At 43.4% G+C, this 71608-nt stretch overlaps 1 protein-coding gene across 1 annotated transcript; it reads left to right on the top strand.

The window, feature by feature from the left end:
* Positions 1 to 505: 505 nt before the first annotated feature.
* On the top strand, positions 506 to 27294 carry LOC129053504 (active breakpoint cluster region-related protein-like). Its single transcript, XM_054545536.2, has 8 exons — positions 506 to 680; positions 15649 to 15728; positions 16286 to 16386; positions 18844 to 19009; positions 24181 to 24303; positions 24997 to 25072; positions 26030 to 26134; positions 27010 to 27294. The coding sequence occupies exons 1-8, from the start codon at positions 506 to 508 to the stop codon at positions 27177 to 27179; spliced, it is 996 nt and encodes a 331-aa protein (XP_054401511.2). The 3' UTR covers positions 27180 to 27294.
* The last annotated feature ends 44314 nt before the right edge of the window (positions 27295 to 71608 follow it).

Here is a 71608-nt window from a genome sequence, read left to right on the forward strand (position 1 = left end):
TATTTTAGGATGTGTGCATGTAAATAAAGCATCCTAACCTGGTGCTTTTCCTCCTAGCTGTATGTAAATTACTCTGGGGAGCATTAGATTTGTATTTGTATGTATAGTTGGTCTTCTTTAGCCTCAGGTTCTGCATCTGATTCGACTAGCTGTGGATTGAATATATTTAAAAACTGTCACAACTATAGAAAATAATACAAATTTTAAAACCAATACAGTATAACAATTATGATATCATATTTCCACTGTATTAGACATTGTACACCATCTAGAGATGATTTAAATGTGCATGTAAAGTGCATAGGTTACATGGGAATACTACAGCATTTTATATCAGGGACTTGAGTATGTACAATTTTGTAGTCTTGCTGAAGGCTGATTCTGCAGGCTTCCTAGTGGTGATGTAAAGATTAGAGGAATGTTTGCAAAGGGCACAAAGCGTGTTCTCTGAAGGAACTGAATCTCAGTTAGCACTCACACCCAGGATGGACTTTGCCCAGTGCACATGGGCTATGAGAAGAATGCACTTGACTTTTTTGGCAGCACATACATTTCAGTGCTCACACTTAAGAGACTCGATGTGGATGGTAATGGCCATCCAGTGCTTGAGGATCCAGAAATTTTTGCCAGAATGGTGGGCCCATCAGAGCAAGAAGAACTGGAATTTGTGTGCTTAAACGGTGATATTCTCTGCTTGATCTTACATACTGGGAAGTAAAATTTATAGGGACAGAAAGTGGAGTAGAGATTACCATGGTTTGAGAGTAAGGATGGAGGAATTATTTCTTAATGTGTAAAAAACTTTAGTTTGGTATGTGAAACTTTTAAAAATATTTGGTTACATTAGACTGTTAAGATATTTTATGCCAATGAATTGTAACATTTCAAAATTAGCCTAGACCACATAGTGAGATCCTGTCTCAAAAAAAAAAATTAGTTGGTTGTGATAGTGCATAGTTGTATTCCCTGCTACTTGACAGGCTGAGGTGGGAGGATCATTTGTGTCCAGGACTTCGAGGCTGCCGTCAGTGGTGACTGAACAACTGCACTCCAGCTTGAGGAACAGAATGAAGACCCTGTCTCTAGAAAATAAAATGGAAGTAGTATATTTTGTTATGTATATTTTGCCACAATTAAAAATATATAGAAGTGCTTTTTTTTGTTCTTGTGTACTTTTTTTGGTTGTCAGAACTTTGATTTTGAGATGGCTATGTGTTTACATGCTGACATAAGAAGTGATACAGAGAGACAATCTACACTTTATCCAGTTTTCTTCAATGGTAACTTCTTGCAGAAGTACAGTATCATGTCAAAACCAGCATACAGACATTGATATAAAGTATGAACCAGTTCTATCACCACAGATATTCCTTATGTTGCCTTTTTAGGTTACATCCACTGTCATTCCAGTTGCATCTTCCTAACTCCTAGTAGCCACTATCTAGTTCATCATTTTTATAGTTATTTCATTTTTAGAATTTTGTATGATAGGAATCTACATAGTATGCATATAATTGACTTTATTCACTTAGTATAATTCCCTGAAGATTCATTCATGTTGTGTGATTCACTAACTTGCCTTTTATTGCTAATCAGTATTCTATTGTTTACATGTACCTGCTTGTTTAGCTACTCACTTTGACAGACATTTATGTTGTTTAAATTATTCTGCTATTATTAATAAACATGCTGTGAGCATTCTTGAACAAATGTTTTTTGTGTTAAAATATGTTCTCATTTCTATGGCATAAATGCCCCAAAATACGTATGATTGCTGGGTAGTACGGTAGTTACATGTTTAGTTTGACAAGAAATTGCAAGTATATTATACTTTAGTGTGGCTCTACCATCATTCATTCCCCCTGGCAATGATTAATACTTATTTCCTCTGCATTGTCAGCAACATTTGGTTTTGTTACTATTTTTTATTTTAGTTATTGTTGTAATAATGTTATTATGGCTGTAATTTGCATTGCCTTCTTGGTTAATGAGAATGAATATTGTTTCATTTCTTTTTTTTGTCTTTTTTGTTTTAGCTTTTTCTATTTATTTTTTTGTAACATCTTTTCACATTTTTTTGCCATTTATATATGCCTTTGATTAAATATGTTTTTAATGGCTTTTTCCAATTTTCGAATTGGACTTAGTTTTTAAAACTGTTGAGTTTTGGCAGTTCTTTATATACTTTGGTTAATAGTTGTATATTAGGCTTGTAAAGCTATACTCCTGGTCTATATCTTATCTCTTCATCTTCTTAATAAGGTCTTCCACAGCAACAAAGTTTTTAATTTTGCTGTGTTTCACTTTATTGATTTTTTTTTCCTTTATGGTTCATGCTTTGGTCTCAAATAAAAAACTCCCTGTATAGCTGTAAATTTGCAAGAATGTCTTCTATCTTCTTTTTCTACAGGTTTTATGATTTTGTAGTCTACATTTGAGTCCATGATTTAAAATTTTTATGATTTTTTTATATGAGGTGTGATATTTAGGTAGAGATTTTTTCTTTGTTCTCAAATTTCTTTTGGTTAAAATGAGGCAAATATAGTCTCTCAAAAATATCTTCCATTTAGGTCCCTGAACTGTAAGAATAAGTTCCTTGGCATTTTGTTTGGGCTGGCCAGAGTTGGGGTTGGGACTAATGGTGGGTCTGGCCCCCAGATATTTTAACTGGAGTTGTTGCTCACACTCCTGATCTGAGGAGTTAAGAAAACAATTCTTGTGACTCAATATTGTGCTAAATAACAGAGTTCCTGCACCAGTTCCCATTATTTTTATGAGTGGCTTCCTATATCCTGAGGATGTTTTGAGTCCAACCTGGTAACACTTGGACTGCCCCACACATTCATTTGACATACTCATGTGTAGGGCAGAAGACATCATGTTCCATGTCTTCTTGATGTCACGTAGCTGGGAAACCATTAAGGTCATGTAAATGGGCAGAAATTGTTATAAAGTGAGCACTTTCATCACATTCCCACTTGTGATGGTGTGTAGCTGAGGTGATGGTCAAATTCCTGGGCAGTAAGCTCCTGGCAGAGTCAAGAAGGACTGTCCTGGCCCAGTGCTCACTGAGGCCCCCTTTCTCCTGCCCTGCTCAGACAGCAGTCTCCCTTCTGCCCACACATCAGCCTCTCTCCGTGCTATTCCCTGTAGCCTTTTTTGACAAAGCAGATCTGCTGATGGCAAACCCTGCCTCACATTCCCAGTGTTGGCTTATCAGGGTGGTTCACACATTTTTCAGGAGGCTTCGTTTTGCCACACCCTTTCTCACCCCACCTGGATGGGGCTAGGGCAGGTCCCAGTCCATCTGGGACTGGCCCATCACAGCTCAAGCATCCTCCACTCCTTCCATCCCCAGGGAGGTTTGACACGGCCTTCTTCTGTTGGACCTTCCACCCACTCTGCTAAAACCAACCCATCCGCATGAGCTGCACTTATTTACCTGGGTGGCTCTTCCCCTGTACTAGCAGCCTTGGGAACAGGGTCCCTGAAACTGGAGCTTCCAGACTGGTAGCATTTTGCCTATTTATGAGGCAGCATCTTGGGTATATATATATGCACATTTTTTCCAGGGAGGAAATGGATAGCTTGTTTCAGATTCCCAAAGAGAATCAAGACTTAAAAAGAACTGCTGCCTGTGGCACCTGTTCTCTGCATCCTTTCCTGGTACATAATTAATATGCACAGGTCAGATAATACTTGTCATTTCTGCCCATGATTTTGTTCATAGTTTCAGCTGGTGTCATGTGCAGCAATGCACCTATACATCTTCTCATGCCCCAAAGAAAATGAATTAACAGACTCTGAAAGTTGTTTATTTTTTGTTTGTTTTTTTTTCAGGGGTGGTACTTAATGCAAAAGAAGGTAGGTGATAGAATACTTTTGCTCTTATCTTAGAAGCTGAGTAGGGGACTTTCTACAACTGGGCTCCAATAGAAAAGGAGGAACTTAATTTTGCAGTATTTGAAAAGCTTAAGTTGAGATTACAGAACTCAAAAGATTGTGTTGCCATGGCTATCATCATGACTTATGAAGATATAGCCAATTTTGGTGTTGCTTTTCTGCTTCCCTTCTTCCCTCCCTCCCACCCTTCCTTCCTTCCTTCCTTCTTTCCTTCCCTCTCTCCTTCCTTCCTTCTCGCTCTTTCTTTCTTGCTTTCTTTTTCTTTCTTTTCTTTCCATCTTTTCTCTCTCTTTCTCTCTCTATTTCTACTCTTTCTCTCTTTCTGTCTCTCTCTGTTTTCTCTCCTTTCTCTCTTTCTCTCTCTCTCCTTTCTTTCTTCTTTCTTTCTTTTTCTTTCTTTCTTTCTTTCTTTCTTTCTTTCTTTCTTTCTTTCTTTCTTTCTTTCTTTCTTTCTTTCTTTCTTTCTTTCTTTCTTTTTCCTTCCTTCCTTCCTTCCTTTCTTCCTTTCTTTCTTTTTTCTCCTTCTTTCCTTCTTTCTTTCTTTTTGGTAGGAGAGGGAATGGGATCTCTCTTTGTCACCCATGCTGGTGTGCAGTGGCCTGATCACAGCTCACTCCAGCCTTGACTCAATCCTCCCACTTCAGCCTCTCAAAGTACCTGAGGTGGAAGTGCATGCCAGCTAATTATTTTGTAGAGACAGGAGTCACTCTGTTGCCCAGTCTGGTCTCAAACTTCTTGGGACCAGCAATTCTCCTGCCTCAGCCTCCCAAAGTGCAGGAATTGCAGGTGTGAGCCATTATGTATGTCTTTTTTTTTTCTTTTACATTTTTAATTTTAATTTTAAGTTCCAGGGTACATGTGTAGGATGTGCAGGTTTGTTACATAGGTAAATGTGTACCACGGTGATTTGCTGCACCTATCAACCCATAACCTAATGGTATTAAGCCCAGAATACATTAGCTATTTTTCCTAATGCTCTTACTCTCCCCAACTCAACCCCTGACAAGCCCCAGTGTGTGTTGTTCCCCTCCCTGTGTCCATGTGTTCTCATTGTTCAGCTCCTACTTATAAGTGAAAACATGTGGTGTGTGGTTTTCTGTTCCTGTGTTAGTTTGCTGTGGATAACAGCTTCCAGCTCCATCCATGTTTCTGCAAAGGACATGATCTTCCTTTTTATGGCTGCATAGTATTCACTGGTGTATATTTTCTACATTTTCTTTATCCAGCCTATCATTAATGGGCATTTAGGTTGATTCCATATCTTTGCAGTTGTGAATAGTGTTGCAATGAGCATATGTGTGCATGTATCTTTCAAATATAATGATTTATATTCCTTTGGGTATATAGCCAGTAATGGGATTTCTGGGTCAAATAGTATTTGTTCTAGATCCTTAAGGAATTTCCACACCATCTTCCACAATGGTTGAACTAATTTACATTCCCACCAACAGTGTAAAAGTATTCCTATTCCTCCACAACCTTGCCAGCGTCTGTTGTTTATTGACATTTTAAGAATCACCATTCTGGCTGGTGTAAGATGGTATCTCACTGTGGTTTTGATTTGAATTTCTCTAATGATCAGTGATGTTGAGCTTTTTTTCATACGCTTGTTAGGGTGACTACATAAATGTCTTCTTTTGAGAAGTGTGTGTGTTCAGGTCCTTTGTCCGCTTATTAATAGGGTTGGTTTTTTTTTCCTTGTAAATTTGTTCGAGTTCCTTGTAGATTCTGGATATTACATCTTTGTCAGATGTATAGATTGCAGAATTTTTCTCCCACTCTGTAGTTGCCTGTTCACTCTGATGATAATTTCTTTTGCTGTACAGAAGCTCTTTAGTTTAATAAGATCCCATTTGCCAATTTTGGCTTTTGTTGCGATTGTTTTTGGTGATTTCATTCTGAAATCTTTGCCTGTGCCCATATCCTGAATGGTATTGCTTAGATTTTCTCCTGGGTATTTTTAGTTTTGGTGTATTGAAGTCTTAGTCCATTTTGCTTTAATTTTTCTATAAGGTGTAAGGAAGGGGTCCAGTTTCAATTTTCTGCATATGACTAGGCAGGTCTTCCAGCACCATTTATTAAATAGGGAATCATTTCCCCATTGCTTGGTTTGTCCAAGATCAAATGGTTGTAGATGGGTGGTCTTATTTCTGAATTCTCTATTTTGTTCCGCTGGTCTACCTGTCTGTTTTTGTACCAGTACCATGCTGTTTTGGTTACTGTAGCCTTGTAGTATAGTTTGAAGTCCTGTAGCATGATGCCTCCAGCTTTGTTCTCTTTACTTAGGATTGTCTTGGCTGTATGAGCTCTCTTTTGGTTTTACATCAATTTTAAAGTAGATTCTTCTAATTCTGCAAGTAATGTCAATGGTAGTTTAATGAGAATAGCATTGAATCTATAAATTACTTTGAGCAGCATAGATGTTTTCACAATATTGATTCTTCCTATCCATGAGCATAGAATATTTTTCTATTTGTTTGTGTCCTCTCTCATTTCCATGAGCAGTGGTTTGTAGTTCTCCTTGAAGAGGTCCTTCAGTTCCCTTACTAGCTGTATTTCTAGGTATTTTATTCTCTTTGTAGCAGTTGTGAATAGTTCATTCATTCATGATTTGACTCTTGGCTTATCTATTTTTGAAGTATAGGAATGCTAGTGATTTTGGCACATTGATTTTGTATCCTAAGAATTTGCTGAAGTTGCTTATCAGCTTAAGGGGCTGTTGGGCTGATGATGGAATTTTCTTGATACAGGATCATGTCATCTGCAAACTGAGACAATTTGACTTCCTCTTTTCTTATTCAAATATGTTTTATTTCTTTTTCTTGCCTGATTGCCCTGGCCAGAAATTCCAGTACTATGTTGAGTAAGAGTAGTGAGTGAGGACATCCTTGTCTTGTGCCAGTTTTCAAGGGAAATGCTTAGAGCTTTTGCTCATTCAGTATGATATTGGCTGTACGTTTGTCCTAAATGGCTCTTATTATTTTGAGGTGCGTTCCATCAATACCTAGTTTATTGAGAGTTTTTAACATAAAAGGATGATGAATTTTATTGAAGGCCTTTTCTGTGTCTATTGAGATAATCATGTGGTTTCTGTCTTCAGATCTCTTTATGTGATGAATTATGTTTGTTGATTTGTGTATGTTGAACCAGCCTTGCATCCCAGGGATGAAGCCAACTTCATCATGGTGGATAAACTTTTTGATGTACTGCGCTGGATTCAGTTTGCCAGTATTTTATTGAGAATTTTTGCATCAATGTTCATCAGGGATATTGGCCTGTTGTTTTCTTTTTTATCGTGTATTTGCCAGGTTTTGGTATCAGAATGATGCTGACCTCATAGAAGAAGGGAGTAGTTTCTCCTTTTCAGTAGTTTGGAATAGTATCAGAAGAAAGGGTATCAGTTTTTTTCTGTACTTCTGGTAGCATTCATTGGGAAATCCATCTGGTCTTGGGCTTTTTTGGTTAGTAGGTTATTTGTTACTGCCTCGATTTCAGAACTTGTTATTAGTGTATTCAGGGATTCGGCTTCTTTCTGGTTCAGTCTTTGGAGGGTGTATGTGTCCAGGAATTTATCCATTTATTCTAGACTTTTTAGTTTATTTCCATAGAAATGTTTATAGTATTCACTAGTGGTTGTTTCTATTTCTCTGGGGTCACCGGTGCTATCCCCTTTATCATTTTTTTATTGTGTCTATCTGTTCTTCTCTTTCTTATTAGTTTAGCTAGTGGTCCACCTATTTTATTTTTTTTTTCAAAAATGGTATACTGGATTTATTGATTTTTTGAAGTATTTTTCATGTCTCTATCTCCTTCACTTCGGCTTTGATCTTGGTTATTTCTTCTAGCTTTTGGGTTTGTTTGCTCTTGGTTCTCTAATTCTTTTAGTCATGATTTTAGGGTGTCAATTTGAGATATTTCTAGCTTTTTGATGTGGCATTTAGTGCTATAAATTTCCCTCTTAACACTGCTTTAGCTATGTCCCAGAGATTCTAGTATGGTGTCTCTTTGTTCTCATTTGTTTCAAAAAACTTCTTGATTCTTTTCCCTTAATTTTGTTGTTTACCTGGGAGTCATTCAGAAGCAGGTTGTTCAATTTCTATGTAGTTGTGTGGTTTTGTATGAGTTTCTTAATCCTGAGTTTTAATTTGATTGTGCTGTGGTTTGGGAGACTGTTTGTTATGATTTCAATTCTTTTGCACTTTCTGAGGAGTGTTTTACTTCTGATTATGTGGTCAATTTTGGAATAAGTGCCATAGGAGAATATAAATTCCATCTGTGATGGATTGAGATTTCTGTAGATGTCTATTAAGTCCACTTGATCCAGAGCTGATTTCAAGTCCTGAATATCCTTGTTAATCTCTAATATTGGCAGTTGAAGTCTCTCACTATTGTTGTGTGGGAGTCTAAGCCTCATTGTAGGTCTCCAAGAACTTGTTTTATAAATCTGGGTGTTCCTGTATTGGGTGCATATTTATTTAGGATAGTTAGCTCTTCTTGTTAAATTGATGCTTTACCATGATGTGATGGACCTTCTTTGTCTTTTTTGATCTTTATTGGTTTAAAGCCTATTTTGTCAGAAACTATGATTGCAACCGTTGCTTTTCCTTGTTTTTCATTTGCTTAGTAAAATTTCCTCCACCATTTTATTTTGAATCTATGTGTATCTTTGCATGTGAAATGGGTCTCTTGACTACAGTATATCAATGGATCTTGACTCTATCCGGTCTGCCATTCTGTGTTTTTTAATTGGGGCATTTAGCCCATTTACATTGAAGGCTAAATTTGTTTGTGTGAATTTGATCCTGTCTTTGTAATGTTAGCTGGTTATTTTGCAGACTTGTTGATGTAGTTGCTTAGTAGTGTCATTGATCTGTGTACTTCATTGTGTTTTTGTAGTGGCTGATAACAGTTTTTCTTTTCCATATTTAGTGCTTCCTTCAGGAGCTTTTGCAAAGCAAGCCTGGTGGTGATGAATTCTCTCACCATTTGATTGTCTGAAAAAGATTTTATTTCTCCTTTGCTTATGAAGGTTAGTTTGGACAGTGAAATAATAAGTTGTAAATTCTTCCTTTGAAGAATGTTGAATATTGGCTCCCAATCTCTTCTGGTTAGTAAGGTATCTGCTGAGAGGTCCACTGTTAGAATGATGGGCTTCCCTTTATAGGTGACCCGTGCTTTCTCTCTGGCTGCACTTAACATTTTTTCCCTCATTTGACCTTGGAGAATCTGAAGATTATGTGTCTTGGGGTTGATATTCTCATAGAATAGCTTATTGGGGTTCTCTGGATTTACTGAATTTGAATGTTGGCCTATCACGCTAGATTGGGAAAGTTCTCCTGGATGATATCCTGAAGTGTGTTTTCCAACTTGGCTTTGTTCTCCCTGTCTCTTTCAGTACCTGATCAATTGGAGGTTCAATCTTTTTACATAATCCCATAATTCTCAGAGGTTTTGTTCATTCTTTTTAATTCTTTTTTTTTCCCTAATCTTTTCTGTCTGACTCATTTCAGCAAGACAGTCTTCAGGCTCTGATACCCTTTCTTCTGCTTGGTCTATTTGACTATTGATACTTGTGTTTTCTTTCTGAAGTTCTCATGTTGTATACAGTCTTTCAGCTGTATCAGGTTATTCATAATCCTCTCTAAACTGGTTACTCTAGTTAACACCTCCTGTAATGTTTTATCGGATTCTTATCTTCTTTGCGATGAGTTAGAATACACTCCTTTAGCTCAACAAATTTTGTTCTTATCCATCTTCTGGAGCCTACTTCTGTCACTATATCCATCTCAGCTTCAGCCCAGTTCTGTGCTCTTGCTGGAGAAGTGTTGTGATCATTTGGAGGAGAAGAGGTTGTCTGGCTTTTTGAGTTTTCAGCATTTTTGCATTGATTATTTTTCATCTACATGGGTTTATCTATCTTTAATCTCTGAGGATGCTGAACTTTGGATGGAATTTTTGTGGGGAGTTTTTGTTGTTGTTGTTGTTGCTTCCTATTTGTTTTTCTTTTAGCAGTCAGGCCCCTCTACATAGGGCTCCTGTGGCTTGCTGGGGGTCCACTTTTTACCCTATTTGTCTGGGTCCTTCCTGGAGGTAGGTCCTTCCTGGAGGTACCATCAGTGGAGGCTGCAGAACAGCAAGGGTGGCAGCCTGCTCCTTCCTCTGGGAGTTCTGTCCCAGAGAGGCACTGACCTGATGTTAGCTGGAACGCTCCTATATAAGGTGTCTGGAGCTCCTGTTGAAAGGTCTCTCACCCAGTCAGAAGGAGTGGGATTAGGGACCCACTTAAGCAGTCTGTCTGTCCCTTGTCAGAGCAGGTGTGCTGGACTGGGGAGGATTCCTACTGACTGGGTGTCCCTGATTCTCCAGAGTCAGCAGCCAGAAAAGACTGACAGCTGATCCACAATACCACAGCAGCCCCTTCTAATAGGGGCTAGTCTCAGGGATATCAGAGTTCTGTCCATAAATCCCTGGCTGGGAATGCTGAAATTCCCACAGGGAGGACTCTCTGGCTGAGAAGGAGTGGATCCAGGTCTCACTTAAAGAAGCCGTCTGGCCACTAACTTCCCCAGCCACTGAACTGCACTGTAGAGAATTGCTTCCAAGACAGAAAACCTAATTTCACTGGCACGCAGCAGGGGAAAATGGCTGACTGCAGCCACACTGATGGTGGCTGCCCCTTTCCTGCCAGAACTTAGCTTTCTTAGGCAGCCTCCAACCTGCTGCACTGACCAGTGTGGATGTCAAGCCAGTGATTTTAGCTTCTGGGGTTTTGTAAGCATAAGGCAGCCTGGTTCCCTGGCTTCAGTCCCCTTCCCTTGGGAGTGAACAAATTTCCTTCCTCATCGGAGTTCCTGGAACAAGGGTATGCAAAAAATTCCTGTGTCTCAGTGCCTGTTCAAGTGGCTACCCACCTGAGCAACCCTCATGAGTCTGCACAGCTCTGTGCTTCGGATCAAAGGCCCGGTGGCATGAGCTTATAAGGGGACCTCCTGGTCCACAGCTTCCAATGACCCATGGGAAAAGCATGGTTTTTAGGAAGAAGTAGCACCGTCCCTCACCACCTCCCTTGGCTCAGAGGAGGAAGCACCTTTTGTCATGTGCAGGTCCCAGGTGGGCCCTCACTCCACCTTACCTTTCCTCACTCTCAGTGGGTTGCGCCAACTGCCTCATCAGTCACAATGAAAGAACCTTGGTACCTCAACTGAAGATGCAGAATTTACCCGTGGTTTTCATCCTTTTTGGTGAAAGCTGCAGAGCAGAGTTGTTTCTTTCTTTTTATTGTTATTATTATACTTTAAGTTCTGGGGTACATGTGTGGAGCGTGCAGTTTTGTTACATGGGTATACATGTGCCATGATGGTTTGCTGCAGCCATCAACATGTCATCTACATTAGGTATTTCTCCTAATGCTACTCCTCCCCTAGTCCCCCACCCCCCAACAGGCCCCAGTGTGTGATGTTCCCCTCCTTAGACTGCAAAAAATTTTTCCCATTCTGTAGGCTGCCTGTTGACTCTGATGATAATTTCTTTTGCTGTGCAGAAGCTCTTTAGTTTAATTAGATCCCATTTGTTGATTCTGGCTTTTGTTGCCCTTGCTTTTGGTGTTTTAGACATGAAGTCTTTGCCCATTCCTATGTACTGAATGGTATCGCCCAGGTTTTCTTCAGGATTTTTATGGTTTAGTATTTACATTTAAGTCTTTGCTCCATCTTGAGTTAATTTTTGTATAAGGTGTAAGGAAGGGGTCCAGTTTCAGCTTTCTGCATATGGCTAGTCAGTTTTCCCAACACCATTTATTAAATAGGGAATCTTTTTCCCATTGCTTGTTTGTGTCAGGTTTGTCAAAGATCAAATGGTTGTAGACATGTGGTGTTATTTCTGAGGCCTATGTTCTCTTCCATTTGTCTGTATATTTCTTTTCTACCACTACAATGCTGTTTTCTTTACTGTAACCTTGTAGTATAGTTTGAAGTCAGGTAGTGTGATGCCTCCAGCTTTGTTCTTTTTGCTTAGGGTTGACTTGGCTATGCAGGCTCTTTTTTGGTTCCATATGAAGTTTAAAGTAGTTTTTTCCAATTCTGTGAAGAAAGTCAGTGGTATCTTGATGGGTAGAGCATTGATCTATAAATTACTTTGGGCAGTATGCCCATTTTCACCATATTGATTCTTCCTTTTCATGAGAATGGAATGTTCTTCCATTTATTTGTGTCCTCTCTTCTTCCCTTAAGCAGTGGTTTGCAGTTCTCTTTGAAGAGGTTCTTCACATCCGTTGTAAGTTTTATTCCTAGGTATTTTTTTCTCTTAGCAATTGTGAAAGGGAGTTACCTCATGATTTGGCTCTCTGTATTATTGGTGTATAAGATGCTTGTAATTTTTGCAGATTGATTTTGTATCATGAGAGTTTGCTGAAGTTTCTTATCAGCTAATGGAGATTTTGGGCTGAGATGATGAGGTTTTCTAAATATACAATCAAGTCATCTGCAAACTGAGACAATTTGACTTCCTCTCTTCCTATTTGAATACACTTTATTTCTTTCTCTTGCCTGATTGCCCTAGCCAGAACTTCCAATATTATGTTGAATAGGAGTGGTGAGAGAAGGCAGCCTTGTCTTGTGCTGGGTTTCAAAGGGAATGCTTCCAATTTTTTCCCATTCAGTATGATATTGGCTGTGGGTTTGTCATAAATAGCTCTTATTATTTTGAAATACGTTCCATCAATACCTAGTTTATTGAGCATTTTTAGCATGAAGGGCTGTTGAATTTTGTCAAAGGCCTTTTTGTGTCTATTGAGATAATCATGTGGTTTTTGTCACTGGTTTTGTTTATCTGATGGATTACATTTATTGATTTGCGTATGTTGAACCAGACTTGCATCCCATGGATGGAGCTGACTTGATTGTTGTGCATAAGCTTTTTGATGTTCTGCTGTAGTCAATTTGCCAGTATTTTATTGAGGATATTCACTTCGATGTTCATCAGGGATATTGGCCTAAAATTTCCGTTTTTGTTGTGTCTCTGCCAGGTTTTGGTATCAGGATGATGCTGGCATCATGAAATGAGTTAGGGAGGAGTCCCTCTTTTTCTATTGTTTGGATTAGTTTCGGAAGGAATGGTACCAGCTCCTCTTTTTACCTCTGGTAGAACTTGGCTGTGAATTTGTCTGCTCCTGGACTTTTTTAGTTGGTGGGCTTTAATTACTGCCTCAATTTCAGAACTTATTATTGGTCTTTTCAGGGATTCGAATTCTTCCTGGTTTAGACTTGGGAGAGTGTACATGTCCAGAAATTTATTCATTTCTTCTAGGTTTTCTAGTTTATTTGAGTAAAGGTGTTTATGGTATTCTCTCATGGTAGTTTGTATTTCCAGGGCTCAGTGATGATATTCCCTATATCATTTTTTATTGCGTCTATTTAATTTTTCTCTTTTCTTCTGTATTAGTCTGGCAACTGATCTATCTATTTTGTTGATTTTTTTAAAAAAACTATCTCCTGGATTCACTGATTTTTTTGAAGGGTATTTTTGTGTCTCTATCTCCTTCAGTTCAGCTCTGATCTTAGTTATTTTTTGTCTTCTGCTAGCTTTTGAATTTGTTTGCTCTTGCTTCTCTAGTTCTTTTAATTTTGATGTTTGGGTGTCAATTTGCTTTCTCTTGTGGGCATTTAGTACTGTAAATTTCCCTCTACACACTGATTTGTATCCCAGAGATTCTGTTATGTTGTCTTTGCTCTCATTTGCTTCAAAGAACATGTTTATTTCTGCCTTCATTTCATTATTTACATAGTAGTCATTCACCAGCAGGTTGTTCAGTTTCCAAGTAGTTGTACAGTTTTGCGTGAGTTTCTTAATCTTGAGTTCTAATTTGATTACACTGTGGTCTGGGAGACAGTTTTTTATAATTTCAGTTCTTTTGCATTTGCTGAGGATTTCAGTTCTTTTGCATTTGCTGACCAATTATGTGGTCAATTTTAGAATAAGTGTGATGGGGTCCTGAGAAAAGTTTATATTCTGTCAATTTGGGGTGGAGAGTTCTATAGATGTCTATCAGGTCTGTTTGGTCCAGAGCTGAGTTCAAGTCCTGAATATCCTTTTTAATTTTCTATCTCATTGATCTGTCTAATATTGACAGTGTATTGTTAGTCTCCCACTATTATTGTGTGGGAGTCTAAGTCTCTTTGTAGGTCTCTAAGAACTCACTTTATAAATCTGAGTGTGTCTGTATTGGGTGCATATATATTTAGGATAGTTAGCTCTTCTGTTTCATTGATTGCTTTACCATAATGTAATACCCTTCTTTGTCTCTTTTGTTCTTTGTTGGTTTAAAGTCTGTTTTATCAGAGATTAGCATTGCAACTCCCACTTTTTTTTTGTTTTCATTTGCTTGGTGAATATTCCTCCATCCCTTTATTTTGAGCCTGTGTGTGTCTCTGCATGTGAGATGGGTCTCCTGAATACAGCACACCAATGGGTCTTGACTGTTTGTCCAATTTGCCAGTCTGTGTCTTTTAATTGGGGACATTTAGTCCATTTATATTTAAGGTTAATATGGTTATGTGTGAATTTGATCCTGTCATTATGATATTAGCCAGTTATTTTGCCCATTAGTTGATGCAGTTTTTTCCTAGCATCGATGATCTTTACAATTTGGCATGTTTCTGCAGTGGCTGGTATTGGCTGTTCCATTCCATGTTTAGTACTTCCCTTAGCAGCTCTTGTAAGCCAGGTCTAGTGGTGACAAAATCCCTCAGCATTTACTTTTCTGTAAAGGATTTTATTTCTCCTTCACTTATGAATCTTAGTTTTGCTGGATATGAAATTCTGCTTTGAAAATTATTTTCTTTAAGGATATTGAATATTGGCCCCCACTCTCTTCTGGCTTGTAGAGTTTCTGCAGAGAAATCCACTGTTAGTCTCATGGGCTTCCCTTTGTGTATAACCCGACCTTTCTCTCTGGCTGCCTTTAGCATTTTTTTCTTCATTTCAACCTTGGTGAATCTGAAGATTATGTGTCTTGGGGTTGCTCTTCTTGAGGAATATCTTTGTGGTGTTCTCTGTATTTCCTGAATTTGAATGTTGGCATGTCTTGCTAGGTTGGGGAAGTTCTGGGTAATATTCAGAAGAGTGTTTTCCATTCTTGGTTCCATTCTCCCCATCACTCTCAGGTATAGCAATCAAATGTAGGTTTGGTCTTTTCCCATAGTCCCGTATTTCTTGGAGGCTTTGTTACTTCCTTTTTATTCTTTTTTCTGTAATCTTGTCTTCTCACTTTATTTCATTAAGTTGATCTTCAATCACTGATATCTTTTATTCCACCTGATCAATTTGGCTATTGATACTTGTGTATGCTTCATGAAGTTCTCATGCTGTGTTTTTCAGCTCCATCAGGTCGTTTGTGTTTTTCTCTAAAGTGATTATTCTAGTTAACAATTCATCTAACCTTTTTTCAAGGTTCTTACCTTCCTTGCATTGGGTTAGAATATGCTCCTTTAGCTCAGAGTTTGTTATTACCCACCTTCTGAAACCTACTTCTATCAATTCATCAAACTCATTCTCCCTCCAGTTTTGTTCCCTTGCTGGTGAGGAGTTGTGATCCTTTGCAGGAGAAGAGGCATTCTAGTCTTTGGAATTTTCAGCCTTTTTGCACTGGTTTCTCCCCTTCTTTGTGGATTTATCTACCTTTGGTCTTTGATGTTGGTGACCTTAGGATGGGGTCTTTTAGTGGACATGCTATTCTTTTCTGTTTGTTAGTTTTCATTCTAACAGTCGGGCCCCTCTTCTTCAGGTCTGCTGGAGTATCCTGGAGGTCCAATCCCTACCCTGTTTACTGGGTATCACCAGCAGAGGCTGTAGAATAGCAAAGATTGCTGCCTGTTCTTTCCTCTGGAAGCTTTGCTTCAGAGGGGCACCTGCCAGATGCCAGCCAGAGCTCTCCTGTTTGAGATGTCTGTTAGCCCCTACTGGGAGGTGTCTCCCAGTCAGAATACATGGGGGTCTGGGACCCACATGTGGAGGCATTCTGACACTTAGCAGAGCTTGAACACTTTGCTGGGAAGTTGGCTGCTCTTTTTAGAGTCATCAGCCAGGGACATTTAAGTCTGCTGAAACTGCACCCACAGCTGCCCCAGGTGCTCTGTCCCAGGGAGATGGGGGTATTATCTATATGCCCTTGACTGGGGCTGCTGCCTTTTTTTCAGAGATGCCCTGCCCCAAGAGGATAAATTTGGCAGTCTGGCCACAGCAGCCTTGCTGAGCTGCAGTGGGATACACCCAGTTTGAACTTTCTGGCTGCTTTGTTTACACTGTGAGGTGTAAACACCTACTCAAACCTCAGCAATGACAGATGCCCCTCCTCCCACCAAGCTCCAGTGTCCCAGGTTGATCTCAGACTGTCCTGGTGGAAGTGTCGGAGAGCTCCCGGAAGCTGCGGCATGTCTTCCTCTTTACCGATGTCCTACTGTGTGCCAAGCTGAAGAAGACCTCTGCAGGGTGAGTGTGCAGGTCCAGGGGCACAGGGTGCGGGAGAGAGGCCAGACCCTGCCACCCATGGAGCCTTCAGCAACTTTGTGGGTTTTTTTCTTTTGAGAGAGGGTCTTGCTCTATTGCCCAGGCTGGAGTGCAGTGGTGTGATCTTGGCTCACTGCAACCTCTGCCTCCCGGGTTCAAGTGATTCTCCTGCCTCAGCCTCCTGAGTAGCTGGGATTACAGGTGCACGCCACCACGCCACCATGACTGGCTAATTTTTGTATTTTTAGTAGAGACGGGGTTTTGCCATGTTGGCCAGGCTGGTCTCAAACTCCCGACCTCAGGTGATCTGCCCGCCTCGGCCTCCCAAAGTGCTGGGATTACAGGCATGAGCCACCGCACCTGGCCAGTTTTTTCCTTGTAAAAACTATATTAATTCACTTAATTTCACTACATAGCCTTTTTTCCTGAAAGTAAGTCGTGTTTTTAATTATAAAGATAATATAAGGACATTGGAGGAAACCCCGTCCCCCACTGAAGCATGAGGTCCGCCTCCTGCCACGCTGCTTCCTTCCCTGTTTTTAAATGTTCTCATGTTTCTTCACACAGTCATAAACACAGTGAATGCCCAATTTGGGGCTCTGCTTTTCTATTTCGTGTCATAAGCATTTTCCCTGTTGCTGCCTCATCTTCATAATCATCCTTTTACTTTCCTGCATGATGTTACCAGTGGATGTGCCATCGTCTACTTAAGCATTCTCTTTTTATTAGACATCTCTGAATTTCTGCTAACTGCAGTGCTGTGAATATTCACCACGTCTCCTGCTACTATTTACTGAGGGTTTAGGCCATGCCAGGTGCCATGATACATGCTTTGAATACATGATTTCTAGTCCTCCCACCACCTCCACAAAGTAGCGACTGTTGTTCCCTTATCATAGATGAGAGAAGAGTCTTGGTGAAGGTAAATAAGTGGCCCGAGCTTGCACAGCTAGAGGCACAGGTGGGACTGGAACCCCAAGCTGACGTGCAAGCTCCTTTGTGCCTCCTCCTCTCTACCTGGGAATGTGGGTCTGCTCTGTGCCTTGAGCAGAGAGGCTCATTCTGTGTTCATTCACACATTCTTCCACCCACACTTAGTGATCACCTGCAATGTGCCAAGAACACCCCTTCTCACGGCTGAGAAGCGGCAGTCTGGATTCAAACCCGTGTCTGTGGGTCTCGTTTACCACCAGGCTATCTTGCCTCTCCCTTCAGCCCTTCCTGGCTGGCTGTGCCCCCAAGTACAGCACAGGGGACTCCAAAGCCAGTGCATTATACCACCAGGCTATCCTACCTCTCCCTTCAGCCCTCCCTGGCTGGCTGTGCCCCCAAGTATAGCTCAGGGGGAGCAAGCCATGCGCCCACCACAACACTCAAGGGTCAGAATGAGAAGTGCAAATCTGAGTCCTAGGGGAAGGATCGATTATTAGGAACTTCAATAAAGGGATGACTGGCTGGGTGCGGTGGCTCATGCCTGTAATCCCAGCAATTTGGGAGGCCAAGGCAGGTGGATCACCTGGGATCAGGAGTTTGAGACCACCCTGGCCAACATGGCAAAACTCCGTCTCTACTGAAATTATAAAAATTAGCCGGGTATGATGGCAGGCACCTATAATCCCAGCTACTCGGGGGGCTGAGGTAGGAGAATCGCTTGAACCCTGGAGGCAGAGGTTGGAGTGAGTGGAGATCGCACCATTGCACTCCAGCCTGGGCAACGAGCAAAACTCCATCTCACAAAATAAAAATAATTAAAAAAAAAATAATAATAAAGGACATGACTCCCTGGAACTAGATCATGTTTGAGATAGTTCTGAGGCAGAGATGGCGACAATAAGCACACATGCCTCTGCCTGTCGTCCTTTGCCATGCAGACATTACTAATCACATATGGCTCTGCCTGTCATCCTTTGCCATGGCAGACATTACTAATCAACTAGGGCACACTTTCTTGCTAGACTTGGATATGGCTTTGTAATCCTCCACGCAGTGTTGACCCACGTGACCTCTCGATAAGAGGTGGCATTCGGAATAACACCTGTATTCCGTTGCTAGCCTGAAGGATATTGAACACGGATAGTCTAGAAGGGAGGGAGGGGATTGTGGTGGGGAATAGGAAAATGCGAGCCCATCCAGGAGGGCTTTGCTTTTCTTGATACCTAAGTGGTTTGGGATGTTTGACAACATGAGTCATCTGGGCCAGAAGCCTGGTAAGGTGAAGAGGCGGAGTTGCTCCCTGCAGGCGGGGTGGACCCCAGAACCCAGCTTTCATCACTCCACGTGTGTGTTTCCCAATCAGGCTCCTCAGCAGCAGGGATCGTTCTTGCTTCTGGCAAGTTCTCAGTCAACTCCTGTCAGTGGTTCTGTGGTTCTGGACCCAGGAGTGGAGGCTGGAAGAGCCAGGCTCCCTCTGGCTCATGGCTCCCTCTGGCTCGTTTGCAGGAAGCACCAGCAGTATGACTGTAAGTGGTACATCCCCCTGGCCGACCTGGTGTTTCCATCCCCCGAGGAGTCTGAGGCCGGCCCCCAGGTGCACCCCTTCCCAGACCATGAGCTACAGGACATGAAGATGAAGATCTCCGCCCTCAAGAGTGAAATCCAGAAGGAGGTGAGCAGAGCTTGGTATTTGAGCCTGGGGCCCTTTGAGCCAGCTGTGCTGGGGGAGGTGGAGGCGGGAAGTTGTAAGATTTGAGAGTTTGAGAGGGAGCCTTCAGTATGTAGTTACTAAGGGAAAGACCCCGACTATAGTAGCTCTGAGCAGATCGAGGGGGTCAGTGCTCAGGATTTCATGGGGCTAACATGGAAAGTGCCCTGGAAAGCAGTGCATGTTGAACACGATAGAAAGGGGAAGCAAGTAGCTGGGTGCAGTGGCTCGCACCTGTAATCCCAGCACTTTGGGAGGCCAAGGCAGGCGGATCACTTGAGGCCAGGAGTTTGAGACTAGCCTGGCCAGTGTGGCAAAACCCTGTCTCTACTAAAAGTACAAAAATTAGCAGGGTGCGGTGGTGGGCACCTGTAATCCCAGCTACTCGGGAGGCTGAGGCAGGAGAATGGCTTGAACCCAGGAGGTGGAGGTTGCAGTGAGCCAAGATCATGCCATTGCACTCCAGCCTGGGCAATAGAACGAGATGCTGTCAAAAAAAAAAAAAAAAAGTGGAGGTAGGGGGAAGCAAGAGAAGAAAAAGCAGGCTTTTGTAAGGAAAAGCAGGACCTGTGCAAGGAAAAAGACCTGGGAGGCCTCTCAGAAACCGACAGATCAAGTAGGCAAATAAATAAGGAGAGAGAGGACCTGAATGCCACAATTAACATGCTTGACTTAAAAATGCAGAGAAGCTTGTGTCCTGACAGAAAACTGAGATTCTTTTCACACACGTTTGGGACATTCACATTTATCCTATAATAGGTCACTAAGGAAATCTCAAAATTTTTCTACAAGTTGATAGCATACAAGTCATGTTCACAGACCACAGTGGAGTAAGATTAGAAGTGAACAAGAATATTGGTCAGCCTGGGTGCAGTGGCTCACACCTTTAATCCCAGAACTTTGGGAGGCTGAGGTGGGTGGATCGCCTGAGGTCAGGAGTTCAAGATCAGCCTGGCCAACATGGTAAAAATCCATGTCTACTAAAAATACAAAATTATCCAGGCGCGGTGGATCATGCCTGTAATCCCAGCACTTTAGGAGGCCCAGGCAGGCAGGTCACCTGAGGTCAGGAGTTTGAGACCAGCCTGGCCAACATGGTGAAACCCCGTCTCTGCTGAAAATGCAAAATTAGCCTGGCGTGGTGGCTTGCGCCTGTAATCCCAGCTACTCAGGAGGCTGAGACAGGAGAATTGCTTGAACCTGGGAGGCAGAGGTTGCACTGAGCTGAGATTGTGCCACTGCACTCCAGCCTGAGCAACAGAGTGAGACTCTGTCTCAAAAAAAAAAAAAAAAAAAAAAAAAGAGTATTGGTTTGGAAAGTTCAAACTGACAAGGTAAAGAAGAAATCAAAATTCAAAATGGGAACTGCAAACTGTTTACAGCTGCCTGGAAATGAGCGTACTCAATACCAGTACCCATGGATGCAGCCAAACTGCTGTTTAGAGGAACATGCATAGCCCTCAGTTCACATAACAACAGTGTCTAGAGGAACATGCATAGCCCAGTGTCTAGAGGAACATGCATAGCCCTCAGTGCACATAACAACAGTGTCTAGAGGAACATGTATAGCCCTCAGTGCACATAACAACAGTGTCTAGAGGAACATGCATGGCCCTCAGTTCACATACTCAACAACAGTGTCTAGAGGAACATGCATAGCCCTCAGCGCACATAACAGCGGTGTCTAGAGGAACGTGTATACCCCTCAGTGCACATAAAAACAGTGTCTAGAGGAACATTTATAGCCCTCAGTTCACGTAACAAGTGTTTAGAGGAACATGCATAGCCCTCAGTGCACATATCAGCAGTGCTAGAGGAAGGCACCACAGGAGGAGCCTCCCCGGAGTTGCAGGAAGGGCCTGGAGTGGTCTGGTCAGCTTGGTCTGTTTTTCTCACCTCTCAGGTTCAGCTTAGGCCTCACCACCCCTGGGAAGCTTCCCTGACAGCCCCCCCCACCACAGTCTGGGTTGGGTGCCCTGTCCCCAGATCCTGTGGCGTTGCTTAAATGCTACTGAATTGTAATTGCATTGTCAGCCTCCTCTCTTCCCCGCTAGAATTTGAACTCCAGTGACAGTGCTATTTTCTTCTGTTCTGTGTTCCTAATATTCAACACTTAAAAAATAGGTACTTAGGGTCCAGCATGGTGGTTTATGCCAGTAATCCCAGCACTTTGGGAGGCCGAGGCAGGTGGGTCACTTGAGGCCAGGAGTTCAAGACCAGCCTGGCTAATGTTGTGAAGCCCTGTCTCTATGAAAAATACAAAAATTAGCCGGGTGTGGTGGTGGGTGCCTGTAATCCCAGCCACGTGGGAGGCTGAGGCAGGAGAATTGTGTGAACCCGGGAGATGGAGGTTGCAGTGAGCCGAGATCGTGCCACTGCACTCCAGCCTGGGCAACAGAGTGAGTGGGACTCCATCTCAAAAAAAAAAAAAAAAAAAAAAAAGTAGTAAACAAACAATTATTGAAGAAAACATGATCAGATGGCCTCTCTGAGGGTTCTTTCAACTCAAGCATCTCCCTTTGAACAGGGGAAAGCAAGATCACCATTACAGCCCCAGGAATGTTCAGGGCTGGGGGATGTCCTAGGACGGAGGGTCCAACTTGGGGTACATCTGCCCACAGGGCTCCCTTGCCAGCACAGCTGTCCCCCTCCTGAACGGCTGGGCCCTGCCCACAGTCCCCACCCGGGAGCATCCTGCATGCCTGTTTCCCACCCGCCCCTGGGAGGCTTCCTGCCCCTGACCGTTGCCCCAGCTGTGCAGACATGGCCTTGTGCCCAGTCAAGTCATCACTCACTGAGCCCCACTGGCTGCGCTGCCTGGGGTGTGCCGGGTGCCTCATGGATATCCCTGTCCAGTGGAGGAGGCAGACACGCCCCTTGCTGACCACAGTGTGTGGCACATGTGAGTCACTGGAGAGGCACAGGTGCCATCCTCTGACTCACAGAAGAAGCAGTGATTTGGGTTTTTTTGTTTGTTTGTTTGTTTTTGAGATGGAGTCTCACTCTGTCACTGTCACCCAGGCTGGAGTGCAGTGGCACAATCTCGGCTCACTGCAACCTCCACCTCCCGGGTTCAAGCAATTCTTCTACCTCAGCCTCCTGAGCAGCTGGGATTACAGGCATCCGCCACCACGCCCAGCTAATTCTTTGTATTTTTAGTAGAGACGGGGTTTCACCATGTTGGCCAGGCTGGTCTTGAACTCCTGACCTCGTGATCCGCCTGCCTCAGCCTCTCAAAGTGCTGAGATTACAGGTGTGAGCCACCGTGCGGCCTTGTTCTTTTAATAATAATTTTTAAAACTTTCATGTTTTTTCTAATCACCAGTGTAATACTGGCTGGTTATAATGAGAAATGCTCATAGTACCAGCATGTACAAGGTAAAGCTGGTCACCACCCGCCTCCCATTGCTGACAGTTTGAGGTGTATTCTTCTGAACTCTTCTTTGCTTATACTGTTGTGTGCCTGCGTGTGTGTGTGTGCGCGCATGTGTGTCCAATGAGACTAGACTACGTGTGCTGTTTTGCAACGTTAGCATTTCACTCCACAGTGGGTCTTTGAGCCCTTTGGATGTATCAGATTCTTTTTTTATTTCTTTTTGAATGGAGTCTCGCTCTGTCACCCAGGCAGGAGTGCACCGGTGAGATTTTGGCTCACTGGAACTTCCGCCTCCCGGGTTCAAGCAATTCTCGTGCCTCGGCCTCCTGAGTAGCTGGGATTACAGGCGCCCACCACCAGCCCGGTAGTTGTTGCATTTTTAGTAGAGATGGGGTTTCACCATGTTGGCCAGGCTGGTCTCGAACTCCTGACCTCAAACGATCCACCCACCTCGGCCTCCCAAAGTGCTGGGATTACAGGCATGAGCCACCGCGCCCGGCAGTATCAGATTCTTTTTAACAACTGCATCCTGCTCTGTCGCTTGGCTGCGTACAAATGTTTTTGGATGTTTGGATTGTTTCTGATTCTTCGCTCTTAGCAGGCAAGTCGACAGTAAACATCACTGCAGGTGTCTCTGCAGTAGGTTCCCTCCAGGTGGGATGGTCAGGGCAGGGTGAGTGTACACGTAATTGACAGGCTTACCTCTGAAAAAGCTGTGACTGATGGCATTCCCCTTGCGGTGTGTGAGGGTGACTGTCCCCCACAATGTCACAACACTGGCCGTGAACATTCATTACAATTTTGCCAGTCCAGTCGGTTAAAAAGAACAAAACACTGTAGAGATGAATTCTAACTGAGGAGCTTGAGGATGGCCTTGGGAGCTGAGACTTGAAGCATAATGGTGGTTAATAAAAGGGAGGCAATCCTTTATGAAACAGACAGAAACTTGGAACATTGAGGGGGCAGGCTCTGCCCGCAGAGGATGAATGGCTGGTGAGAGGGGGAGGCTGAGCCGAGGGGGCCGGGTGGGTTGTCTGCCAGGCAGGGAGGCTGGAACCCTGCCATGGGGGCCTGGGTGCCAGGCTAGCAGGTGGGGCTTGAGGCTGAAAGGCGTCCGAGGTTTCTTTAAGCAGGTGTCTCTGCTGTACTCAGGATTTAATGTGTAGAGGCAGCAGAGTGACAGTACAGAGAGGCTAATGCTACTGTAATATTTGTATTATTTAGGGTTCCCAAGATGAAGGAGGCATAGCACCCCGCACAGGGCCACGTGGGGAGGTGCCAGCTTTGAACAGGAGGCAGGAGTGGAAAGAAAGTGTGGCCACAGCTTTTCTGTGGAGAAACAGGGCAGGGAAAGGGCTTGGCACCAGCTGGCTTCCGTTATGTTGGCAGCCCTGGCTAGAGGGGTGGTCTCTAGTGACCTGGTCCCTGGCCCTGGGTGACGTGGGGCAGAGGAGATGCTAGCTTGGCGAGTGAGCGTCGGGTAGAGAAGGTGGATGGGGACGTGGGCTCTGGATCAGTGGGTGTGTGTATGAAAGCTGTGCTCACAGGGCGTCACTGACAGTCCTAGGAATTAGCGAGCCCTGCGGGGGAGCAGCTTCTCACCCAGCTACCCACCTCTCCTGCCACAAGATGTCAAAACATCATGAAATACGGAAAATGTAAAGAGCACGATTAACACACAGCAGAGTGTCGTGCTTAGTGCTGCTCGTGAAAAAGGCCCAAGTGTGAGGGAAACCCTCTGTGTCCCTGTCTCCTGCAGAAAGCCAACAAAGGTCAGAGCCGGGCCATCGAGCGCTTGAAGAAGAAGATGTTTGAGAATGAGTTCCTGCTGCTGCTCAACTCCCCCACAATCCCGTTCAGGATCCACAATCGGAATGGAAAGGTCAGGACGGGTGGGGGTGGGACCAAGACAGCCCCTTCCTTAGTCCAGAGTGGCCCACTGTGTGGCTCCTGGCCCTGACCTGTAGGAACCGGAAACTCAGGCCCCCTTTTCCTAAGGAGGCTGCCGTGGCTCCAGCTGTTGACTCGCTCTCCCCACTTGTGTGGAATGAGTGCCCTCTGCTGGCCGTCCCTGGCACAGCCGCTCCGGTCACCTTGGCTTCCCAGGAAGGAGCTCCCCCTTCACCCACCCACCCCCACCGCCTCCTCCTGCAAGGTCAGCCGTGCCTGGATAAGGAGGAGCTTTGGGCTGGGCAAGGTGGCTCACGCCTGTAATCCCAGCACTTTGGGAGGCTGAGGCAGGCGAATCACCTGAGGTCAAGAGTTTGAGACCAGCCTGGCCAACATGGCAAAACCCCGTCTCTACTAAAAATACAAAAATTAGCCAGGCGTGGTGGTGGGCGCCTGTAATCCCAGCTACTCAGGAGGCTGAGGCAGGAGAATGGCGTGAACCCGGGAGGCGGAGGTTGCAGTGAGCTGAGATCTTGCCATTGCAGTAGAGCCTGGGCAACAAGAGCCAGACTCCGTCTCAAAAAAAAAAAAAAAGATAAAAGGAGCTTTGTTGGGGTCCCCAGGATCTGGGAATACGCTTGGCCTGACTGTGGTCACCCACTTTATTCTTGTCTCCTCTCTTCAGAGTTACCTGTTCCTCCTGTCCTTGGACTATGAGAGGTCAGAGTGGAGAGAAGCAATTCAGAAACTACAGAAGAAGGGTAAATTCCTGCCTCTTCCACACTCCCCGATGATGTCTGTGGCAATGATGGGCCTTTTGTATTTCTAAGCGTTTCATGTCCAGTATCACATCTTTGGTCCTCGCAGTCACCCTCAGAGGTGCCAGGGATGGGTATTTAAGGATGTTACGGATTGAGACCCAAAGAATCTAACTGATTGGCTTAAAGACATGGTGATTTAGTCCTGGGACTGGACCCAGAGCCCAGCCTGGGCTTTCTGTCTCTCTCTAACACACACACGCACGCACGCATGCACACACGCACACAGACGCTGGGTGCTGTGGCTCACACCTGTGATCCCAGTCAGGACACACACACACACACACACACACACGCTGGGTGCGGTGGCTTACGCCTGTAATCCCAGTCAGGACACACACACACACACACACACACACACACACACACACACACACACACACACACACACACGCTGGGTGCGGTGGCTCACACCTGTAATCCCAGTCAGGAGTTTTGAGATCAGCCTGGGCAACGTGGTGAAACCCTGTCTGTACTAAAAACACAAAAATTAGCCAGGCATGGTGGCATGCACCTGTAATCCCAGCTACTCAGGAGACTGAAGCAGGAGAATCCCTTGAACCCGGGAGGCGGAGGTTGCAGTGAGCTGAGATCACAGCACTGCACTCCAGCCTGGGCGACAGAGTGAGACGTCATCTCAAAAACAAAAACAAAAACAAAAACAAAACGCATACACCACACACACACACACGCAAACCTCTTCAGTTAGATTCTCCTACTCTGACCCCTCTCACAGCATCTACATCAGTCCCCCTGTGTCCACAAATCCTTCCCCCTCCCTCGCAAGGACCAAGTCTGCCCCAGGGATTAAGCCGTCTTCCTGCAGCAGACCCCAGGGAAGAGCAGCCAGTCCTGGTGGACCAGTGCCCACGCTCCCTTCTCTCTCGGCTCTCCCTCCAGATCTCCAGGCCTTTGTCCTGAGCTCAGTGGAGCTCCAGGTGCTCACAGGATCCTGTTTCAAGCTTAGGACTGTACACAACATTCCTGTCACCAGCAATAAAGACGGTAAGCTCGGGAACCTGAGGTTGCCCAGCCGGCAGGTCCCAGCCCCCAGAGCGTGGCCGGCTTCCCGTAAGGACCCAGACAGACACGTGGCTGTAAATGGCTGATCCCTGCTCAGCTGTGCTGAGACTGTTCAGTGGCCAGGGACACAGAGAGCTTGGGTAGGGGCGACTGTCTACTGACTTCCCAGATGACCCCAGCTTTTCCTCGGGCCCCTCTTTCTGACTTAGGAGAACTGGCACCCTGGTGCACTGAGATTGTGCTGTTAATATATTCATGAGAGAGCGGAGCCGGTAGATAAAATGGTGTATGGGAAATGAGGCTGGAAGTTTCCAGGGACCAGCTCTTGAAAGGCCTCGAATCCCAAGCAAGGGAGTTTGGAATTCATGCTGTAAGCCCAGGAGTCCATGGGGGTTTTGAGCAGTGGGGAGCTGTGATCAGGGCTGGGAACTGACCGGAGTGGGTGGATTCTAGCTGCCTGTGTGCTGGGAAAGGGTCCACTTGGTGAACGGGGTCCTGAAGGCAAGTTTTCCTCGACATAGGAGGGGCCTGGGCCTTCTCTCTTCCGTTAGCAGAGTGATTTATCCTATTGGTCAGTTTTGACTGCCAGGATAGGCAGGATTTGGAGGGAGAGACAGTACCCATGGGGAATGGTACTAAGTCCCTGGGCCAGGATGGTGGGTGCGCTGGACCTACCCCGGGCAGCTCACATCCAAGGCAGCCGTGGCCTTTGGAAACTTTTTCATCTGGCCACCAGGTGGTGATGTTGGACCAAGACCCAGCTGAGTCTCATACCCCGTCTGCCTCCCACCGGCCTGGGATGGAGGCCGAGGGAGCCGCTGACCACCCTCTACCCTGGGGGCTTTTCTCTCTTGCAGACGACGAGTCTCCAGAACTCTATGGCTTCCTTCATGTCATCGTCCACTCTGCCAAGGGATTTAAGCAATCAGCCAGTAAGTGCCCTGGCCAGGACGAGGTGGGGTGGGCCATTGTGGATTCTGCACTGCTCTGCTCTGCCCAGGATGGGGCCCTGCCAGCACGCCTTTAGACATGGGACATTCCCCTGAAGGCCAGAAACCAGCTCCTCTTGGCAGGGAGGTCACCCCTGGCCTTTATCTCCAAAGTCCTCTTTCTCAAGCCCTCCCTGAAGCTGTCTGAAACCTAGGTGCCGGGCGCGGTGACTCACGCCTATAATCCCAGCACTTTGGGAGGCCCAGGCGGGTGGATCACCTGAGGTCAGGAGTTCGAGACCAGCCTGGCCAACATGGTGAAACCCCGCCTCTACTAAAAATACTAAAATTAGCTGGGCATGGTGGCAGGCGCCTGTAGTCCCAGCTACTTGGGAGGCTGAGGCCGGAGAATCCCTTGAACCCGGGAGGTGGAGGTTGCTGTGAGCTGAGATCATGGCACTGTACTCCAGCCTGGGTGACAGAGCGAGAATCCGTCTCAAAAAAAAAAAAAAGAGAGAAACTGAGGGCGACAGACACGTGGACTCCAACTTCATATCTGCCCGTGGCAAGCTGTGTGACCTTGGGCAAGTTTCTTACCCTCTCTGGGCCTCCACTAAAAGGCAGTCATGCTCGTGAATTTTGACCCGAGAGCAGGCTTGGATATGATCGTATGTGTGCAACGTTGGTGTGCTGCCACGCTCATCCCTTTTTCTCCCCTTCCCCCTTGTGGGTTTGTCGTACTAAATCTGTTTTTAGCGTTTCACAAAGTAGGATTGCACTTTTTAATTTTTAAAAAAATTTTTTGTAGAGACAGGTTCTCACGATGTTGCCCAGGCTGGTCTTGAACTCCTGGGCGCAAGCCATCCTCCCACCTCAGCCTCCCAAAGTGCTGAGATTACAGGCGTGAGCTGCTGCGCCTGGCCTGGTTGCGCCTTTTATCTACCTGTTATCCACACGGGAATCTGTGAGTCAGTTGGACAGCTAATAGTTTCTACTCATTTGCCAGAGGAGGTAACCGAGTCACAGAGAGATCTCAGACTGTCCTGGCAGCAAGAATTACAAACCAGTGGATCTTAGTTTGCTGGGCTCTGTGGGAGTGGTACCCACCAAGCCAGACCACTTGGCTCCCTGGCTTCAGCTCCCCTTTCCAGGGGAGTGAACGGTTCTGTCTCACTGTTGTTCCAGGCACCACTGGAGTATGGAAAAACAACAACAACAACAAAAAACTCCTGCAACTAGTTCTGTGTCTGCCCAGTGGGCTGCCCAGTTTTGTGCTTGAAACCAAGGGCCCCGGTGGGGTAGGCACCAGCAGGAATCTCCTAGTCTGCAGGTTGCAAAGACCATGGGACAAGTGCAGTATCTGGGCTGCAGTGTGCATGCTTCCTCAGGCTCAGACTCTCATGGCTTCCCTTGGGTAGGGGGGAAAACTCCCTGATGCCTTGCACTCCCTGGGCTATACCCACTGTCCAACCAGTCCCAATGAGATGAACTGGGTACCTCAGTTGGAAATGCAGAAATCACCCGCCTTTGTGCAGAGCTGTTTCTCTTCAGCCATTTTGGCTGCTCCCCTAGTATGGCCTTTTCTACTAGAATCTTATTTTCTACCTCTTCACTCTACCTGGCCACTATGGCTCTTTCCCATTCTAGTTTAAATTACTTCTATCAGTGGTTAGTCTATATTTCTCTTTTTTCTCTCCACATTATTTGTTAAAAACTGCCCTATTTAAGATAAATGTTCCTCCTTTAAATATTCCTTTTGTCAATTAAATTCAGTAGTGAATTAAGGACCCAGTATTATAATGTTGTATTTTATTTGTATTTGTAAAGTTTTGTATTTACACCTCCTTTTAGCATTTTGGTAATAATAAAAATAAAAAGCTGGTCATTAACTTTCCTAACTTTATCATTTGAAATTTGTCAGGAAGGTAAGAAGGATGTAAACTATTTAAGGATACATCCTTAATGTAAACTATTTAAGGATACATCCTTAATGTAAACTATTAAGAAGGATGTAAACTATTTAAAACAAACTGCAGTGTGTATTATCCTTAAGGAAGTAATACTTTATTTCTAGTGTTTTTCTCATGGATGGTGTTTCCTAGGTAACATTGGAACTTTTCTATTTTTGCCTAGATTTCTTTCCTTATCTCAGGTGGGAAGCACACAGAGTTGGCTGATTACCAAAAGAGAGTTCAGAGTCCTTGATTAGACTCTTCCACTCTTAGGTATGTGGCACTGAGTTCACTTTCCTGAGTATGTGTGAGATTGATTTTCTTAGAATAGTTTATTCTTTGCTGGAGATAGAACATCTTGCAAAGATCTCGTGTCTCTGTTTTCTCTAGACATTCCCTCTCTGGTGTGCAGACTCACATTCAGGAAACCAGATTGTAGATGACAAGGTTGAAATTCAGAACAAAAGGCCTAGGGGAAGTATTCAGAGATGTTTCATCAAGCTCTGGAAGCCTGATGAGTTACTTTTCTTTAAAGGGCAGATCTGTTTTAAAAAATGAGCTGCGTGACTGAGGAATGACCCTATAATGCCTAGCCTCCTGAGTGCCCTGACTGGTTTTTTTTAAAATAGTCAAAGCCCTCTGGTCTCAGTCGAATTAAAAATGCTTCCTTCTCTCCTCATTTGTCCCTTCCAAGTTTTTCCTGATTGTTAATTGGCTCCATTTGATTCTTCTGTAGTATCAATTTCTATAATTGGCCTGTTTAATTTATCAAATAGCATTTTGTTTACTAAGGCTCTGGGTTAAGAAAGTGAATTATAGGAACAACTGTTTTTTCTTTAAGGGACTCACAGACTAATAGAGGAGGTAGCAATGTAAAATAATAATTACCTAATAAAGTGGTAAGTGATGTTTATAATAGAAATATGACATTATGAAAATAAGAATATGGTTGGTCTTACCCGTTATGCCTAAGATACCACATGGTATAGGAGGGAAAAACCATTTAATCATCTCTAAATAAGTCTTCAATCTAAATAAAATGTCTTCACAAATCTAATAACCACCTTTTCAGTCAAGAAGCCTTTCTCTATATAGAAACTGATATTCATTACATGAATTATGGCCTAGATGGTATGTGATACTTTCTGTTGTTTTTCACAGAGTCTCCTTGACTTTGTGTTGTTTTGATTGCTGTATATACTTAGTTAACTTTGTGTGAATCACTAACAATGCTTAAGTCAAATGAAATTAAAACCTCCAGATTTCCATTAATTTATTTCTTTGTCCAGATCTCTAAGCATGTTAGCCAACTAACTACTCTAGCAATCAAAATCTCAGCCACTTAACAGATGTGTCTTGTTCATGTCAGTCAAGTACAGTTATGGGAATGGTTTTCAAGACTCTCTGGTTCACACAGTCATTCAGGGTCCCAGGCTTTTCTGTGGTGTGGCTTTTCTGTCTTATGAGGCTTTGCCATCCTCCACTGGGCCATTTGCTTTCAGCCTGCAGGCAAGGGAAGAGAGAAGTCATGAAGCATTCTGCCAGAAGCTTATGGGACAAGCCTGGAAGGAGTATATATGGCATCTGCCCACATTCCATTGTGTAGAACCCACTCACACGGTCCCACCTAGCTGCAAAGGAGACTGAGAAGTGTGATATCTCTGTGGGCCAAAGATGAAAAGGAAGCAGGGGTTTGAAAGACACCTAGCACTGTTGCAGCTCCATTGCTTTGAGTAACAAATGATGACCCACAGAAGGCAGCCTTTAAGTATTGGCTCCACTGATGGAGTCTCATTGCTGTAAAGAAACCTAAGACTAGATAATTTATAAAGGAAAGAAGTTTAATGGACTCACAGTTCCACTTGGCGGGGAAGGCCTCTGTTTCATTGTGACAATTGAAAGATGCATGCGGCATGCTTCTCACTGGGGTTTTATGAGTGAGGAATATCCCTTCTGGGATATCAGTAACGCTGACCTTCAAACTCAAGCAAGTTGGCTGTGAACAGGCTTCTGCAGTTCCCCAGGCTGGCTGGCCTATTGCTCCACTGTAAAAAGCTATGCCGTGCAGAACATGCTGGCACCTAGCTTTGCAAACAGATATTCAGGAAGATGTAGGTGCCAATAAGGGGAATTGTGTCATGGGAGGTTCATGGTAATGTAGAAAAGTCTCAGTGAGATGCACGTGTTTGAGGGCTAAGGGACAGTGCTACACCTTGTCACCACTGAAGCAGTGAGACAGATCTTGATAGTATGCCTTTCATGTTTCAGATTGAAGACTCTGAGACTGGTGGTCTCCTGCAAATGCGGTTTTGCACTACTCAGACATAGGAGGGTACCTGTGTGTGATGCTCATGGTCATTTTTTTCTCCAAAAAACAATTTGCAAGAATTTGTGGTCATTTGTCTCATGGATTTGCTGTCATTCATAAAGCCTGTAAACATCCCTTAAGAAAAGTTTGGAGAGATCTTTGCTCTTGAGATATGTTTATGAAGTTGTTTGCTCTTTATATTTGTAATTTTTCTATGAATGCTAATGATTCGTTTTGCATTGGAGACAACAGAAAGACTATAATCATCTTTGTATAATTGTATGATTTTTGTTTTTGTTTTCTAGATTTTGAAGAAAATATTTTAATGGAGAAATCATAGATGGTATTTAAAAAGAATTGATGCTGTTTTTGCAGTGCTTATACTGAGGTTCAGGTGTGATTGTTTTTTATTGTAAATTCCAGAATTGAGATTTAAGAAACATTCGCTTAATAGGTTTATTTTAAATATATGTCTATTGAATATATATTTATGTACAGTGGGAGAGAGAGAGAGAGGGAAAGACAGGGTCTCACTCTGTTGCCTAGACTGGAGTGCAGAGGCAACATCATAGCTCAAAGCAGCCTCAACCTCCTTGGTTCGGGTGATTCTCCCACCTCAGCCTCCTGAGTAGATAGGACCACAAACACACACCAACATGACCATATAATTTTTTTGTATTTTTTGTAAAGACAGAGTTTTTTTTATGTTGCCTAGGCTGGTCTCAAACTACTGGGCTCAAGTGATCCTCTTGCCTCAGTCCCAAAGTTCTCTTTTTTTTTTTTTTTGAAATGAAGTCTAGTTCTGTTGCCCAGGCTGGAGTGCAGTTGTATAATATCAGCTCACTGCAGTCTCCATCTCCTGGGTTTAAGTGATTCTTCTGCCTCAGCCTCCTCAGTATCTGGGATGATAGGAATGCAGCACTACGCCCAATTAGTTTTTTCTATTTTTAGTAGGAAAGGGGTTTCACTGTGTTGGCCAGGCTGGTTTTGAACTCCTGACCTCAAGTGATCCACCTGCCTTGGCCTCCTGAAGTGTTGGGATTACAGGCATGAGCCATCACTGCTCTTTTTTCTTTCTTCTTTTTTTAAGTGTAGGGAGGACTTTCTCCAATCAGTCTGACGAGAGATTCTCAAAATCTATCAAACCTTTTGTGGGAATGAATGCTGTATTTGGGCCTGTATATGTAATTTTTAATTGAATTGCTTTGCTCATTTTTGCTTAGCTGTTTCCTGTGGTGGCTGTCTGCAGTATTATAGCCTTTTCTAAGCTTTGGTACATCCTCAGAGCTTCACTTGGTCTTTGTTTGGTACTTCAGAGTCTGGTGCAAGTTGGTGGTCTTGCTTTCAGTGGCCCTGCTTGTTTCCCTTCCTACGACCCAAATTCCTCCCCCAAAGAGAAGTTATGACTATGATCTAGCCACACTGTGACAGAGGAAGAAATTCATTCTTTTTTGAGATGGAATCTTGCAGTGTTGCCCAGGCTGGAGTAGAGTGGCATGATTTCAGCTTGCAGCAACCTCCTCCTCCCAGTTTCAGGCAATTCTCCTGCCTCAGCCTCCTTAGTAGCTGGGATTACAGGCACCCACCAACATGCCTGGCTAATTTTTTGTATTTTTAGTAGAGATGGGGTTTCACTATGTTGACCAGGCTTGTCTTGAACTTCTGACCTCATGGTCTGCCGGCCTCAGCCTCCCAAAGTGAGACGAAGGAATTCTTGAGAGTAAGTGCCACAGATTTTTTTTTTCTTATAGGGCTTCAGTGAGGTTGGCTTCCTGCTTGCATAGTGCCTATAATCTCAGGACTTCAGGATGCTAAGGCAGGTGGATAACTTGAAGTCAGGAGTTTGAAACCAGCCTGGGCAACTGGGTGAAACCCCATCTTTGCTAAAAAATACAAAACTTAGCCAACTGTAATCTTGGTTACTCAGCAGGCTGAGGCACAAGAATCATTTGAACCTGGGAGGCAGAGTTGTAATGAGCAGGGATTGTGTCACTGTGCTCCAGCCTGGGTGATGGAATAAGATTCTGTCTCAAAAAATAAAGAAAAGTTGTATTAATTGACTGTTTATGTTATCAGTAAAGCTTCTGATCAACAACAGTAGGCTATTAGAATTAAGTTTTGGGGCATCAAATTATATGCAGTTTTTTTACTGTTTGAGGGGTTGGTGATCCTAATTAGAGTGTTATTCAGAACTCAAATGTAAATAAAAGAAGATACTTCGGCACTAATGTTCATAGCAGCATTTTTCAAAGTCAGGTGGAAAAACCAAAATGTCCCTTATGAGCAGACAGACAAAATGTGATAGAGTCATACAGAAGAATATTATTCAATCATAAAAAAGAATGAAATCCTGATAATGTTACATCAACGAACCTTGAAGACTTTATGCCAAATGAAATAACCCAGACATAAACCAAGAAAACTTCTGTATGACTCCACATATATCAAGTACCTAGAATAGGCAAGTTTGTAGAAAAATAAAATGGAAAAGAGCTTAGCACAGTTACAGCTGAGGAGGAATAGGAAGTTATTTTTTAGTGAGTGTAGGGATGATGAAGTAGGATGATGAAGATGTGGAAATAGCTGTACTGGTCATACAACCCATTGGGAATATACCTAATTCCACTGAATTGCACACCTACAAATACTTGAAATAGTAAATTTTTTGCTATATGTATTTGCCACTATAAAAATTTGATGCCAGTCTTGTGAGTTTTGTCTGTGAGTTTCCTCAGTTAGATTTACTTCAGTGAAGATGGTTTATACACAGTATGTTTTTGTTACTAGGCTCCAGGAAAAAAACCCTGCAATTTCTGCTATGTACAATATGTGAAATGCATAAAGTGTTTAATAGGCATATTATTATATTACTATCTTGTTGTTTTTAAAATCTGAGGCAAAACTTACATAACAAAATTAACCATTAACTCTTTGATAGTGTACACAATTCAGCAGCATCTTTGCATTCTCAGTGTTGTGCTAATATCACCTATACCGAGTTTAACACGTTTTCATTACCCAAAAATTCTATACCCATTTTACATTCTTTATGCTCTCAAGTTCTTGGCAACCACTAAACTGCTTTCTCTGTGTTAAGCATTTACGTTTAGATATTCCATATAAATGGAATTATACGATATGGGACCTTTTGAGTGTGGTGTCTTTCACATTATGTAATGTGTTTATTATGGTTTATAAATATTGTAGTTTGTATTTCTTTCTATTTTAAAATTTAATTTCTTAAGAGCAGTTTTAGTTTCATAGCAAAATCTAAACAAAGTACAGAGATTTCCCATATTCCACCTGCTCCTACACATGCATATCCTCTCCTATTGTCAACATTCCCCGCTGAGGTGGTACATTTGTTGTATCTGTTGAACCTACATGGACACATCATGATCACTCAAAGCCCATAGTTTACATTAGTGTTCACTCTTGGTGTTACACATTCTATGGCTTTGGACTAATATATAATGACATGTATCTATTATTATAGTATTATACAGAGTCCTTCATGGCTTTAAAAACACTCTATGTTCTGCTCATTTATTCCTCTCCACAATCCACCTAACCCCTGGCAGCCACTAATCTTTTTATTGTCTTCATAGTTTTATCTTTTCCAGAATGTCATACAGTTGGAATCAAAGAGCATATAATTGTTTTTTGTTGGCTTCTTTCACATAATAATATGTATTTGGGCTCCTTCATGTCTTTTCATGGTTTGACAGCTTATTTATTTTAGCACTGAATAACATTCCATTGTCTGGATGTACCACTGTTTGTTTATTTATTTACCTGCTGAATGATGTCTTGGTTGCTTCCACATTTTGGTAATTATGAATAAAGCTGGTATGAACGTTTATGGGCTAGTTTCATGTGAATGTAAGTTTCCAGCTTCTGTGGATAAATACCAAGAAGTACAGTTGCTAGATTGTATAGTAAAAAATCTGTTTAATGTTTTAAGAAACAGCCAAACTGTCCTCCATAATTTAGCATTCCCACCAACAAAAAATGAGTTTTACATCCCTGCCAGCATTTGATGTTCTCAGAGTTCTGAATTTTGGCCATTCTAATAGGTATGTAGAGATATCTCATTGTTTTAGTCTGCATTCTCCTGATGACATATGATATGAAACACCTTTTTCATATGCTTATTTACCATTTGCGTTTCTTATTTGCTGATGTATCTGTAAAAGTCTTTAGCACTTTTTTTTTCTTTCTGAGACTGAGTCTTGCTCTGTCACCCAGGCTGGAGTATAGTGGCTCGATCTCGGCTCAGTGCAACCTCTTCTGCCTCCTGGGTTCAAGCTATTCTCCTGCCTCAGCCTCCTGAGTAGCTGGGATTACAGGTGTGTGCCACCATGCCCAGCTAATTTTTGTATTTTTTGTAGAGACAGGGTTTCACCATGTTGCTCAGGCTAGTCTCGAACTCCTGACCTCGTGATCTGTCTGCCTCAGCCTTCCAAAGTGCCTTGCATTTTTTTTTTTTTGCTTTGTTGTTTTTTTTTTTTGCTTTGTTGCCCAAGCTGGAGTGCAGTGGCACAATCTTCACTTATGCAGCCTCAATCTCCTGTGCACAAGTGATCCTTCCACCTCAGCCTCCCAAGTAGCTGGGACTACAGGCATACACTACCACATCGCATTTGTATTTCTTCTTCTGATTGCACAATACTTCACTGTATGGATATATCATATTTTGTTTATTCTTTTAAGAGTTGGACATTTGGGTGTTTTTCACATTCTGAAGCAAATATGAACTTTAATGGATAAATTTTTTGTTTTAATACCTGTTTTACAGCCAGGCCTGGTGGTTCATGCCTGTAATCTCAGCACTTTGGGAGGCTGAGTGGGGCAGATCATAAGGTCAGGAGAACGAGACCAGCCTGGCCAACATGGTGAAACCCCATTTCTACTAAAAATACAAAAATTAGCTGGGTATTAGGTGGCAGGCACCTGTGATCCCAGCTACTCAGGAGGCTGAGGCAGGAGAATGGCTTGTACCCAGGAGATGGAGGCTGCAGTGAGCTGAGATCACACCAGTGCACTCCAGTCTGGGAGTCAGAGCCAGACTCCATCTTAAAAACAACAACAACAAAAAACAAAAAACAAACAAGCAAACAAAAAAACACGTGAGACTGTGTCTCAAAAACAGAAACAAAAACACCTGTTTTACTACTTCTGGGGGCAAAGTTACATATCCAGGTGTGTGATTGCTACATAATATGTTGTTTAACTTTCTGAAGCACTGTCAAAGATTTTGCCACAGGGACTGCACCATAGTAATGATTGAGGGGTCCAATTCCTCTTCATCTTTGTTAACACTATTACCTAGTGATTGTGAAGTGGGACATTGTGGTTTTGATTTGCTTTTTCATTCTAATTACTACCACCATTGAGCATCTTTTTTATGTACTTGTCAACTGTTTGTAAATTATTTTTGGAGAAAGGTCTCTTCAAGTCCTTTCCCCGCTTTTAGTTGGTTTGTCTTTTTCTTTTTGAATTGTAAATGGCAATCATGTATTTTAATATTAAACCCTCATCAGACATGGGATTTGAATTTGTTTTTCCTTCTGTGAGTTGTATTTTCAGTCTCTTGGTAGTGTCCTTTGATACATGAAAATTTTAAATTGTGATGTAGTCTAGTTTTTCTATTGTTTTTTTCTTTTGTTTCTGTGATGTCGGCGTCATATATAAAAACCTGTTGCCAAATCCAACACCATGAATGTTTACTACTGAAGTTTCTTTTAAGAGTTTTGTGCCTTTAGCTGTCAATGTTGTTGATCTATTTTGATTTAATTTTTGTATATAGGTTGAGGTAGAATTCTAACTTCATTCTGTTTTGCCTGTTAATTTTTTCAGAACCATAAGTTGAAACTCTTCATTCCATGGTTTCAGCTACCTTGTAAACAATGAATTGGGTAGAAATATATCCCTTAATTTTTAAACTCCAAGTTCCACTATTAGATGTGTGATATCTGTCCTCTTGCAAGTGCTGTGTTGTTTTGGTTACTCTAACCTTGTAGTAATTATCACAATAGAGAAATATGAGTTCCCTTGGATTTCTTTTTCTGTATTTTTTGGGGCTAGGTTAGGGTCTAGTGCCACTTAATTTTGTTATTTTTATATTTGTCACATGTATTTCACAAATGCTTTCCATCGTTAATCATATGTGAGCAATAATATTGGGCTTATTATTAATGTAAAATAGTACCAGTATGCTTCTCTGCTGTATTTTCTACTACTAAAACATTAGTTATTTCTGAAAAGTGTAAAATTCTTCTTCATTTGATTGAGTTTTTCTGTTCTTTCATAGATAAAGAACTCTTCTTTTATATACTCAGAAAATGAGTATATAAAGAAGAGTAAGTCCAAAGAGGTAAATGAGGAGATATCCTTATCTAATAAGTGGAATAGAGTTGGGGAGTAACAGTGGGTAAGATGGTCCCTCAAGTCTAGAAGTAGCCTTAACAGCCATGGCCATCTTTTGTCAACCTGCCCCTGCTGTGAAGTCTATCTGCAGAGGTCAAAGCACAACTGAACCTAGATGCCAGGGATTTGTTGGAAGGTGGAAATAGTTGTTCTAGTAGCCAGCTGGGTCTTTCCAAGATCACGGAATGACTGTGAGAGGCAAATCATCCAAACATGGGTGAGAGGAGAATTAGGGAAGATGGAGGAGTGTGTAATAATGACATATGGTATCAGATATGCAATAATATCTAAAGGAGGATGAGATGAATTTAAAAACAAGAACCAACTCCCAGGCTTTCACCACAGTGTTCAAAATAGAAAGAAAAAGAAAACCTGTCTAGTTTTTATGCAGAATTTCTTCTTCAAAATACTGTAATAACTTTTGCAAAAAAGGAAAAGGCCTCATTCTGGTTGATTTCAGTGGTTTATTTACTCATGATGCAAAGATTCAAGAAACTGCCTCTAAAACAGATTTTCTATGACCAGAAGATAATATACACCATGTGATTCCCTTCCCAGCTTTTTCCCTGAAAAGAAATAATTATTTTGAAAATCTGAGCATTCTTTACTAAGCCTTTGGATTTCTGATCTTTCACAGAAAACTTGTGGTATAAAATAAAATACAATAATTATACAGTACCTCAGTGACAAGATTCTGTGGAATAACAGGATGAGATAGAAACGCCCAGGAATTCTTTTTTCTCCTCACATCTTTCTGTGGCTTTATGCTAGAAGTAGGTACTTTTCTTGTCATAAAGTGGGAACAGAATGTGTAGTGTCTTTTCTCTGAGAGGAGGACATAGTCTATAACTAATTGCCAATCAACTGGGGCTTTTCGTATGACTTATTTTATTTTTTTATAACACTTTAACTTCTAGAGTACATGTGCACAACATGCAGGTTTGTTACATATGTATACATGTGCCATGTTGGTGTGCTGCACCCATTAATTCATCATTTACATTACGTATATCTCCAAATGCAATCCCTCCCTCCTCCCCCCACCCCATGACAGGCCCTGCTGTGTGATATTCCCCTTCCTGCGTCCAATTGTTCTCATTGTTCAATTCCCACCTATGAGTGAGAACATGTGGTGTTTGGTTTTCTGTCCTGGCAATAGTTTGCTGAGAATGATGGTTTCCAGCTTCATCCATGTTCCTACAAAGGACATGAACTCATCGTTTTTTATGGCTGCATAGTATTCCATGGTGTATATGTGCCACATTTTCTTAATCCAGTCTATCATTGTTGGACATATGGGTTGGTTCCAAGTCTTTGCTATTGTGAATAGTGTCACAATAAACATACGTGTGCATGTGTCTTTTTTTTTTTTCTATTATTATTATTATTATTATACTTTAGGTTTTATGGTACATGTGCGCAATGTGCAGGTAAGTTACATATGTATACATGTGCCATGCTGGTGTGCTGCACCCACCAACTTGTCATCTAGCATTAGGTATATCGCCCAATGCTATCCCTCCCCCCTCCCCCCACCCCACAACAGTCCCCGAAGTGTGATGTTCCCCTTCCTGTGTCCATGTGTTCTCATTGTTCAATTCCCACCTATGAGTGAGAATATGCGGTGTTTGGTTTTTTGTTCTTGCGATAGTTTACTGAGAATGATGATTTCCAATTTCATCCATGTCCCTACAAAGGACATGAACTCATCATTTTTTATGGCTGCATAGTATTCCATGGTGTATATGTGCCACATTTTCTTAATCCAGTCTATCATTGTTGGACATTTGGGTTGGTTCCAAGTCTTTGCTATTGTGAATAATGCCGCAATAAACATACGTGTGCATGTGTCTTTATAGCAGCATGATTTATAGTCCTTTGGGTATATACCCAGTAATGGGATGGCTGGGTTGAATGGAATTTCTAGTTCTAGATCCCTGAGGAATCGCCACACTGACTTCCACAATGGTTGAACTAGTTTACAGTCCCACCAACAGTGTAAAAGTGTTCCTATTTCTCCACATCCTCTCCAGCACCTGTTGTTTCCTGACTTTTTAATGATTGCCATTCTAACTGGTGTGAGATGGTATCTCATTGTGGTTTTGATTTGCATTTCTCTGATGGCCAGTGATGGTGAGCATTTTTTCATGTGTTTTTTGGCTGCATAAATGTCTTCTTTTGAGAAGTGTCTGTTCATGTCCTTCACCCACTTTTTGATGGGGTTGTTTGTTTTTTTCTTGTAAATTTGTTGGAGTTCATTGTAGATTCTGGATATTAGCCCTTTGTCAGATGAGTAGGTTGCGAAAATTTTCTCCCATTTTGTAGGTTGCCTGTTCACTCTGATGGTAGTTTCTTTTGCTGTGCAGAAGCTCTTGAGTTTAATTAGATCCCATTTGTCAATTTTGGCTTTTGTTGCCATTGCTTTTGGTGTTTTAGACATGAAGTCCTTGCCCATGCCTATGTCCTGAATGGTAATGCCTAGGTTTTCTTCTAGAGTTTTTATGGTTTTAGGTCTAACATTTAAGTCTTTAATCCATCTTGAATTGATTTTTGTATAAGGTGTAAGGAAGGGATCCAGTTTCAGCTTTCTACATATGGCTAGCCAGTTTTCCCAGCACCATTTATTAAATAGGGAATCCTTTCCCCATTTCTTGTTTTTGTCAGGTTTGTCAAAGATCAGATAGTTGTAGATATGTGGCATTATTTCTGACGGCTCTGTTCTGTTCCATTGATCTATATCTTTGTTTTGGTACCAGTACCATGCTGTTTTGGTTACTGTAGCCTTGTAGTATAGTTTGAAGTCAGGTAGTGTGATGCCTCCAGCTTTGTTCTTTTGGCTTAGGATTGACTTGGCGATGCGGGCTCTTTTTTGGTTCCATATGAACTTTAAAGTAGTTTTTTCCAATTCTGTGAAGAAAGTCATTGGTAGCTTGATGGGGATGGCATTGAATCTGTAAATTACCTTGGGAAGGATGGCCATTTTCATGATATTGATTCTTCCTACCCATGAGCATGGAATGTTCTTCCATTTGTTTGTATCCTCTTTTATTTCCTTGAGCAGTGGTTTGTAGTTCTCCTTGAAGAGGTCTTTCACATCCCTTGTAAGTTGGATTCCTAGGTATTTGATTGTCTTTGAAGCAATTGTGAATGGGAGTTCACTCATGATTTGGCTCTCTGTTTGTCTGTTATTGATGTATAAGAATGCTTGTGATTTTTGCACATTGATTTTGTATCCTGAGACTTTGCTGAAGTTGCTTATCAGCTTAAGGAGATTTTGGGCTGAGACAATGGGGTTTTCTAGATATACTATCATGTCATCTGCAAACAGGGACAATTTGACTTCCTCTTTTCCTAATTGAATACCCTTGATTTCCTTCTCCTGCCTAATTGCCCTGGCCAGAACTTCCAACACTATGTTGAATAGAAGTGGTGAGAGAGGGCATCCCTGTCTTGTGCCAGTTTTCAAAGGGAATGCTTCCAGTTTTTGCCCATTCAGTATGATATTGGCTGTGGGTTTGTCATAAATAGCTCTTATTATTTTGAGATACGTCCTATCAATTCCTAATTTATTGAGAGTTTTTAGCATGAAGGGTTGTTGAATTTTGTCAAAGGCCTTTTCTGCATCTATTGAGATAATCATGTGGTTTTTGTCTTTGGTTCTGTTTATATGCTGGATTACATTTATTGATTTGCGTATATTGAACCAGCCTTGCATCCCAGGGATGAAGCCCACTTGATCATGGTGGATAAGCTTTTTGATGTGCTGCTGGATTCTGTTTGCCAGTATTTTATTGAGGATTTTTGCATCAATGTTCATCAAGGATATTGTTCTAAAATTCTCTTTTTTTGTTGTGTCTCTGCCAGGCTTTGGTATCAGGATGATGCTGGCCTCATAAAATGAGTTAGGGAGGATTCCCTCTTTTTCTATTGATTGGAATAGTTTCAGAAGGAATGGTACCAGCTCCTCCTTGTACCTCTGGTAGAATTCGGCTGTGAACCCATCTGGTCCTGGACTTTTTTTGGTTGGTAAGCTATTGATTATTGCCACAATTTCAGCTCCTGTTATTGGTCTATTCAGAGATTCAACTTCTTCCTGGTTTAGTCTTGGGAGGGTGTATGTGTTGAGGAATTTATCCATTTCTTCTAGATTTTCTAGTTTATTTGCATAGAGGTGTTTGTAATATTCTCTGATGGTAGTTTGTATTTCTGTGGGATGGGTGGTGATATCCCCTTTATCATTTTTTATTGCATTTATTTGATTCTTCTCTCTTTTTTTCTTTATTAATCTTGCTAGCGGTCTATCAATTTTGTTGATCCTTTCAAAAAACCAGCTCCTGGATTCATTTATTTTTTGAAGGGTTTTTTGTGTCTCTATTTCCTTCAGTTCTGCTCTGATTTTAGTTATTTCTTGCCTTCTGCTAGCTTTTGAATGTGTTTGCTCTTGCTTTTCTAGTTCTTTTAATTGTGATGTTAGGGTGTCAATTTTGGATCTTTCCTGCTTTCTCTTGTGGGCATTTAGTGCTATAAATTTCCCTCTACACACTGCTTTGAATGCATCCCAGAGATTCTGGTATGTTGTGTCGTGGTTCTCGTTGGTTTCAAAGAACATCTTTATTTCTGCCTTCATTTCGTTATGTACCCAGTAGTCATTCAGGAGCAGGTTGTTCAGTTTCCACGTAGTTGCGCGGTTTTGAGTGAGATTCTTAATCCTGAGTTCTAGCTTGATTGCACTGTGATCTGAGAGACAGTTTGTTACAATTTCTGTTCTTTTACATTTATTGAGGAGAGCTTTACTTCCAAGTATATGGTCAATTTTGGAATAGGTGTGGTGTGGTGCTGAAAAAAATGTATATTCTGTTGATTTGGGGTGGAGAGTTCTGTAGATGTCTATTAGGTCTGCTTGGTGCAGAGCTGAGTTCAATTCCTGGGTATCCTTGTTGACTTTCTGTCTCGTTGATCTGTCTAATGTTGACAGTGGGGTGTTAAAATCTCCCATTATTAATGTGTGGGAGTCTAAGTCTCTTTGTAGGTCACTCAGGACTTGCTTTATGAATCTGGGTGCTCCTGTATTGGGTGCATATATATTTAGGATAGTTAGCTCTTCTTGTTGAATTAATCCCTTTACCATTATGTAATGGCCTTCTTTGTCTCTTTTGATGTTTGTTGGTTTAAAGTCTGTTTTATCAGAGACTAGGATTGCAACCCCTGCCTTTTTTTGTTTTCCATTTGCTTGGTAGATCTTCCTCCATCCTTTTATTTTGAGCCTATGTGTGTCTCTGCACGTGAGATGGGTTTCCTGAATACAGCACACTGATGGGTCTTGAGTCTTTATCCAATTTGCCAGTCTGTGTCTTTTAATTGGAGCATTTAGTCCATTTACATTTAAAGTTAATATTGTTATGTGTGAATTTGATCCTGTCATTATGATGTTAGCTGGATATTTTGCTCGTTAGTTGATGCAGTCTCTTCCTAGTCTCGATGGTCTTTACATTTCGGTATGATTTTGCAGTGGCTGGTACCGGTTGTGCCTTTCCATGTTTAGCGCTTCCTTCAGGAGCTCTTTTAGGGCAGGCCTGGTGGTGACAAAATCTCTCAGCATTTGCTTGTCTGTAAAGTATTTTCTTTCTCCTTCACTTATGAAGCTTAGTTTGGCAGGATATGAAATTCTGGGTTGAAAATTCTTTTCTTTAAGAATGTTGAATATTGGCCCCCACTCTCTTCTGGCTTGTAGGGTTTCTGCCGAGAGATCCACTGTTAGTCTGATGGGCTTCCCTTTGATGGTAACCCGACCTTTCTCTCTGGCTGCCCTTACCATTTTTTCCTTCATTTCAACTTTGGTGAATCTGACAATTATGTGTCTTGGAGTTGCTCTTCTTGAGGAGTATCTTTGTGGCGTTCTCTGTATTTCCTGAATCTGAATGTTGGCCTGCCTTGCTAGATTGGGGAAGTTCTCCTGGATAATATCCTGCAGAGTGTTTTCCAACTTGTTTCCATTGTCCCCGTCACTTTCAGGTGCACCAATCAGACGTAGATTTGGTCTTTTCACATAGTCCCACATTTCTTGGAGGCTTTGCTCATTTCTTTTTATTCTTTTTTCTCTAAACTTCCCTTCTCGCTTCATTTCATTCATTTCATCTTCCAGGGCTGATACCCTTTCTTCCATTTGATCGCATCGGCTCCTGAGGCTTCTGCATTCTTCACGTAGTTCTCGAGCCTCGGTTTTCAGCTCCATCAGCTCCTTTAAGCACTTCTCTGTATTGGTTATTCTAGTTATACATTCTTCTAAATTTTTTTCAAAGTTTTCAACTTCTTTGCCTTTGGTTTGAATATCCTCCCGTAGCTCAGAGTAATTTGATCGTCTGAAGCCTTCTCTCAGCTCGTCAAAGTCATTCTCCGTCCAGCTTTGTTCCGTTGGTGGTGAGGAACTGCGTTCCTTTGGAGGAGGAGAGGTACTCTGGTTTTTAGAGTTTCCAGTTTTTCTGCTCTGTTTTTTCCCCATCTTTGTGGTTTTATCTACTTTTGGTCTTTGATGATGGTGATGTACAAATGGGTTTTTGGTGTGGATGTCCTTTCTGTTAGTTTTCCTTCTAACAGACAGAACCCTCAGCTGCAGGTCTGTTGGAGTACCTGGCCGGCCATGTGAGGTGTCAGTCTGCCCCTGCTGGGGGGTGCCTCCTAGTTAGGCTGCTCGGGGGTCAGGGGTCAGGGACCTACTTGAGGAGGCAGTCTGCCCGTTCCGAGATCTCCAGCTGCGTGCTGGGAGAACCACTGCTCTCCTCACAGCTGTCAGACAGGGACATTTAAGTCTGCAGAGGTTACTGCTGTCTTTTTGTTTGTCTGTGCCCTGCCCCCAGAGGTGGAGCCTACAGAGGCAGGCAGGCCTCCTTGAGCTGTGGTGGGCTCCACCCAGTTGAAGCTTCCAGGCTGCTTTGTTTACCTAAGCGAGCCTGGGCAATGGCGGGCGCCCCTCCCCCATCCTCGCTGCCGACTTGCTGTTTGATCTTAGACTGCTGTGCTAGCAATCAGCGAGATTCCGTGGGCGTAGGACCCTCTGAGCCAGGTGCGGGGTATACTCTCCTGGAGCACCGTTTCCTAAGCCCGTCGGAAAAGCACAGTATTCGGGTGGGAGTGACCCGATTTTCCAGGTGCTGTCTGTCACCCCTGGAAGGGGAACTCCCTGACCCCTTGCGCTTCCCGAGTGAGGCAATGCCTCGCCCCTGCTTCGGCTGGCGCACGGTGCGCTCACCCACTGACATGCACCCACTGTCTGGCACTCCCTAGTGAGATGAACACGGTACCTCAGATGGAAATGCAGAAATCCCCAGTCTTCTGCGTCGCTCGCGCTGGGAGCTGTAGACCGGAGCTGTGCCTATTCGGCCATCTTGGCTCCTCCCAGCAGTTTCTGTGCATGTGTCTTTATAGCAGCATGATTTATAATCCTTTGGGTACATACACAGTAATGGGATGGCTGGGTCAAAAGGTATTTCTAGTTCTAGATCCCTGAGGAATTGCCACGCTGACTTCCACAATGGTTGAACTAGTTTACAGTCCCACCAATAGTGTAAAAGTGTTCCCATTTCTCCACATCCTCTCCAGCACCTGTTGTTTCCAGACTTTTTAATGATCGCCACTCTAACAGGGGTGAGATGGTATCTTATTGTGGTTTCGATTTGCATTTCTCTGATGGCCAGTGATGGTGAGCATTTTTTCATGTGTCTGTTGGCTGCATAAATGTCTTCTTTTGAGAAGTGTCTGCTCATATCCTTCTCCCACTTTGTGATGGGGTTGTTTGTTTTTTTCTTGTAAATTTGTTTGAGTTCATGGTTGATTCTGGATATGAGCTCTTTGTCAGACGAGTAGGTTGCAAATATTTTCTCCCATTCTGTAGGCTGCCTGTTCATTCTGATGGTAGTTTCCTTTGCTGTGCAGAAGCTCTTTAGTTCAATTAGATCCCATTTGTCAATTTTGGCTTTAGTTGCCATTGCTTTTGGTGTTTTAGACATGAAGTCCTTGCCCAAGTCTATGTCCTGAATGGTATTGCCCAGGTTTTCTTTTAAGGTTTTTATGGTTTTAGGTCTAACATTTAAGTCTTTAATCCATCTTGAATTAATTTTTGTTTAAGGTGTAAGGAAGGGATCCAGTTTCGGCTTTCTACATATGGCTAGCCAGTTTTCCCAGCACCATTTATTAAATAGGGAATCTTTTCTTCATTTCTTGTTTTTGTTAGGTTTGTCAAAGATCAGCTGGTTGTAGATGTGTGGTATCATTTCTGAGGTCTCTGTTCTGTTCTATTGATCTATATCTCTGTTTTGGTACCAGTATCATGCTGTTTTGGTTACTGTAGCCTTGTAGTATCATATGAAGTTGGGTAACATGATGCCTCCAGCTCTGTTCTTTTTGCTTAGGATTTTGTTGGCAATGTGGGCTCTTTTTTGTTTCCATATGAACTTTAAAATAGTTTTTTCCAATTCTGTGAAGAAAGTTGTTGGTAGCTTGATGGGGATGGCATTGAATCTATAAATTACCTTGGGCAGTATGGCCATTTTCATGATATTGATTCTTCCTACCCATGAGCATGGAATGTTCTTCCATTTGTTTGTGTACTCCTTTATTTCATTGAGCAGTGGTTTGTAGTTCTCCTTGAAGAGGTCCTTCACATCTCTTGTAAGTTGGATTCCTAGGTATTTGATTGTCTTTGAAGCAATTGTGAATGGGAGTTCACTCATGATTTGGCTCTCTGTTTGTCTGTTATTGATGTATAAGAATGCTTGTGATTTTTGCACATTGATTTTGTATCCTGAGACTTTGCTGAAGTTGCTTATCAGCTTAAGGAGATTTTGGGCTGAGACAATGGGGTTTTCTAGATATACAATCATGTCGTCTGCGCACAGGGACAATTTGACTTCCTCTTTTCCTAATTGAATACCCTTTATTTCCTTCTCCTGCCTGATTGCCCTGGCCAGAACTTCCAACACTATGTTAAATAGGAGTGGTGAGAGAGGGCATCCCTGTTTTGTGCCATTTTTTCAAAGGAAATGCTCCCAGTTTTTGCCCATTCAGTATGATATTGGCTGTGGGTTTGTCATAGATAGCTCTTATTATTTTGAGATATGTCTCATCAATACCAAATTTATTGAGAGTTTTTAGCATGAAGCACTGCTGAATTTTGTCAAAGGCCTTTTCTGCATCTATTGAGATAATCATGTGGTTTTTGTCTTTGATTCTGTTTATATGATGGGTTACATTTATTGATTTGCATATGTTGAACCAGCCTTGCATCCCAGGGATGAAGCCCAGTTGATCATGGTGGATAAGCTTTTTGATGTGCTGCTGGAGTTCGTTTGCCAGTATTTTATTGAGGATTTTTGCACTGATGCTCATCAGGGATATTGTTCTAAAATTCTCTTTTTTTGTTGTGACTCTGCCAGGCTTTGGTATCAGGATGATGATGGCCTCATAAAATGAGTTAGGGAGGATTCCCTCTTTTTCAATTGATTGGAATAGTTTCAGAAGGAATGGTACCAGCTCCTCTTTGTACCTCTGGTAGAATTCAGCTGTGAATGTGTCTGGTCCTGCACTTTTTTGGTTGGTAAGCTGTTAATTATTGCCTCAGTTTCAAAGCCTGTTATTGGTCTATTCAGGGATTCAGCTTCTTCCTGGTTTAGTCTTGGGAGGGTGTATGTGTCCAGGAATTTACCCATTTCTTCTAGATTTTCTAGTTTATTTGTGTAGACGTATTTATAGTATTCTCTGATGGTAGTTTGTATTTCTGTGGGATCGGTGGTGATATCCCCTTTATCATATTTTATTGTGTCTATTTGATTCTTCTGTCTTTTCTTCTTTATTAATCTTGTTAGCAGTCTATCAATTTTGTTGATCTTTTCAAAAAACCAGCTCCTGGATTCATTGATTTTTTGAAGGTTTTTTTGTGTCTCTATCTCCTTCAGTTTTGCTCTGATCTTAGTTATTTCTTGCCTTCTGCTAGCTTTTGAATGTGTTTGCTCTTGCTTCTCTAGTTCTTTTAATTGTGATGTTAGGGTGTCAATTTTAGATCTTTCCTGCTTTCTCTTGTGGGCACTTAGTGCTATAAATTTCCTTCTACAGACTGCTTTGAATGTGTCCCAGAGATTCTGGTATGTTGTGTCTTTGTTCTCATTGGTTTCAAAGAGCATCTTTATTTCTGCCTACATTTTGATATGTACCCAGTAGTCATTCAAAAGCAGGTTGTTCAGTTTCCATGTAGCTGAGTGGTTTTGAGTGTTTCTTAATCCTCAGTTCTAGTTTGATTGCACTGTGGTCTGAGAGACAGTTTGTTTTAATTTCTCTTCTTTTACATTTTCTGAGGAGTGCTTTACTTCCAACTATGTGGTCCATTTTGGAATAAGTGCAATGTGGTGCTGAGAAGAATGTATATTCTGTTGATTTGGGGTGGAGAGTTCTGCAGATGTCTATTAGGTCTTCTTGGTGCAGAGTTGGGTTCAATTCCTGGATATCCTTGTTAACTTTCTGTCTCATTGATCGGTCTAATATTGACAGTGGGGTGTTAAAGTCTCCCATTATTATTGTGTGGGAGTCTAAGTCTCTTTGTAGGTCACTAAGGACTTGCTTTATGAATCTGGGTGCTCCTGTATTGGGTGCATATATATTTAGGATAGTTAGCTCTTCTTGTTGCATTGATCTCTTTCCCATTATGTAATGGCCTTGTTTGTCTCTTTTGGTGTTTGTTGGTTTAAAGTCTGTTTTATCCGAGACTAGGATTGCAACCCCTGCCTTTTTTGTTTTCCATTTGCTTGGTAGATCTTCCTCCCTCCCTTTATTTTGAGCCCATGTGTGTCTCTGCACATGAGATAGGTCTCCTGAATACAGCACAGTGATGAGTCTTGACTCTTTATCCAATTTGCCAGTCTGTGTCCTTTAATTGGAGCATTTAGCCCATTTACATTTAAGGTTAATATTGTGTGTGAATTTGATCCTGTCATTATGATGTCAGCTGGTTATTTTCCTCATTAGGTTATGCAGTTTCTTCCTAGTGTCGATGGTCTTTACATTTTGGCATGTTTTTGCAGTGGCTGGTACCAGTTGTTCCTTTCCATGTTTAGTGCTTCCTTCAGGAGCTCTTTTAGGGCAGTCCTTTTGGTGACAAAATCTCAGTATTTGCTTGTGTGTAAAGGATTTTATTTCTCCTTCACTTATGAAGCTTAGTTTGGCTGGATATGAAATTCTGGGTTGAAAACTCTTTCTTTAAGAATGCTGAATATTGGCCCACACTCTCTTCCGGAGAGTTTCTGCTGAGAGATCCTCTATTAGTCTGATGGGCTTCCCTTTGTGGGTTACCTGACCTGTCTCTCTGGCTGCCCTTAAGATGTGTTCCTTCATTTCAACTTTGGTGAATCTGGCAATTATGTGTCTTGGAGTTGCTGTTCTCGAGGAGTGTCTTTGTGGCATTCTCTGTATTTCCTGAACTTGAATGTTGGCCTGCCTTCCTAGGATGGGGAATTTCTCCTGGATAGGATGGGGAAGTTCTCCTGGATAATATCCTGCAGAGTGTTTTCCAACTTGGTTCCATTCTCCCTGTCACTTTCAGGTACACCAATCAGAGGTAGATTTGGTCTTTTCACATAGTCCCATATTTCTTAGAGGCTTTGTTCCTTTCTTTCTGCTCTTTTTTCTGTAAACTTCTCTTCTCACATCATTTCATTCATTTGATCTTCAATCACTGATACCCTTTCTTCCAATTGGTCGATTAGTTACTGAAGCTTGTGCATTCATCACGTAGTTCTCATGTCATGGTTTTCTGATCCATTAGGTCATTTAAGTACTTCTCTACACTGGTTATTCTAGTTAGCCATTTGTCTAATCTTTTTTCAAGGTTTTTAGCTTCTTTGCAATGGGTTCGAACTTCCTCCTTTAGCTTGGAGAAATTTGATTGTCTGAAGACTTCTCTGAACTTGTCAAAGTCATCCTCCATCCAGCTTTGTTGCATTGCTGGTGAGGAGCTGTGTTCCTTTGGAGGGGGAAAGGCGTTCTGATTTCTAGAATTTTCAGCTTTTCTGCTCTGTTTTTTCCCCCATCTTTTTGGTTTTATCTACCTTTGGTCTTTGATGATGGTGATGTACAGATGGGGTTTTGGTGTGCACGTCCTTTGTATTTGTTAGTTTTCCCTCTTACAGTCAGGAGCCCCAGCTGCAGGTCTGTTAGAGTTTGCCGGAGGTCCACTCCAGACCCTGTCTGCCTAGGTATCAGCAGTGGAGGCTGCAGAACAGTGAATATTTCTGAATTGCAAATGTTGCTCCCTGATCCTTCCTCTGGAAGCTTCGTCTCTTGGGGTACCCAGCCATGTGAGGTGTGAGTCTGCCCATACTGGGGGGTGCCTCCCAGTTAGGCTACTCAGGGGTCAGGGATCCACTTGAGGTGGCAGTCTGCCCATTCTCAGATCTCAAACTCCATGCTGGGAGAACCACTACTCTCTTTAAAGCTGTCAGACAGGGACATTTAAGTCTGCAGAGGTTTCTGCTGCCTTTTGTTTGGCTATGCCCTGCCCCCATATGTGGAGTCTACAGAGGCAGGCCGGCCTCCTTGATCTGCAGTGGGCTCTACCCAGTTCGAGCTTCCTGGCCACTTTGTTTATCTACTCAAGCCTCAGCAATGGCATGCGCCCCTCCCCCAGCCTTGCTGCCACCTTGCAGTTAGATCTCAGACTGCTGTGCTAGCAATGAGCAAGGCTCCATGGGTGTGGGACCCTCTGAGCCAGGCACGGGTAATCTCCTGGTGTGCTGTTTGCTAAGACCATTGGAAAAGTGCAGTATTAGGGTGGGAGTGACCTGATTTTCCAGGTGCTATCTGTCACAGCTTCCCTTGGCTATGAAAGGGAATTCCCCGACCCCTTGCACTTCCCAGGTGACGCGATGCCTCACCCTTCTTCAGCTCTCGCTCGGTGGGCTGCACCCACTGTCCTGCACCCACTGTCTGACACACCCCAGTGAGATGAACCCGTTACCTCAGTTAGAAATGCAGAAATTACCCGTCTTCTGCGTCACTCACACTGGGAGCTGTAGAATGGAGCTGTTCCTGTTCAGCCATCATGGAACTGCACCCATATGACATCTATAGACCTTACAGGGATTGTTGTTTTCTAGCTTTTTGGACTGCCCTCTCCCCTACTTTTTGTGGCAAAATATACACTGCAAAGTTTGCCAATTTAACTGTTTTTATGTGGGTATATTAGAATATATGCATTGTTATGCAACCTTCACCACTATCCATTTCCACAACTTTTCATTTTGCAAAACTGAAACTGTACAATAAACAGTAACTCTTCATTCTCCACATCATGGCAACTACCATTCTACATTCTGCCTCTCATCGTGACTACTCTAAGTAGCACATACAAGTGACATTACACAGTATTTTCTTTTTTGTGATTGGTTTATTTCACTTAGCATATTATCTGGGTACAGCATGCATCAGAATTTTATTCCTTTTAAAGGATTAATATCATATTGAATTTATATACCACACTTCGTTTATCATGTTTTTAATGGTGGAGGGTGTCCAGGTTCTTGGCATCTTGAACAAAGAATTGGACAAAATGCACAAACAAAGCAAGGAAGGAATGAAGGGATTTATTGAAAAATGGGAGTACACCCCACAGTAAGGGAGCAGGCCTGAGCATAGGTGCTCAAAGGCCCTGTTAGAATTTTTCTCAGTTTCAATGCCCTCTACTTGGTGTATACCCTATGTAAATGAAGAGGATGAGAAAATGTTACAAAGTCATTTATGCTGTGTATGCCCTACAGAGAGGATATTTCCTGTCATAGCTGAAGTGTGAATCGGCCTTGTGGTCCCTGCCTCCAGACTCTATTTTCCTGCCTCATCTCCCCTCTGAGGGATGTTATCCTTATAAATATTTATGAGAGCCATAGGGACCATTGCTCTTTTTTCTGTAACTGCTTCATGCTGGCTTTGGGCATAGTCCCTAACTATTGGGGATCACAGAACTCTCACTCTGCCCTATCAAGTGGAGGCAGGGTAGCTTATCAATGGCTGGGGTGTTGTCTTCACCTGGCACTAGCTGGACCCTTTGTTTCATGATCATCTGAAGCTTGATGGTCTCTAGGCAAGAGGAAATAAATTTTGTTAACAGTTTTAATGGGAATTTCAGGGGGTGGATACTTATGGTGTCAAGAATGTTTGTTATAGAGACTTGCAGGAGAAAACCAAAACCTGGTTTGTTCTAACATCTATGTGTTTCCTTAAAGTCTTAGCATAAGTCACTCCATTTTGGTTTGGTTTTGTCTGTTAAGGCCTGGTGCATGAGCTTAGTTTAAAGCAATAGCCTCCCAGAACTTTGTTTAAAAAATTCCCCCTTTTTGATCAGATTCTCAGTTAGGTAAAAGTGTAACCAAAACTTAAGGCCTTAGCACCACTCTGTTACCATCATTTTGGGCTTCCAGTCTCAGCATGTCACTTAGAGGTTATGGTGTCCTCATGGTTGCAGATTTCTTTCAGCTCTTGTCATTCCAATTGAAGAGAGACCATTTGACATTCTAGAGATGGCGGCAGGCAAGCATTTAAAGCCTTTGAGAGAACACAGCACATCAGGGACACTATTATTATGACTATTGGGAGGATAATACCAAGATGTTGGAGTATGCTCTTTACCTAAGGTCCCCACAAACTAGACCTCTTAAGATAAAATAGATCAAAGAATGAACTAAATAAAGAGTTTATTTGCTTAACTAAGCAGTCTTTTTGTTAATCCCCTACCACTGAATATCAGTAACCTTCATTTGATGCATTTCTCCATAGGCCGCAAGTTCCAGCAGCTGCACAGATACTTGTCTCTTTAGCCAATTCTATTATTTAGCATAACTTTTATAAGAGAATTTAAAGTCTGTTGTGTAGCCATAGCCTTTACAGTAGAATGTGCTATAGAGCCTATAATGAGGAGATATATATATATATATTTTTTTGAAACAGAGTCTCACTGTGTTGCCCAGGCTGGAGTGCAGTGGTGCGATCTCGGCTCACTGCAAGCTCCACCTCCTGGGTTCACACCATTCCCCTGCCTCAGCCTCCTGAGTAGCTGGGACTACAGGCGCCCGCCACCAAGCCTGGCTAATTTTTTTGTATTTTTTTTAGTAGAGATGGGGTTTCACTGTGTTAGCCAGGATGGTCTCTACCTCCTGACCTTGTAATCCACCTGCCTTGGACTCCCAAAGTGCTGGGATTACAGGTGTGAGCCACTGCACCCCATTGCTTCTTTTATTTTAAATCATGGAAAAGGACCTAACAAATGTTGCCCTTTTAGAAGAGTGAAGGCCTCCTGGTAATGTTCTATTTAACTCATGATGTGGGTTAAGAGGAGTGAGCAAAGTTTTGTTTTTGATTGATTATGAGACAACACATGTACCATTAAACTTTCTTAGCCACATGCTTAGGGAACGTCTTCAGTGTGCACAGGGCAGCGGTCCCTTGCGCCACATGCTTAGGGAACATCTTAAGTGCCGTCCCTTGGCCGGATTCTTAGGGAATGTCTTCAGTGTGCACATGTGGCGGTCCCCTGGTCGCATTCTTATGGAATGTTTTCAGTGTGTACACGGCGGTCCCTTAGCCACATGCTTAGGGAACATCTTCAGTGTGCACACAGCCGCATTCTTAGGGAATGTCTTCAGTGTGTACATGGTGATGGTCCCTTAGCCACACGCTTAGGGATCGTCTTCAGTGTGCATAGGGCCGGAGTCCCTTGGGCCACATGCTTAGGGACTGACTTCAGTGTGTACACGGTGGCCGTCCCTTGGCCCCATGCCTAGGGAACGTCTTCAGTGCCTTGCCTTGGCTGCATCCTTAGGGAACGTCTTTAGTGCGTACATGGCGGTGGTCTCTTAGCCACATACTTAGGGAACGTCTTCAGTGTGTTCACGGCAGCGGTCCCTTGGCCGCATTTGTTTTTGTTTTTGGTTTTTTTTTTTTTTTTTGAGACAGAGTCTCTCTCTGTCGCCCAGGCTGGAGTGCAGTGGTGAGATCTCGGCTAACTGCAAGCTCCGCCTCCGGGGTTTACGCCATTCTCCTGCCTCAGCCTCCCGAGTAGCCGGGACTACAGGTGCGTGCCACCACGCCTGGCTAATTTTTTTGTAGATTTAGTACAGACGGGGTTTCACTGTGTTAGCCCGCATGGTCTGGATCTCCTGACCTTGTGATTCACCCGCCTCGGCCTCCCAAAGTGCTGGGATTACAGGCATGAGCCACCGTTCCCGGCCCCTTGGCCGCATTTTTAGGGAATGTTTTCAGTGCGGTCCCTTGGCCGCACGCTTAGGGAATGTTTTCAGTGCCTACACGGTGGTGGTCCCTTGGCCACATTCTAAGGGAACGTCTTCAGTGTTTATACGGTGGTGGTTCCTTGGCCCCATGCTTAGGGAACATCTTCAATGCAGTTCCTTGGCCCCATGCTTAGGGAACATCTTTAATGTGATCCCTTGGCCCCATGCTTAGGGAACATCTTTAGTGCGGTCCCTTGGCCACATGCTTAGGGAATGTCTTCACTGTGTACACAGTGGCAGTCCCTTGGCCTCATTCTTAGGTAACGTTTTCATTGTGTACACGGTGACGGTCCCTTGGCTGCATTCTTAGGAAACGACTTCAATGTCTATAGGGTATCGATCCCTTGGCCGGAACGTCTTCAGTGTGTACACCGTGGTGGTCCCTTGGCCACATTCTTAGGGAACGTCTTCAGTTCTTACATGGTGGTGGTCCCTGGGGTACATTCTAAGGGAATGTCGTCAGTGCCTACACAATGGTGGTCTCTTGTCCGCATGCTTGGGGAACGTCCTCAGTCACAGCCCTAGTCCCTTGGCCACATTCTTAGGGAATGTCTTCAGTGCCTACACGGTGCCAGTCCCGTGGCGGCATTCTTAGGGAACGTCTTCAGTGCGGTCCCTCAACCACATTCTTAGGGAATGTCTTCAGTGTGTACACTGTGGATGTCCCAGGGCTACATGCTTAGGGAATGTCTTCAGTGCTGTTTCTTGGCCACATTCTTAGGGAACCTCTTCAAAGTGTACACACTGGTGGTCCCTTGGCCGTACGCTTAGGGAACATCTTTAGTGCAGTCCCTTGGCCACATTCTTAGGGATCGTCTTCAGTGTGATCCTTTGGCCACATTCTTAGAAAATGTCTTCAGTTCGTACAAGGTGACGGTCCATTGGCCAGAATGTGTCCCCGCCACATTATTCTGAGTGTCTGTGTCCTTTCCACCCTGTAAGCTGCTTTTGCTTCTTCATTGGGTGTCTGTGACTCTCATGTGGACTCCCTTTCCTCTGTCACTGCCTGTTTCAGGCACAGCGAGAGACGCAGCCAGTCTGCTCCTCTCTGCACGTCGCCATCCAAGACATTCTCCAGCCACCATCCTGACCGCATTCATTCCTTCTCCTGCCCGGTCTGCATTCTTCTTCCCCTACATGCTTGATACCAAGAAATGGTCTGAATTGCAGCCAAGGCTTCATTTGCTTTCTGGAACTGCAGCTCCCCAGCCCCACCCAGATCAGAGACTCAGAACCTGAATCTTTGGATTTCTGGAGATGCCCCCATCCTATCAGAGACTTCTAGTGTGTTTCTCTATATTCCTGTAGACTTGGGAGGATGACAGGATAGAAACTTTAGAAGGTGGTCTGTGCATTTCCCCGGGCCCAGGGTGGAAGGGGCTTGTGTCCTGGCTGCCTCTGTGCACCTTTCATTTTTTTTTTTTTGAGACAGAATCTTGCTCTCTCACCCTGTCACCCAGGCTGGAGTGCAGTGGAGGGATCTCAGCTCACTGCAACCCCTGCCTCCCAGGTTCAAGCAATTCTCCTGCCTCAGTCTCCTGAGTAGCTGGGAATACAGGCATGTGCCACCATACCCAGCTAATTTTATATTTTTAGTAGAGATGGGCTTTCTTCATGTTGGTCATGCTGGTCTCGAACTCCTGACCTCAGGTGATCCATCGGCCTCGGCCTCCCAAAGTGCTGGGATTACAGGTGTGAGCCCCTGCACCTGGCAGCACCTTTCATTCTTGATCCACCTGGTTTCAAACTCGCAGATAAACTGTTTTCACCTGTGACAAATGAGTTATCCATCTTCCATGTGGTCTGGACTTTGTCCCTGTTATAATATTCCTGTCTCTTGTTTCTGGTTTTTGGCGTCCCGCATGTTGTCCCTGTAACAGTCCTGTTTCTTGTTTCTGGGGTCACCCATGTGGCGAGCTGACTGTGCCGCGCTCCTGAGGCTGGTGAGGATGCTGTCGGCACCTTAATCATGGCTGTGAACAAACTGGCTAGAGCTAGGTGCCATGGAGCTTTGCAATGGACACTAAGTCGTGGTACCCATTCTTTGATCAGTGACAGAGCCAGGCTTCTTATTAGGTCTCGGGGATTTGTGGAAGCCCAGAGCAGGCAAACACCTTCTACATTGAAAGGAATCCTTCTCACACTCATTTTGGCATTGTGAAGTCCTGCCTTTGGAAATCCCTGATTTCCTAAGACACTACCCTAATATTTTAAAGGACTTACAAAAAAATTAGTAAAATGTTCCTAATAGCAGCACATGTGGTGTTTTCTTGTTTATTTGTTTTTGAGATGGAGTTTTGCTACTGTCGCTGAGGCTGGAGTGCAGTGGTATGATCTCGGCTCACTGCAGCCTCCGTCTCCCGGGTTCAAGGGATGCTCCCGCCTCAGCCTCTCAAGTAGCTGGGATTACAGGCATGCACCACCACACCCGGCTAATTTTGTATTTTTAGTAGAGATGGGGTTTTTCCATGTTGGCCAGGCTGGTCTTGAACTCCCCACCTCAGGTAATCCTCCTGCTTTGACCTCCCAAAGTGCTGGGATTACAGGTGTGAGTCTCCATGCCTGGCCAATCCCATTCTTTTTAATGGATTCATAGTATTCTGTGGTGTATGTACACTACCTTTTCTTTATTCAGTCTACATGGCGTCGTTTTGAGGAATGGATGAAACGATTTGCAGAAAAACAGTGAATGCTTTTATTGGAATGGTGTTTGTCTCCTGGGAAACTGTGGAGTCATTGCAATTGCAATTTCCTAGTAGATTTGATTAATTAGGAGCATTGGGAATTTTTGGGGTGCCTGATACACTATTACAGACACTTTTTCACAGTGTAGATATCTCAACATGAATATGTCTGTTTTCTTTTCTTTTTTTCTTTTTTCTTTTTTTTTTTTTTTTTTGAGACAGAGTTTCTCTCTCGTTGCCAAGTCTGGAGTGCAGTGGCTCAATCTCGGCTCACTGCAGCCGACATCTCCCGAGCTTAAGCAGTTCTCCTGCGTCAGCCTCTGGAGTAGCTGGGATTACAGGCATCTGCCACCATGCCTGGCTAATTTTTTTTTTTTTTGTATTTTTAGTAGAGACAGGGTTTCACCATATTGGCCTGGCTGGTCTCGAACTCCTGGCCTCAAGTGATCCACCTGCCTTAGACTCAGAAAGTGCTGGGATGACAGGCCTGAGCCATGGCAGCCAGCCGTCTGTTTTCTTCTCATAAGAGGTGCTGGTCTCGCAGTGGCTCTGCGCTGTGATGAAATGGCATTGTCCAAGTTTTACTCCTCACAGCTTGATTTTGTATGCTAAAGACGTCTTGGTGTGAATCAAGTGGGTTGGGCAGAGTTAAGGGAGCCATTTATTTAGAAGGTGATTAGATCGAATTATGTCTTCGTAATTACGGCAGTTACCACCACCCCATTCTTTCCGTGGCTCACCTAGCTGGGTTCGTGGCTAGTCATGGAGGTGCCCTGAAAAGACTAATTTTCCCACAGCTGTAGGAACTGTGTGGTATACCCACAATTTCTTAGCTTTTGTATTAGGGAAGGTCTTCAGTGCATTCCCTTGGCCACATTCTTAGGCAACATCTTCAGTGTGTACATGGCGGCGGTCCCTTAGCCACATTCTTAGGGAACGTCTTCAGTGTGTACACGGTGGCAGTCCCTTGGTTGTATGCTTAAGGAACGTCTTCAGTGAGTGTGATCCCTTGGCCACATGCTTAGGGAACGTCTTTAGTGTGTACTCGGCAGTGGTCCCTTTTCCGCATTCTTAGGGAACTTCTTCAGTGCCTACACAGTGGTAGTCCCTTGGCTACATGCCTAGGGAATGTCTTCAGTGTGTACATGGCGTGGATCTCTTGGCCACATTCTTAGGGAACATCTTCATTGTGTACATGACGGCCGTCCCTTAGCCACATGCTTAGGGAATGTCTTCAGTGTGTACACGGTGGCAGTCTGTTGGCCGCATGGTTAGGGAACATCTTCAGTGTGCACACGGCGGTGGTCCCTTGTGCCACATGCTTAGGGACTGTCTTCAGTGTGTACATGGTGGCGGTCTCTTGGCTGCATTCTTAGGGAACCTTTTCAGTGTGTACATGGCGGCACTCCCGTAGCCGCATGCTTAGGGAACGTCTTCATTGTGTTCTTGGTGGCGGTCCCTTAGCCACACGCTTAGGGAACGTCTTCAGTGTGTATACAGTGGGGTCCCTTGGTCATATGCCTAGGGGAACGTCTCCAGTGCCGGCTGCATTCTTAGGGAACGTCTTCAGTGTGTACATGGCGGTGGTCCCTGAGCCACATTCTTAGGGAACGTCTTCAGTGTGTACCCGGCAGTGGTCACTTGGCCTTATTGCTAGGGAACTTCTTCAGTGTGTACATGGCGGTGGTCCCTTAGTCACAAGCTTAGGGAACGTCTTCAGTGTGTACATGGCAGTGGTCGTTTGGACCACATGCTTAGGGAATGTCTTCAGTGTGTACATGCTGGTGGTCCCTTGGCCGCATCCCTAGGGAAAGTCTTCAGTGCCGTCCTTTGGCCGCATTCTTTGGGCACGTCTTGAGTGTGTACATGGTGGAGGTCCCTTAGCCACATTCTTAGGGAATGTCTTCAGGGTGTATATGGCGGCGGTCCCTTGGCCACATGCTTAGGGAACGTCTTCAGTGTGTACATGGCAGTAGTCCCGTGGCCGCATTCTTAGGGAACCTCTTTAGTTCATACACAGTAGCGGTCCCTTGGCCACATTCTTAGAAAATGGCTTCAGTTCGTACACAGTGGCGGTCCCTTGGCCACATTCTTCTGAGTGTCTGTGTCTGTTTACTTTTCATCCTGTAAACTGCTTTTGTTTCTTCATTGGGAGTCTCTGACTCTTATGTGGTATCCGTTTCCTCTGTCACCGACCATCCCAGGCACAGTGAGAGAGGCAGCCAGCCTGCTCCTCTCTGCAAGTGGCCATCTCAGACATTCTCCAGCCACCGTCCTGACTGCATTCATTCCTTCCCCTGCCTGGTCCACATCCTTCTTCTCCTACACCTTTACTACCAAGAAATGGTCTGAATCACAGCACAGGCTTCATTTGCTTTCTGGAACTGCAGCTCTCGAGCCCCACCCAGATCAGAGATTCAGAACCTGAATCTTCGGATTTCTGGAGATGCCCCCATTGCATCAGAGACTTGTAGTGTGTTTCTTTATATTCGTGTAGGCTTGGTAGGATGACAGGAGAGAAAACTTAAAAGGTGGCCTGTGCAGTTCCAGGGCCCAGGGTGGAAGGTGCTTCCATCCCTGGCTGCATTTGTGCACCTTTCATTCATGGTCCAACTTTTTGTTTTTTTTTTTTTTTTTGAGACGGAGTCTTACTGTGTCTCCCAGGCTGGAGTGCAGTGGTGTGATCTCAGCTCACTGCAACCTCCCCGCCTCCTGGGTTCAAGCGATTCTCCTGAGTGGCTGGGAGTACAGGCATGCGTCACCATGCCTGGCTAATTTTATATTTTTAGTAGAGATGAGGTTTCTCCATGTTGGTCAGGCTGGTCTCAAACTCCTGACCTCAGGTGATCCATTCGCCTCAGCCTCCCAAAGTGCTGGGATTACAGGTGTGAGCCACCACGTCCGGCTGCACTTTTTATTCTTGATCCACCTGGTTTGAAACTCACAGATAAATTGTTTCCACCTATGACAAATGAGTCTTCCACCTTCCATGTCATCTGGACTTTGTCCCTGTTATAATATTTCTGACTCTTGTTCTGGTTTTTGGCATCTCACACATTGTCCCTGTTACAGTCCTGTCTCCTGTTTCTGGTGTTTGGTGTGCCGCATGTTGTCCCTGTTACAGTCCTGTCTCTTGTTTCTGAGGTCACCTGTGTGGCGAGCTGACTGTGCAGCATTCTGGAGGCTAGTGAGGATGCTGTGGGAACCTTAATCACGGCTGTGAACAAACTGGCTAGAGCTAACTGCCATGAAGCTTTGCAGTGGATGCTAAGTCGTTGTACCCATTGTTTGATCAGTGACGGAGACAGATGTCTTATTAGGTCTCGGGGATTTGTGGAAGCCCAGAGCAGGCATGCACCTTCTACATAGAAAGGAATCCTTCTCACACTCAAGTTGGCATCATGAAGTCCTGCCTTTGGAAATCCGTGATTTCCTAAGACACTACCCTAACATTTTAAAGGGCTTAAAAAAATTCAGTAAAATGTTCCCAGTAGCTGTTACATGTAGTCATGTAGTGTTTTTTTTTTTTTTGAGATGGACTTTTGCTCTTGTCTCCCAGGCTGGAGTGCAATGGCACGATCTTGGCTCACTGCAACCTCCATCTCCCGTGTTCAAGGGATTCTCCCACCTCGGCCTGTCACGTAGCTAGAATTATAGGCGGGTGCTACCACGCCCTGTTACTTTTGTATTTTTAGTAGTGACAGGGTTTCAGCATGTTGATCAGGGTAGTCTAGAACTCCTGGACTCAGGTGATCCACCCGCCTTGGCCTCCCAAAGTGCTGGGATTATGAATCACCGCGCCCGGCCTACTTTTTTCACTTTTATTTCACGTTGAGGGGGACGTGTGCAGGTAAATTGCATGTCCTGGAGGCTTAGTGAACAGATTGTTTCATCATCCAGGTAAGAAGTCCAGTACCACCTGATAGGTAGTTTTTCGATCCTCTCATTTCTCCCACCCTCCACCCTCCAGCAGGCCCCTGCATGTGTTCCCTTTGTATCCATGAGTACCCAATATTTAGCTGCCGCTTATCAGTGAGAACAGGTGGTATTTGGTTTTCTTTTCCTGTGTGAGTTTGCTAAAGATAATGGCCTCCACCTCCATGCATGTTCCTGCAAAGGGCATCATCCCATTTTTTCTTTTTTTCTTTTTCTTTTGAGACTGGGTTTCCTTCTTGTTGTCCAGGCTGGAGTGCAGTGGTGTGATCTCGGCTCACCACAACCACCGGCTCCTGGGTTCAAGTGATTCTCCTGCCTCAGCCTACCAACTAGTGGAGATTACAGGCGCATACTACCACGCTGGGCTAATTTTGTATTTTTAGTAGAGACGGGGCTTCTCTATCTTGGCCAGTCTGGTCTTGAGCTACCGACCTCAGGTAATCTGCCTGCCTTGGCCTCCCAAAGTGCTGGGATTACAGGCATGAGCCACCATGTCCAACCAATCCCATTCTTTTTCATGGGTCCATAGTATTCCATAGTGTATATGCTCTACCCTTTCTTTATCCAGTCTACATGGCGTCCTGTTGAGGAATGGATGTAACAATGTGCATAAAAGCAGTGAATGTTTTCTATTGGAACAGTGTTTGCCTTTCTGGGAAACTGTGGAGTCATTCCAATTGCAATTTCCTGGTAGATTTGATTAGCTAAGAGCATTGGGAAATTTTGGGGTGCATGATGCACTGTTGCAGATCTTTTTTTCACAGTGTAGAAATCTCAGCATGAATATGTCTGTTTTCTTTTCTTTTCTTTTCTATCTCTCTCTCTTTTTTTTTTTTTTTTTTTTGCGATGGAGTTTTGCTCTTGTTGCCCAGGCTGTAGTGCAGTGGCTGAATCTCGGCTCATTGCAGCCATCATCTCCCGGGTTCAAGCAGTTCTCCTGCCTCGACCTCTGGAGTAGCTGTGATTGTAAGTGCCTGCCCCCACACCCCTGATTTTTTTTTTTTTTTTTGCATTTTTAGTAGAGACGGGGTTTCACCTGTTGGGCAGGCTGGTTTCGACCTCCTGGCCTCAAGTGATCCACCTGCCTCAGCCTCCCAAAGTGCTCAGATGACAGGCGTCAGCCATGGCGCCCGGCTGTCTGTTTTCTTTTCATAAGAGGTGCTAGTCTCACAGTGGCTCTGTGCTGTGATGAAATGGCATTGCCAAAGTTTTACTCCTCACAGCTTGATTTTGTATGCTAAACAGGCTGTCTTTCGCGTGATTGAGGAGGGATGGGGGAGTTAAGGGAGCCATGTATTTAGAAAGAGATTAGATCCTGTTATGTCGTGGTAATTACTGCAGTTACACCACCCCATTCTTTCCGTGGCTCTCCTAGCTGGGTTCGTGGCTAGTCGTGGAGGTGCCCTGAAGAGCCTCATTTTCCCACAGCTGTAGGAACTGTGTGGTACAACCACAATGTCTTAGCTTTTGTATTAGGGAAGGTCTTCAGTTTGTTCCCTTGGCCACATGCTTTGGGAATGTCTTCAGTGTGTACACAGTGGCAGTCCGTTAGCCACACTCTTAGGGAACATCTTCAATGTGTACATGGCGGGGGTCCCTTAGCCACATTCTTAGGGAATGTCTTCAGTGTGTATAGGGTGGCAGTCCCTTGGCTGCATGCTTAGGGAACATCTTCAGTGAGTGCGATCCCTTGGCCACATGCTTCGGGAACGTGTGTAGATGGCAGCAGTCCCTTTCCTGCATTCTTAGGGAATGTCTTCAGTGCCTACACAGTGGTAGTCCCTTGGCCACATTCTTAGGGAACATCCTCAGTGTTTACACGGCGTCAGTCCCTTGGCCACATTCTTAGGGAACATCTTCAGTGTGTACACAGTGGAGGTCCCTTAGCCACATTCTTAGGGAATGTCTTCAGTGTTTACACGATGGCAGTCTCTTGGTCGTAGGGTTAGGGAACATCTTCAGTGTGCACGGTGTCAGTCCCTTGCGCTACATGCTTAGGGAATTCTTCATTGTGTACATGGCAGCGGTCCCTTGGCTACATTCTTACAGAACATCTTCAGTGTGTACATGGCGGTGGTCCCTTAGCCCATGCTTAGGGAACGTCTTCAGTGTGTATAAGGTGGCGGTCCCTTGGCCACATGCCTAGGGAACGTCTTCAGTGCCCTCGCTTGGCTGCATTCTCAGGGAACGTCTTCAGCGTGTACATGGCAGTGGTCCCTTAGCCACAAACTTAGGGAACGTCTTCAGTGTGCGCACAGCAGCGGTCCCTTGGACATATTCTTAGGGAACATCTTTAGTGTGTACATGGCAGTGGTCCCTTACCCACATTCTTAGCAATGTCTTCAGTGTGTACATGGTGGTAGTCCTTTGGCCACATGCTTAGGGAACATCTTTAGCGCCATCCCTAGGCTGCATTCTTAGGGAGTGTCTTCCGTATGTACATGGTGGCGGTCCCTTGGCTGCATTCTTAGGGAACGTCTTCAGTGTGTACCTGGCAGCCGTCCCTTAGCCATATGCTTAGGGAACGTCTTTTGTGTGTATACGGTGGCAGTCCGTTGGCCACGTGACTAGGGAACATATTCAGTGCCCTCTTTTAGCTGCATTCTTAAGGAACGTCTTCAGTGTGTATGTGGCAGCAGTCCCCTTAGCCACATACTTAGGGAACGTCTTCAGTGTGTGCACATCAGTGACCCTTGGCCCCATTGTTGGGGAACGTCTTTGGTGTGTACATGGCAGTGGTCCCTTGGGCCACATGCTTAGGGAATGTCTTCAGTGTGTACACGGTGGAGGTCCCTTAGCCACATTCTTCTGAGTGTCTGTGTCTGTGTCTTTTCCACCCTATAAGCTGTTTTTGTTTCTTCATTGGGTGTCTCTGACTCTTATGTGCAATCCCTTTCCTCTGTCACCGCCTGTCCCAGGCACACTGAGAGACGCAGCCAGCCTGCTCCTCTCTGCACGTGGCCATCTAAGACATTCTCCAGCCACCGTCCTGACCGAATTCATTCCTTCTCCTGCCCTGTCCACATCCTTCTTTCCCTACACCCTTGCTACCAAGAAATGTTCTGAATCACAGCACAGGCTTCATTTGCTTTCTGGAATTGCAGCTCCCAGCCCCACCCAGATCAGAGGTTCAGAACCTAAATCTTCAGATTTCAGGAGATTCCTCCATCCCATCAGAGACTTCTAGTGTGTTTCTTTATATTTGTTTAGACTTGGGAGGATAACAGGAGAGAAACCTTAGAAGGTGGCCTGTGCAGTCCCAGGGCCCAGGGTGGAAGGGGCTTCCATTCCTGCCTGCCTTTGTGCACCTTTCATTCTTGATCCAATGTTTTTTTTTTCTGTTTGTTTGTTTATTTTTGAGACAGAGTCTTGCTGTGTCACCCAGGCTGTAGTGCAGTGGTGTGATCTCAGCTCACTGCAACCTCTGCCTCCTGGGTTCAAGCAATTCTCCTGCTTCAGTCTCCTGAGTGGCTAGGGGTACAGGCATGCACCACCATGCCTGGCTAATTTTATATTTTTAGTAGAGACGGGGTTTCTCCATGTTGGTCAGGCTGGTCTCAAACTCCTGACCTCAGGTGATCCATTCGCCCCAGCCTCCCAAAGTGCTGGGATTACAGGCGTGAGCCACCACGTCTGGCTCCACCTTTCATTCTTGATCCACCTGGTTTGAACCTCGCAGATAAACTGTTTCCACCTATGACAAATTATCTTCCACCTTCCATGTCCTCTGGACTTTGTCCCTGTTATAATATTCTTGTCTCTTGTTCTGGTTTTTGGCGTCCTGTACGTTGTCCTTGTTACAGTCCTGTCTCTTGTTTCTGGGGTCACCCGTGTGGCGAGCTGACTGTGCCATGTTCCTGAGGCTGGTGAGGATGCTGCGGGCACCTTAATCACGGCTGTGAACAAACTGACTAGAGCTGACTGCCACGGAGCTTTGTAGTGGATGCTAAGTCATTGTACTCATTGTTTGATCAGTGATGGATCCAGATGTCTTATTAGGTCTCAGGGATTTGTGGAAGCCCAGAGCAGGCATGCACCTTCTACATAGAAAGGAATCCTTTACACACTCGAGTTGGCATCGTGAAGTACTGCCTTTGGAAATCCCTGATTTCTTAAGACACTACCCTAACATTTTAAAGGACTTAAAAAAAATTCAGTAAAATGTTCCCAGCAGCTGTTACATGTAGTCATGTAGTGTTTTTTTGAGATGGAGTTTTGTTCTTGTCTCCCATGCTGGAGTGCAGTGGCACGATCTTGGCTCACTGCAACCTCCATCTCCCATGTTCAAGGGATTCTCCCACCTCAGTCTGTCAGGTAGCTAGGATTATAGGCATGCACTACCATGCCCTGCTAGTTTTGTATTTTTAGTAGTGACAGTGTTTCACCATGTTGATCAGGATGGTCTCGAACTCCTGGCCTCAAGTGATCCACCCGCCTTGGCCTCCCAAAGTGCTGGGATTATGAATCACCATGCCCGGCCTACTTTTTTCACTTTTATTTCAGGTTCAGGGGGACATGCACAGGTTCGTTACATCAGTAAATTGCATGTCCTGAGGGTTTAGTGAACAGATAATTTTATCATCCAGGTAATAAGCCCAGTACCACCTGATAGGTAGTTTTTCGATCCTCTCATTTCTCCCACCCTCCACCCTCCAGCAGGCCCCTGCATTTGTTCCCTTCTTTGTATCCATGAGTACCCAATATTTAGCTGCCGCTTATCAGTGAGAACAGGTGGTATTTGGTTTTCTTTTCCTGTGTGAGTTTGCTAAAGATAATGGCCTCCACCTCCATGCATGTTCCTGCAAAGGGCATCATCCCATTTTTTTTTCTTTTTCTTTTGAGACTGGGTTTCCTTCTTGTTGTCCAGGCTGGGGTGCAGTGGTGTGATGTCAGCTCACCACAACCTCCGGCTCCTGAGTTTGAGTGATTCTCTTGCCTCAGCCTACCGAGTAGTTGAGATTACAGGCGCATACCACCACGCTGGGCTAATTTTGTATTTTTAGTAGAGATGGGGCTTCTCCATGTTGGCCAGTCTGGTCTTGAACTCCCGATCTCAGGTAATCTGCCTGCCTCGGCCTCCCAGAGTGCTGGGATTACAGGCATGAGCCACCATGCCCAACCAACCCCATTCTTTTTCATGAGTGCATAGTATTCCATAGTGTATATGCTCCGCCCTTTCTTTATCCAGTCTACATGGCATCCTGTTGAGGAATGGATGTAACAATGTGCATAAAAGCAGTGAATGTTTTCTATTGGAACTGTGTTTGCCTTTCTGGGAAACTGTGGAGTCATTCCAATTGCAATTTCCTGATAGATTAGCTAAGAGCATTGGGAAATTTTGGGGTGCGTGATGCACTGTTGCAGATCTTTTTTCACAGTGTAGAAATCTCAGCATGAATATGTATCCTTTGTTTTCTTTTTTCTCTTTTTTTTTTTTTTTTTGAGATGGAGTTTTGCTGTTGTTGCCCAGGCTGGAGTGCAATGGCTGAATCTCAGCTCACTGCAGCCATCATCTCCTGGGTTCAAGCAATTCTCCTGCCTCAGCCTCTGGAGTAGCTGTAATTGTAAGTGCCTGCCCCTACACCCTGATTTTTTTTATTTATTTTTATTTTTAGTAGAGACGGGGTTTAACCATGTTGGGCAGGCTGGTCTCGAACTCCTGGCCTCAAGTGATCCGCCTGCCTCAGCCTCCCAAAGTGCTCAGATGACAGGTGTCAGCCACGGCGCCCGGCTGTCTGTTTTCTTTTCATAAGAGGTGCTGGTCTCACCGTGGCTCTGTGCTGTGATGAAATGACATTGCCAAAGTTTTACTCCTCACAGCTTGATTTTGTATGCTAAACAGGCTGTCTTTCGCGTGATTGAGGAGGGATACGGAGAGTTAAGGGAGCCATGTATTTAGAAAGAGATTAGATCCTGTTATGTCTTGGCAATTACTGCAGTTACACCACCCCATTCTTTCCGTGGCTCTCCTAGCTGGGTTCGTGGCTAGTCATGGAGGTGCCCTGAAGAGCCTCATTTTCCCACAGCTGTAGGAACTGTGTGGTACACCCACAATGTCTTAGCTTTTGTATTAGGGAAGGTCTTCAGTTTGTTCCCTTGGCCACATGCTTTGGGAATGTCTTCAGTGTGTACACAGTGGCGGTCCCTTAGCCACATTCTTAGGGAATGTCTTCAGTACACGGTGGCTGTCCCTGGGCCACATGCTTAGGGAACATCTTCAGTGCGGTCCCTTGGCCATATGCCTAGGGAACGTCTTTGGTGCCATCCCGTGGCTGCATTCTTAGGGAACGTCTTCAATGTGTACATGGCAGCGGTCCCTTGGCCACATTCTTTGGGAACATATTCAGTGTGTACATGGTGGGGGTCCCTTAGCCACATTCTTAGGGAATGTCTTCAATGTTTACACAGTGGCAGTCTCTTGGCCTATGGTTTACCTCAAGAGTTCTAATGGGTGTCAAGCCCCAAGAGCATGGAGGGACCCTTCTCAGTTGTCAGATTATGAACCCAGAGTTCAAGGTCCTGAAGTTTTGTTGTAGAGTGGATGGCAAGGACAGTCTTCCTCAGATATTCTCAGAAGATCCAAACCAAAAAAAGCATTTTTACCTGGTGAAAATACACTGTAGCATAACAATTCATTGTTATAACATCAACCCTCTTGCATGGGAAAGCTTTTATACAACCAGAAAAAAATGCATTGAAAATAACAATTGAATGAAATCCTTTTATAAAATGTTTAAATGGCCCACTGGGTTATCAAATGTACCTGAAGCTATAATTGTTTTCCCAGGAATATGGGATCAAGCATTTGTTATACATTATTTTGGTAATTTGTAAGTCACTACACCAATGTACTCAATTTGGATCATTATATCTTTTCCATAATGAGTCATGTAATGCAGAATTTTTTTTCTTTTTTTGAGTCTAGCTCTGCCACCCAGGCTGGAGTGCAGTGGTGTGATCTCAGCTCACTGCAACCTCCACCTCCCGGGTCTAGCAATTCTCTGCCTCTGCCTCCTGAGTAGCTGGAATTTCTAGTGTCCACCATCATGCCTGGCTAATTTTTGTATTTTAGTAGAGACAGAGTTTCACCACCTTGCTCTTGAACTCCTGATCTGGCGATCCACCCTCCTCAGCCTCTCAAAGTGCTGGGATTACAGGTGTGACCCATCACACCTGACCCAATGCAGAACTTTTAATAATAAATGCTTTAAGAACTCAGGAAGGACATGGTGGCCATCCTGGTTCTCCGTAAGGCCATGCTTAATTAACATTAGACATATACTCTTGAATACCAGTTGTTTTTCCAAATTAGGTGCATAGCACTGATAAGGAAATTTTTTTTATGGTTTATAATAACATAGTAACCATAATTATAATTGATAGCACATACTTAGACATTAGAATTTTAGAAATACCATACAATTTAGGAATATATATTAGTATTATTCACAAAAACATAACCTAAAGAAGACTGAACATCATTTTGGCAATCCATGTACCTAAACACATCAAATAATCTTGTTCACCACTTTTCTGGATGTTTTCATGGGCCCTTTAATTCATCCAGAAAGCTAGGCATTAGGAAAGACAATTTTGAAACTGAAGTTTAATTTTGGAATTCCATATTACCATAAATTATCTATTTTGCCAAAACAATGACTCAGAAATTTTAAAGAAGCAAAAACCTTTTCTAATCTTGAAAACACACACACATATTCTACTGTTCTTACACATCTGGCATGTAAAACTGTTTCCAGTAGTCAATTATGTGTTATAATGACTAATTTTAACATTAGACCTGAGAAGTTATGTTCTGATAAAGTTTGACTATTTCCAGCATAGCTAGGGTCATGGCCAACTCCACATGTTCCCAATAAAAAATATCTAGGCTTTGCCTAATGGAAAGCAGGCAAGTTAAACAATTTTCAAAAGCAAAAGAACCAGTTTATGACCTCAGCAAACCTAACATTGGAACATAATTTAGACCACATGTTTACATTTTGAAGACTTTTGTTATTTTACCAATAATCTTGAAAATCATCTTTATTTCCCAAAGATTGCTAGTCACATGAACTAAAAGGCATTATATTTTCTATTTTTCTGACAAAATATTTTATTTAAGTTCTTCTTATTATTAAACCAATAAATTTAAAACTTCACAGAGGAGATTAACCTGTTTGCACAGACAGAAAGAGGCCAGAGACTTGCTGGTAAGAAATTCTTACCCTTTTTCCCACATGTCAGGTTTCTGGGTTCTCTCTCCCTGAGCCCCTCTACTGAACCTGCTGTATGCAAAGAAACACATTGCTATCAATTAAGAATATTCACCAATAGTTTACAAATGTTGGAGAAATTAGGCAGAGAGAGAGAACTATGACTAAAAATCTATTTATGAGAGTATATTAACAGACTTAATGTATCAGGAAGCCTAAAACCCAAAAAGTTAGTTTAAGGATAGAAAGCTGGCATGCTCCATTAATTCCTGCAGCCTAACAAAGGTAGCTTAGGAATTCCAGATAAATGGAATGAATGATTAATTTCTAGAAGTAAGAAATAAAATAACTGTTCATAGTATCAAATAAAAGTCTTTCACTAGCATGGTTGTATACTTATGGATACACAAGCAAAGCCAGAGGAGAACAAACAGCAAATGAATGAAAACTACAAGCAAAAACAAATAAACCAAAAAAATCCTACATTTTCATACTCATTTTACCCTGGAGGTTACAGTGTTATCTAGGGCCCCCCCAAAACCTGCATGATGAATATTTTATTCCTGATACACAATTCAATATCGTTAATTTCACTGATATCATTATACACCCTATGCAGTCAAGAAATCCACTTTCAGCACATGACCAATAAGTACTCTTAAGGGAGGAGACCACCCCTCATATTGTCTTATGCCCAATTTCTGCCTCCAAAGAAAGAAGAAGTAAAAACTAAAAGGCAGAAGTGAAATCCATGGGCAGACAGCCTGGCACTGCACCCTGGGCCTGGTAGTTACAGATTGAAAGCTGACCTAACTGGTTATGTTATCTATAGATTACAGACATAGTATGGAAAAGCACTGTGAAAATACCTGTCCTGTTCTGTTCTGATCTGATTACCAGTGCATGCAGCCCCCAGTCACATACCCCCTGCTTGCTCATTCGATCACAACCCTTTCACATGGACCCTCTTAGAGTTGTGAGCCCTTAAAAGGGACATGAATTGCTCATTTGGGGAGCTTGCCTCTTGAGACAGAAGTCTTGCCAATACTCCTGGCTAAATAAACCTCTTCCTTCTTTAACTCGGTGTCTGAGGAATTTTGTCTGTGGCTTGTTCTGCTACTCTCTAGCACTATCCATGCCAAATAGTAAAGATAGTGTGAAGCAATACAGGCATGTATGTGAAATTTGGCTTTATGCTAAATCCAACTTCATGCTTAACTATATTAAAAAAAGAATTGCCAAACTGCTGATGCATTTTTACAATACTTCTTATTTTACTTTAATCAAGACTAAGAGCTTTAAGTATGAAAATGTTAGTGAAATGTCTCCAATTCTTTATCTTGTGTTAAAGAACATTTATTATTTAAACTGTTTCTACATCTTTCTCCCCTACTTAATGATTTCTTACTACATCGTTTTTATAAATAACCTTCTCATAGCTGTAACTTGAACTAACTTTTAGATAACCTCTGAATTAGACAAAATTCTTTTTCTTTTTTTCCCCACTAATAACATAATCCTTTCTGGCACAGTTTGTATACTGAATTACATATTAGTTAGAATTTTATCCCTAGTAACCTAAAACTTTAGTAAAACCCTAAAAAGCAAGAAATCCTGAACTATCAGACCTGGCATTTATAGATAAGAACAATTCCACAATGTTAGAAACATGTTCCAGATCACAACCCTTTCTTAATTGGAAATGACCCAGATATTAAATGAGCATCAGAAATAACTTTAAGATTTTAATTTACAAAAAAGTTTACCTAAAACATTTTTCTCATTCACTATAATTTTTACTTTTATCAAGGGAGACATGAAACATCAATTAACTAACGTAAAATGAACATCGGTTTGGTCTGGAAAGGTGGGACAACTCAAGACAGGGAGGGGACTTGGGGTCTTTTAGATCACAGGCAGGAGGCAAATGCTTGCATTCTTTTGAGTTTCTGGTTAGCCTTTCCAAAGGAAACAATCAGATATGCATTTATCTCAGTGGAACTTTGAATAGAATGGGAGACAGACTCACCCCTAGCAGCTCCCATCTTGAATTAACACTGACATTTAAAAATATCTAGCAGAGATGAACATAAAATTCAGACAAAATGTATGCTATTTGAAAGACATTTCTATTTTCATTCCACCAATAATTTTAAAGGTAGATTGTTTAGCAAATTTATACTTAGGTCAAGTGAACTTGAAAACTGCTTAGACTTAGTTACTTAATTTATGAGCGCTCTTTTACTTATAAAGGGGTCCAATAGCTTGGAACCTTAACCATGAGATAGCAATATAAGCTTGCCAGTTTTACTTTGCCCCAAGAGATAATCCAAGGAAGGTTCTGAATGAAAATTTTGGGTAAAGCAATCTCCATGGCAGTTTGATTTTTAAAGGCTAAACCTCCCCAGACTCCAAGGAGCACTGGGGCCAAAGAGTACAGAGTGTCTTCCTGTGGGGCCCAATCTTAGAGTGTCAGACATCTCTGACCTTAGTGTGGCAGCAGTGCCACTTAGCCTGCTTTCCCTCCAGAGCCTAGTGTGGGCTTTCCTTTGGTACCTAGTTGTAATCCCCAACTTTTCAGATTTTTGTAAATTGATAAGGCCACAGTTTCCCATGCTTCCCATTCCATGAACTTTAATGATAGGATCTGGAGATTGGCTGGGTTTCCTTTGCTGTTTCCCAGTTG

The sequence above is a fragment of the Pongo abelii genome, chromosome Y (genome assembly GCF_028885655.2).
Source record: "Pongo abelii isolate AG06213 chromosome Y, NHGRI_mPonAbe1-v2.0_pri, whole genome shotgun sequence".
Lineage (NCBI taxonomy): Eukaryota > Metazoa > Chordata > Mammalia > Primates > Hominidae > Pongo > Pongo abelii.

Excerpts from the sequence above, each read along its gene's own strand:
- LOC129053504 (XM_054545536.2), top strand. The coding sequence starts at position 506 with ATGGGCTATGAGAAGAATGCACTTGACTTTTTTGGCAGCACATACATT. Across the intron at positions 681-15,648 it reads GGAATTTGTGTGCTTAAACG|TTTTCATTCTAACAGTCGGG; the intron begins GTGATATTCTCT and ends TCTGTTTGTTAG. Across the intron at positions 25,073-26,029 it reads TCAGAAACTACAGAAGAAGG|ATCTCCAGGCCTTTGTCCTG; the intron begins GTAAATTCCTGC and ends CTCTCCCTCCAG.